Source organism: Antechinus flavipes, chromosome 2 (genome assembly GCF_016432865.1).
Source record: "Antechinus flavipes isolate AdamAnt ecotype Samford, QLD, Australia chromosome 2, AdamAnt_v2, whole genome shotgun sequence".
Taxonomy (NCBI): Eukaryota; Metazoa; Chordata; class Mammalia; order Dasyuromorphia; family Dasyuridae; genus Antechinus; species Antechinus flavipes.
In genome coordinates, this window is record NC_067399.1 from 255,893,806 (window position 1) to 255,956,896 (window position 63,091).

General features: G+C 37.1%; 1 protein-coding gene across 2 annotated transcripts; it reads right to left on the reverse strand.

The window, feature by feature from the left end:
• Window positions 1-15,077: 15,077 nt before the first annotated feature.
• Window positions 15,078-44,440, reverse strand: SRMS (src-related kinase lacking C-terminal regulatory tyrosine and N-terminal myristylation sites). 2 transcript variants are annotated; one of them, XM_051976764.1, is made up of 8 exons: window positions 43,917-44,440; window positions 27,414-27,535; window positions 24,909-25,075; window positions 23,530-23,671; window positions 22,004-22,162; window positions 19,441-19,622; window positions 18,410-18,566; window positions 15,078-17,097 (listed from the first exon to the last, which is right to left on the reverse strand). In XM_051976764.1, exons 1-8 carry the CDS (start codon window positions 44,336-44,338, stop codon window positions 16,904-16,906), a joined length of 1,545 nt encoding a protein of 514 aa, XP_051832724.1. In that variant the 5' UTR covers window positions 44,339-44,440; the 3' UTR covers window positions 15,078-16,903. The 2 variants fall into 2 exon arrangements, with proteins under 2 accessions (XP_051832724.1, XP_051832725.1); XM_051976765.1 differs by lacking the exon at window positions 15,078-17,097 and having other exon boundaries at window positions 18,410-18,577.
• Between the last annotated feature and the right edge of the window lie 18,651 nt (window positions 44,441-63,091).

The following is a 63,091-nucleotide window of genomic DNA, read 5'->3' on the forward strand; positions in this document are numbered from 1 at the left end:
AGATATTTAGTCCTATCCATACATAAAAGAATCTCCATTATAGCATGACTAACAAAGTGCCATCCAGCATCTGTTCGAAGACCTCCAAAGAGGGGGAAATCACTATTTATCCAGGGAGCCTTTTCCACTTTGGGATAGCTCTAATTGCTAGAAAGCTTTTCCTGATTTCCCAAGCCCAAATCAGCCTCTTTACACCCTTCATTCATTATTCTGGGACCAAATAGAAAAAGTTTAATCCCTGTTTCACATGACAGCCTTTCACATACTTGAAGACAGCTACCATTCTCTCTCTTGCCCCTGAATCTTTTCTTCTACAAACTAGAATTATATTTAGTTTGTTTGCTTCCTTCTTTCCCTCCTTCTTTCCTGTCTTCCTTCTTAGCTTAATTCCTATGAGAAGACAAATTTTTCTTGAAATGAAAGTTTGAAATCTCTCCTCCACTTCCTTGTCTCCTATATCTGTTTATGACCCTTAGATCTTGACATTTCAAAGAATCTAGCTCCCCAAACAGTTTGCTTCTAGTTTATACCTGATTCGAACTTTTCTCTTAGCATCAATGATTGCTCCAATCACCAACAATATATGGAGAGAGAGAGAAAGAGAGAGAGAGAGACAGAGACAGAGACAAAGAGACAGAGAGAGACAGAGAGACAGAGACAGAGAGACAGAGACAGAGAGAGAGACAGAGACAGACAGAGACAGAGACAAAGAGAGAGACAGAGAGAGAGAGATTGACTTGACATGTTGGTAGATGAGATTTGAGGAGATAGATACTCTGAAGAATAAAACTAACTAGTCCAAAGGCATCCATGTCTAAATGATATAACTGATGTAAAACTTGTCCTTGTGGAAGCTGCTGAATAAAAACAAAACCAACAATATATAATTATGTACACTGTGCTAATTCTGGACTAAGAAGAATTTCCCATGATGATAGAGACCTTGAAAGTTTTGGAAGAATTGATCACCTCATTTATCTTTGTAAAAGTGAACTTAGAAATTACTTTCTATTCAGGTATTGTGAAAAAGCTTTCACCCCAAACAATAAATCCTGTGACCTGCTGGGAATACCTTCATTATCCCTTAGTCATTCTGTGTTCTATTTATTCTTGTTTTTCTTGGACTCACCTCAATTCCAAGCAATACCCCTTGTTAAGTTTTTCACACTAATGTTATTTTTGGATGGGCAATGAAAATGGGTCATACAGGTTATCCTTGGTTGACAAAAGTAATGTAGACATCTTTAGTACTTAATGGATTGACAAGAATGCAGGCCTGAAATTTGGAACTATGCTCAAAAAGTTATTAAACTGTGCATATCCTTTGATCCAGCAGTGTTACTACTGGGCTCATACCCCAAAGAGATACTAAAGAAGGGAAAGGGACCTGTATGTGCCAAAACGTTTGTGGCAGTCTTGTTTGTAGTGGCTAGAAACTGGAAATTGAATGGATGTCCATCAATTGGAGAAGGCTGGGTAAATTGTGGTATATGAATGTTATGGAATATTATTGTTCTATAAGAAATGACCAGCAAGATGAATACAGAGAGGACTGGCGAGACTTACATGAACTGATGCTAAGTGAAATGAGCAGAATCAGGAGATCATTATATACCTCAACAACGATACTGTTTGAGGATGTATTCTGATGGAAATGGATATCTTGATGGACAGAAGCAGCTACACCCAAAGAATGAACACTGGGAAATGAATATAAACTACTTGCATTTTTGTTTTTCTTTGCGGGTTATTTATACCTTCTGAATCCAATTCTCCCTGTGCAACAAGAGAACTGTTTGGTTCTGCACACATATATTGCATCTAGGATATACTGTAACCTATTTAACATGTATAGGACTGCTTGCCATCTGGGGGAGGGGGTGGAGAGAGGGAGGGGAAAAATCGGAACAGAAGTTAGTGCAAGGGATAATGTTGTAAAAAATTACCCTGGCAGGGGTTCTCTCAATAAAAAGTTATTAAAAAAAAAAAAAAGAATGCAGGCCTGAGGAAAGGATATGAGATCTGGTGTATTGTATATATCACCCAAATTGATAGAGGAGTTCCATTCAAACTATCCCATAAAGCCACAGTCTTGAGGTGTGAGGATACATGCTAGATTTGGGGATGGTATCTGCATCCACAGCCTCATTGGTACAACTAAATGAAGAGGGGACCCATTGGTTTTAGTGTATAATCGTACTAATATGTTATCACAGGAAGAGGCATATTGCTATAGAAGACTGAAGTTTTAGGGAAGGTAGATTGCTTAAGGAAAGTAATAATTACACTCAGGAATAATTACTCAGGAAAACAAGAATTACAAATTCTTAGTAATGTGATTCTATGATTCCTTAGTAAATAAAAATCAAGAACTTACTGTTTTAGCTTCCTTCTGAAAAAAATCATATCAAAAGGAAAAAAAGTGAAGAAAACAACTAAAAAGGTAAAAAAAATGTTGTTATGATTTTTCTTGTGCAGTATGATAAATGTGGAAATATGTATAGAAGAATTATACATATTTAACATATATTGGATTACTTGCTATCTAGAAAAAGGGGGTAGGGAAAGGGAGAGAGAAAAAATTGGAACACAAGGATTTGTAATGTGAATGGTGAAAACTATCTGCATTTATTTTGAAAATTAAAAGCTATTATTAAAAAAGAAAGTAACAACACACTAAATGACCACTGCTATATTTTTAGAATATAAATTAAAAGGACCAGCAGTATATTTGGGAAGTGTATTTTTCAATAACATCTGCTTTTTTGATATCACATAATATTTCAAATTCAAATAAAATATTCCATTCACTTGATTCACTATGACTATGCTTCTATTTTATTTAATCTATTAAAAATCTATGATTATTTTTGGTTAATGTTTTCTTGATATAGTTACATACATTTTGAAGTTTTGGTTATTGAATTTACATTATTTCAGTCTTTTTGTAGGTGTATGCAAATTCCTTAAGATCTTAAAGTACTGTTACTGCCCTTATTAAATATCTCTTATTAAATTCATAAATAAAAAAGTGAGTGGCACCCATGGTGCCATAGCTAGGAAATATTGGAGCAAGGACTCTAAAATCCAAGAGCCAGAAGGGACTTCTGGATTATCTATCTGGTCTGACTCCCAGCCTTTATCAAGGTAAATAGCTAACCATGGCATTTCAGTCTTCCATATCCTAATACTTGGTAACCTTCATCATTTCTATCATTTATCCTGCTTTAATCCTCATTCAGACCAAATTTGTCTATTTATCCCCCAAATGTGTCTTATATATTTCCAAGTTTGCTCTTTTTCTTATCTGGGAAGGCCCTGCTTTAAAAAAAAATATTATAAGCAATGTTCAGTTTGGTGGAGTTTATGCATGTTAATTTTAATAAGATAATAAAAAATTTTCATCCCTTTCTGATCTACTTTTTATTTTCTTCCATATGTTTATAAATGTTTTCTTGTATATTTATAAATGTTTTTTTTTAACAGTTCCCACCTCACTACTAATCTGGTCCTCTAGTGGAAAAAAGCATAACCAAGCAAAACAAACAAATATACTGGTAGGTCTGAAATGTATATTTCATTCTGCACCTCTAATCCACAACTTCTCTTTTTTTTTTAATCTTTCTCTGAATCCTTAAGGGCCTGGCATTTAATAAATGCATAATAACTGTTGGTTGACTTGGCTTTCCAGGAAGCAAAAGGTCTCTCATCATTAGTTTTCTGAAGAAACTATTGTTTACCGTATTTGATTAGAGTATTGAGGTCTTTCCGAGATTTTTTTCCTTCTGGTTATGGTGAACAAGTTATTCTTATGATTTTGCTAATTTCATCTGCATAGCTACATATAGTCTTCCCATGTTTCTTTGAATATACCATAACATTAACATGTCACAAGTTGCTCAGTCATTCCCAAATTGATGGATACCCACTTTGTTTCCAGTTCTTCACAACAAAAGTGTTATTTTTCGTATTTTTGTATATATGAGTCCTTTCAGAGAACATACTTTTACAGATGACACAAAGTTTAGAGTGGCATTTAAAGCATGTGATGACTAAATCAGGATCCAAGAGACAGAATAATGAACTGAATCTAAGATGAAATTCACAAGCAGAGTATAAAATGTCCAAGAATGGGGTGGGGGACACATGGTATGGAGTTGAAATGGAAATAGATTGAAGACCTAATAGTTTATGTGAAAGATATTGAGGACTTTAGTGAACTGCACACTCAGTATAAAATATCATTTTGATATAATAGCCAAAAAAGGCTAGTCTCAACTCAAGAAGAATTAATAGAAGTATAAGGTTCAGAATGCAGGTAATGATAGATTAGCTGAGCTCTGCTTTGTCAGAGCCTATGCTCTGCCATACAAAAGTCTATGCCATATAAGAATCAGTTGAGAGAAGATGGAATTTTTAGCTTATAAAAAACATATTTAAGTGGAACTAGATATTTGCCCTCAAATAGTTGAAGAACTATCATATGGGAGGGAAGTTAGACCATTTTGTTAAGACAAGAGGTACCCAAGAGGGCACAACTGAAAATAATAGGTAAAAGTTGTGAAGAGTTGTATAGTTGCAGGTTTTGGTTCAATGTAAAAAGAATATTCTTAATACAATTATCCTTTCCACATCATGGGGGTTAGAAGTGCAGTGCCCCCATAATTTGGAAAATCCATCTAAAATTTTTGGTTCTCCCTTAGTATCAGAGAAGTCTGAATTATTATGGTATTAAAAGATAAAACTTGTTGATATTATACATCACTCTGCATACTTTTATGCGTTTCTGAATTTCTAAAGTTTTTCTCTTATCTGCCAACTTTCATGTATTATCTGTGGCTTCCACAAAGCTCCCCCAAATTTTTCATTTAATTTCTTATATTAATTCATGAGATATCATAACTGTGATGGGGAAAGTCTTGATATGGAAGGAATTCTGTAATTAGAGCTATCTATATGTAGAATGGATCTATATCAGGAGGAAGGGAGTGTTCCATCACTAGACACTTAAGTGGAGCCTGGAAGGTCACTTATTGGGGATATTATAACAATGATGATGATGATGATAATGATGATGGCTGGTGTAGAAGGATTTCCACTTGTTTATAGTGTGGACTAGAATTTTTTGAGATTCTTCTGAGGTTCTGTAACTCAGTAGGATCTATGAGTTCCAGACTGATCCATGAAAAGGATAAAAGATTCATTTTTTGGCCTTTGTGTAGTATTTGTGTCAAGTAGGTGATACAGAAATCAGTATTATGGGAGTTGAATAGGTGCCATATCAATGGACTAAATTATCTCTAACTTCCCTCCTAGCTCTTGATCCTATTATTCTCTAAGGAAAATGTGGGATGCAGTAGTTGGGCAAAGTTTCATGAAGGAAGTGGAACTTGAACTTCATCTTGATGAATGGGTGGAATTAGAGAAACAAAGAAGGAAAACAGAGGCTAATCAATATGTTTATGTATTTTGCTTAGCCATACATTTTTGTTATGAAAGTGAACTTCTACTGGAGGATTAGTAAGTGGGTTGTAAAGGAAATGAAAAGGAAAAGGGAAAGAAAGGAAAAGAGAAAGAGAAGGGAGAAAGCAAGAAAATATCATCAAGAAAACATTTTGAAATACATAAAACAAATAAATTCAGAAGGGGATACAAACTTTGATTTTGTTACTACCTTGTTAAATTTTAATATGTATTTCAAAAGAGCAAACTGCATGTAACAAAAGTCTTCAGTTTCATATTCAATCCTATTGTCTTCATCTTTCCTTATTATAATGTTTTTATTTGATGATGATGATTAAGTTTATAATGGAAAAGAAAAGAGAGAGGATTCTGAATAAGACTATAAAAAAGCAGCCCTAGGAACATATAAGATACATTTGGATGACAAGTAAACAAAAAATGAAACAATGCTTGTCTTCAGGGAATCTACATTCAACTGAATCATTATTATTATTAGGATTAAAATGAATATTCCCCTAAAATGGACAAAATTCACTGGAAAAGGGAAATAGAGATTCCCAAGATAGTACTCTCTAATTTCACACTTTTCTCTAAGGCTCTTATAACATAATATTGTTTACTTTTGGTATCTTAATTGGTTGTTATTCTTTGTTCTTGAAGAGAACCAAAATGACATCAACTGGGGTTGAGTTACAGTGTTTCCAATTGTGACTGGTCAGACCAATATGAACTCAGAATGATCTGCCACAGGTTTGACACAAATAGTCCTTCTGATCATTTAGGGTGGATTCTTTAACTTTATGCATCTCATGCTTCTTCTGAGCTAATTCAATTTTGTTTTGCTCATGGGGCATAGCACCTGCCCTGATGAGGGCACACCATGATGGGCAGTCCTTTGTCAGTGTCTCCCACATCATATGATCACTTCTAAAGTTAAAAAAGACCTCAAGAGTGTCCTTGTATCACTTTCTCTGAACACCTTGTGAGCACTTGCCCTGTATTATTTCTCCATAAAAGTCTTTTTGGCAAGAGTACATTTGGCATTCAAACAATGTGGCCAGCCTAATGGAGTTTTGTTCCATGTAGTAGACTTGGAATGCTTGACAATTTAGTTTGCAAAAGGATCTTAGTGTCTGGTATCTTCTCCTGCCAGGTGATCTTCAGAATCTTCCTAAGAGAATTCAAATAGGAGCGATTCAGTTTCCTAGCATGGCAGTGGTATGTTGTCTAGGTTTCACAAGAATACAATAATGAAGTCAGGCAATAAGCTCCATGAGAACAGCAACCATATCATAACTAAATTATGCATGTTCTCCCTACCCAGCACAGTGCTTTATACATAACAGACAGATAAAAAATGCTTAAAGAATCCTATTATTTTATTGTTAAAACCTTGCCTGGATTCCATTGTCTGGACTGAACATACTTCTGCCATAATTTGGTGCTGGTTCATCTCCCATAGAGACACTAGATGGCATTCAAAGACTATATTCCAATTTTAGGTCATACGAGAAGAAAAATTATGGCAAAGATCCCAATCTTGAGGGATGGTGACTAGAGTAATGAATGACTCAAATAAGGAAGTAGATAAACTATATATATATATATATATATATATATATATAGAGAGAGAGAGAGAGAGAGAGAGAGAGAGAGAGAAGGAGTCAATATATAAAGGACTAAAATATGAATTTAGACATAATTTCCCAAAAGTTGAGGGCTAAGCCTTTAAGTACTAACCAACCTCCAACTTCCCCAACTTATTTGGACTGAAACTGGCCATAGGTCTCCCAGAGTCATTAGTCACATAGCAAAGGAAAGAAGCAAGATTTGAAGGTAAATCTTTCTAGGCCATTACTCTATACTCCCTATCTAAGACAAAATTTGGTCTAGGAAACAGATCATACTGTCTATCTCAGGGAGATACATATCTCTCCACTGGGACAAGAGGAAAAATAAATTGAGAGTCATATACAAAAAACAACTTAGTTTGGATTTATCTTTTCATAGAAAAAAATACATTATTAGTATCTCAGCTGCTTTTAAAATCACAAAAGAGAAATATAAATTTTCATTCAATGATTATGACACTCTAAACTCAGGTACTTACTAGCTGAATGAAAATGGGCAAATCACTCAATTTCTATTTGCCTCAGTTTTCTCAAATATAAAATTGGAATAATAATAGCATCTGAGGACCAAGTGAGATAATATTTGTAGAATACTTAGATATAGTGTATGTATATATACCAGGTGCTTGATAAAAGCTTGTTTTCTTTTTTATTAAAATGTAGCCAAAATCCACTTTAAGGTTTTAAGGAATGAGCACAGAAAAAGAGGGGGAGAGGGGAAAAGGGAACTTGATTATAAGAGAAAGGAAGACAGAAGGAGAGAAAGAGAAGACTTATAAAGCAAGAAAAAGGAAAGGGGGAAACAAGAGGAAGGAAAGAAAGAGAGAATACCTACGTTGGTAACATTTATCAGTGGTGACATTTATTGATATTTCGTTTACTAACATGACCACTGTTGGCTCGATTATCTATTTTTGAATTTGTAGACCCTCTAAAAGGGTTTCAGAGATCCCCAGAATTCTCTAGACCATACTTTGAGAACCACTGACTAAAGCCTGAAGGCCTAAGCCAGAAATCTTCCATTCCAATCTCTCTGGATGGCAACCACCAATTAGATGCCTCCCCCCCCCCAATGTTTTCTTACTTGTGATGTAATCTCTTGTAACAAAATCTATAAAAGCTGTGTATATTCACTGATTCTTTGGCTCTCTGGCTGTGAATACTTTATCTCACAGCTGGACCTCTGCCTCTCATGAGATGCTATAATAAACACTCTTTCTGCTTTCTACTTTGAGTGATCTCTGAGTAGTCATTTGGGGTAGGGGTCTTCCTTTACACAGTGGTCATCTAATCCAACTACTTCGTAAGGAAACTAGAACATTTTAGGATATCTCTACCCAGTCACTCAAGTACTTAGTAAAGAAGCTAAGATTTTGTTGTTTTTGTTGTTGTTGTTGTAGTTCTGAGGCAATTGGGGTTAAGTGGCTTGCCCAAGATCATATAGCCAGGAAGTGTTAAGTGTCTGAGGTCAAATTTGAACTCAGATCTTCCTGATTTCAGGGCTGGTGAGAACTGAGATTTTAACCTAGGTCCTTTCACACTATACCTGCTACTGTATTTTTGCTACATTTCATTACCTTTCTCCCTCACATCTTGGACCACTTATGGGTGATTTCATGCCTTAGTAGCTGCATAATAGACCTGGAAATGATCTTAGAGATCATTCCCCTTAGTCCATGGATAGAGTCTGACTTGGATAAGGTCATGTAGGGCAGCTAGGTGGCACTATAGAGCACAGAGTTCTGAGCCTGGAGTCAAGAAGACTCAGCCTCCTGAGCTGGAGAAGGAAATAGCAAACCACTCTGGTATCTTTGCAAGAAAACCCCAAATGGATCATGAAGAGTCAGATACAGTTGGAAAATGACCCAACAAGAAAGACACATAGACATTAGTTAGCAAAGTAGAGATTGAGCCCAGATCATTTTAGCCTCAATCCATTCTCATTTCCACTGCACCAAGAGATATTTTCACAAATTTTCAGGCCAAAAAAATTCCCTACTGTCTCTTTCTGGTGATGACCTGCTCCCAGTTTAACTATGCTGGCTCAAGACAACACATAATTTCAAGCTTTCAAGCTAATAGAAAGTTCCAGAGATTGTACCATGGAAGCACAGAATTTAAGAGCCCAGAATAATAATAATAGTAATAATATGTAGTAAGAGTATAATAATAACTATAATCATAATAATAGTAATAATAATAACTATGATCTAATGTTGTTGTTTAGTCTTTTTTAGTTATGTCCAACTCTTGAGGATTCTTTTTTGGAATTTACTTGACAAAAATACTAAAATAGTTTGCTGTTTCCTTCTTTACTGTGTCCTCTTTTTATAGATGAGGAAATGAAGCAAATAAGAGTTAAGTGACTTGCCCAGGGTCACACAGCTACTAAATGTCTGAGGCTATACTTGAACTCAGATCTTCCTGGCTCCAGGCTCAGCTCCTACTGTGCCGCCTAGCTGCCCTAGCTCTTTATACCACTTTACTGTTTTACGAAGCACGTTGCACAACCCTGCCTTATTTAAATCCAATTCACTTATGAGTCATGACATCCCTTTCCTGATGTCATTGAATGAAGGATGAACAATAATAATCATTTTCGGTATTTCATTTGATGCTCACAAACCTCTGTGATAGATACTATTGTCATTCACCTTTTACAAGTAAGAAAACTGAAGCTGAGATTGATGAAGTTACTTGCCCAGGATCACAAAATTAGCACACATTTAAGGATGAATTTAAACTTAGGTCTTCCCAACTCTTCTCTCCATACCCTATTTCACATGAGGAAGGCATTATTACCCTTCCAGTCTCCCAGCCTCACCATCTAGGTAGCATCCCTGGTTCCTCACTATCTCTCATCTCCCATTTCTTGCCAAAGTCTTTTGATTTTACCATTATATCTCTCAAATATGTCCCCCTTTCTCCTCTGACTTCCATCTCCTCATGCTTGGACTACTGCAAAAACCTGCTGATTGGTCTGTCTGCCACAAGTCTCAGCCCACTGCAGTACATCCTCCAGCCAGCTGCCAAAGTGGTTTTCCTAAAGCATAAATTCAACTGTCACTGCCCCACCCCACTTAGAAAACTCCAATGCCTCCCCTCCACTTCCAGAATCAAATATAAACTTCTATTGGGCATTCAAAGCCCTTCAAAACCTAGCCCCTCCCTATGTTTCAAGTTTTCTCATACCTTATACTCCTTCATACACCTATACTTTGATCCAGTAGCACTAACCTGCTTAATAACTAACATTTATATAGAACTTATTTTGTGCCAGGCACCATGCTGCATGCTTTACAATTATTATCTCATTTGTTCATCACAACAACCCTGGGAGGTAGGTATTATTATTATCCCCATTTTATAGATGAGATAAACAGAGACTAAGTGACTTTACCAGGATAGCATAGCTATTAAGTATCTAAGGTTGAATTTGAATTCAGGTGTTACTGACTCCAGACCCAGTTCCCTATCCACTGCTCCATCTTGCTATTCTTAAAAAAGATATTCCAGCTTCCAGCTTCAGGGACTGTCTTTCAGTGTCCCTCATATCTGGAATGCCCTCCCTCCTCAGCTCTGCTTACTGGCTTCCTTGGCTTCCTTTAAGTCCCAACTAAAAAATATTCTTTTTTTGAGAGCCAGTTGTTAAACATTTATCAGCACACATCTGGCTGCCTCTCTTACTTTCTATAATAAACCTTCCCCAATCTTTGCTCAGTTCTATGCCTTCCCTCTGTTGAGTACTTCCTATTTATCCTATGCATAGTTAGAATCTATGCATTGTTAGAACCATTAGACCACATGGGTGTCTACATTATTAACCATTATTCCCAACTCTTCAATTTGGTCCTTTTTGAATGGATTAATCATGGACATGCTCCTCCAAACACAGAATGGAAACATATTGACTAAAATAAAAGATCTGGCCCTAATTTTGTTTAGGGTCATATCATGCAAATATGATAGAGAGGTTGGCTTTGAAAGCTTGAGCATTAGCAAGAGCTGGGAAAGGTGACAGAGATGAGAAAGTCCCACAGCCCCACCTCTTAGGCCCAGAGAATTTTCAAACCTGTTTGACTTGTGGCTGGTGAGATATGTAAAGAATCTAAAGGTGTGAAGATGACCCACATACCTAAATATAAGAACTGTTCTCCAAATAAACTTCAAAAGCCTTTACTCTCCCAGCTCATGCCTTCCTTCTCCCCACTGCCACCACAGTCCTCCCCTGAGGAGAGACTAGTTTTTAAATAGAAGGGGAGAACAAAACTTTTCTAGTTTCCACAATGAGTTCAGGAGGAACCAGCCCCAAGATTATTTACTTTTATCTGTGCTTGTAGAGAATTTCCCTTCCATTTCATCTTTCCTTTATAATACAGAATTTTTCTTCTCCAACACAAGCTCCTAATACCAGAGAAAACAGGAATCTTTTGGTTAATAGAGTCCTTTTCTTACAATCCCACTTTGGTCCAAATTACAATTTAGTTAATGTTCCCAAAATAAAATTGCTAAAGTTCTGACATGGGAATCATTGTAATGATTCTAATCTTCTAATCTTCATTAGAATGATTATCTATTTTTCATTTACATGTTGGAGGTCTTTGATCTAGAATCTAGCTTTTCATATCACTCCACTTTTATCACAATTCTCCTCCTACTCAGAAACCATTAGTGACTCTCTATTGAACACAGGATAATGTACAAATTCCTTATCCCAGAACTCAAAACTATGATAATCTGGTCCCATCCACTAATCTTGTCTCTTATTGCTTCCTTTCTTATATGGTTCTGTTTAGCAATATTGGTCTTACCATTATCCCTCCAATGGCTCTAAAATTTCCTAGTTTTATATCTTGGTGAATGTGCCTGCAGGGATAAGGTGAGAGTCCCTGGTTATTAAATTTTCAGAATCAGCAAATACTAAAAATCCAAGCTTGATTTATTGTTTTGTAGATTGTCTTAAGAAATCGATGGAGAAAATGTTAATGCATGTTAAATTTTAAAATGTTTCAAACATGTTTGGGGGGAAGGAGCAGAGCCAGTTGTTAAACAGTGACCTATTTCCATATTTCAAGACCAAGCCATGTCTTCAACCCCTCCAGGAAACCTTCTCTGACCACATAAACCTGCAGGTCTCTCTCCTGTTTTTTAACTGAATTTATCTAGCTTATTATTCACTTGGCATGGTTCTTTACCTCATAGACTCAATAATATGTACATGATAATGTCTGCCCAGCTAAATGACCAACTCCTTGAGGTCAAAGTGAACTTTAAATATCTTTGTAGCTCCCAGAGGACATTAATGCTTTGTATGCAGTGAGTATTTAACAATTACATGTTGAGTCATCAATTGTTCATATGAATCCAGATGTTTGCAGCTGTCTCTAAAAGTTGACGCAAACTTAGTGGGAGAGATAATTAAATACAGTCTCTTACTGTCCATTCCACAGAAGTGATGGTGGACTCCCAGTCTTTGAGAAACTCCCCCACCATTCCTTTCCTACATGCTAATATATCTTTGGATGAGGGGAGACTAGTAGGTATGCGGAGCCCTAGAGGATACAGAAAAGTACATATTGATTGGGCTGCTAACTTTTTCATCCATCAATCCTTCAGCTCCCCATTAACTGACACAAGCACTTTTATCTCCATCCCCACTCTCTTTCCTCCAGAGAGCACATAACCTCTCAGAAAGATTTATGCCCGTTCTCATGATAAGAAAAGCTAGAGTCTAGATCAAAGGCCTCCAACTTGGTAAAGGAAAAATAGCTTCTTATCATTTGGGTCATCCACAATCCTGATTTTTCTAAGGTCTTGATGTTCCAGATTAAACAGTCATATAGCAACACTGTGAAAAATACTGGCATTAAAAGGACGGTCTGTTGCAACAGCATGCAAACAGTATCACGACTGTTCCCTGTGTGGGAAGCTTGGTGAACCTTCTTTGCTCATAAATTCCCAAGACTCAAAGGACCAGGATTAGTCATCCTTTCCATCACTCAAATGGTCCTAAGTGCGCGTACACACACACACATACACACACAACACACACACACACACAACCTCTGAAGACAGAAAGTTGGCAAAAACTGGGCCCTTAGTCCCTCAACATACTAACCATTCAGAGTAGGAAAATTTTCTCTTTTTTCTTTTCTGTTTGACAGTTTGAATAGGAGGATAGCTTGTCAAAAATGCCTCTTGATAGAGATAGAATTTAAGTTCTGGCCTAGTTTTCTTCACATTAGAGAAGAAAGATCCAAATTTTACAAATTTTGCAAATGAAGAGCCTGTGTTTTGTGTAGTACTGCATTATTTGAACCCAAGTCTTCTGCTTCCAATCTAGTGCATTTATTTCTTCCCCCTACAATATTATCTCATTATTTTGATTTCAATTAGATGCTGAAAAACAAAAGTATTTTTTTGTGTTTTGTTTTGATTTATGATTTTTTGTGGGTAAAGTATCCCTGAGGGTTTGTTAAGGAATTGGAGACAACCATGATCAGGAAAAAAAATCTACAGTGTGCCCAGACCCAGTGACTGAGGGAGGACTCAGAGCAAAACTTAAAAAAGAAAAAAAAAAAAAGAAAAAAAGAAAAAAAGGCCTAAAAATTCTGGATCTCTTATCAAGAAAAATTATTGAAAACTTAACTTTTAATATTGGTGTTTTATTTTTTAATAAATTGATGTCCACAGATTTGACACCTGGGGTATTTTAATCTCCAGAAAGTCTCCTGCTTTTACTGTCTTTGGCAGTCCATTTTGTATTTCTAGCATTCATCAAGGGTTCTTAACCTCAGGTCAGTAGATCTGTTTTTAAAAGGCCTATGTCATTCCTTTCAACATTTTTCTATTAAAAAATATTTTTAAAATACTGTGCTTTATTTTTTGCATATAAAAATATGATTTCAGGAAGGATTTCAAAAGCTTTACTAGATCGCCAAAGGGCTTCTGAACACAAAAGTTAAAAACTTCTGATTTACATAAACTCAACAAACATTCCTATGATACAATCCTCTTTGCCATGACTTTGCTTGGCAAGCTTGTAAACCTTGCCCTGACATACTTTAGTATTCTTCCTTCTTTCCATGCTTGTATCTTAGATTTAGCTTTTCTTCAAGGTCCAGTCCAAATCACTCTATATCCCTGCTCTCTGCTTAATTTTGGGCTCTCTTATACAGTGTTTCACAGTTTTATAGTATGTTTTACTTAGCTCGTTTCATATCATAGGATTTAGAACTAGAAAGAACCTTAGAGATCATTGTAGTCTTTTTTTTAAACAGATGAAGGACCCAAAAAGGCTAAATGATTTATTTTCCCTAAGTCACATAGCAGAGGCAGAAATATAATTCATGTGTAAATTCAGAGCTTTTCTCACTTCAGGGCTTGGGAAAACCCAACTCACCTTAACAGAGAAAGTATTTGTCTTCAGAGATAAGGAGTTTCCTTATGTAATAAATATCTGAGAGTACACATATCTATGTTCTTTAAGATGTGTAGACACATTCAAAGTGTCCCTACATGTGCCTGTGTGCTTCTACATGCATAAAATATCATTCTATTTTACTCACACCTTTGCTTATATGGTTACATAACTTTCATCATGCTAAAATCTACCTTAGCAACCATCTCATTTGAAGATTCTCAAAGTCGCTCCAGGTACCCTTGTCCCCAAGACTTTTCACAGGGTCCATAAGGTCAAAACTATTTTTGTACTAATACTAAAATGATATCATTGTGCATAAATAGATAGTTATCCCCATAAGCCAAGCTTTGGGGCAGTCAGTAATTTTTAAAAATGTAAAGAGATCTTGTGATGAAAAAGCTTATGAACCAACTCATCTAGTTCAATGTCTATTTCGCAGATGAGCTCAATATGTCAACAGTATGATATAACCCAAAAAAGTTGCAATCTTGGGCTCTATTGACAGCAAGTGGTTCCAGAAATTAAGAGGTAGTAGTTCCATGGACTCAGTCTTAGCCAGATCATAGCTGGAGTATTTTATTCAGTCCTATGCTCTGCATTTTAGATTGGACATTGCTAAGCTAGAAAGGGCAAAGGAAACCAGGAAGGCAAAAGATCTTGATTTTGCACCATCATGAAATGACTTTTCTTACTATCACGAGAGGCAGGGATTCAGTCTGGTCTTAGACATCAGAACTAAGAAAAATGGACAGACGCTGCAGAGAAGCTTGGAATAGAATGCTTCAGGTAGGAATTATCCTCCCCACCTGAGGCCTAATAGAGGGTCTTGTTTGTCAATTATGTTTCAGAAGGACTGGATTAAATGGTCTCTGAGATCCCTTGCAATTTTGCCATATAAATGTCGGATGTCACTATCATTACCACCATCACTACCATTCCATCTCACCACTCTGTTTGCCATGCCTGGAACTCTCCTTTTTTATCTCATATCTTCACTGACTTCCTTCAAATCTCAGCTAAAAATCTCACCTTCTTGGGAAAAGAAGCCTTTCCCAATTCCCCATAATGCTTTATTGCCTTACATCTATTATTACAATTTTATCTTGTATCTTTTTGTCTATTAGTTCTCAAATATTAGATTGTGAGAGTGAGTAGAGACTGAGTTTGGGGAACTTTTTTTGCTTTTTTATCTTTCTTTATATCTACAATTCAGGCACACAGTAAGCACTTAATACTTGTTTAGTTGTCTTTGTTATATGTATGTGTATGTGTCTTATGTCTTATTTCCCTTGTTCCTTCATCAAGGTAGGGGCTATATTCTATTCATGTTTATAGTCCCTGAAGCCTTTGGCATTCTGTCTTAGATATATTAGGTGTTCAGTGAATATCTGTTGAATGAACATATTTTGAAACTTACATTGATTCAGTGACCCATTGTTCCCAATTCTGCTTGTAAATTAATGTTGGGGGAGATACTATCCAGTTTACAATTTTTATGTCATCTGCTATCCATCATGTAGTAGGACATCCCATGACTGTCACAGATTATCTCCTATGTGTTAAATATCATATACAGGAAATCAGGGAGAAGCTGAAGTCTACACCTTTGCTGATGAAGACCTATCTAAAATGTCTTTATCTCATTATTAAAGTTATCCATAAAAGCTGGTCCCATCTTGAATGCCCTGCTAATCTCCAGTCAGTCAACATGCTGTTATCTTGACATACTTTGAATAAATACCTTTTAATTCTCTTTTACCTGAGTTTTACGTCATTAATCAAGATGAAGAACTGAACAAAGAATTTTCCTTTTAACAAACATGTATGTAATGAAGATATCAAACATCAACACACTATCAGATCAATTCTATAGACATACAATTCCAGATTATTCTCTTTCTTGACATTTAAATGTCCTCTGTACAATATTTACATTAAATATATTCCTGAGAGTGACTAGCTGTAAGGAAGATCCCTTCATCCACATTCTATTTTCTCATAGTGGAAGAAGAATGATGAGAAGGGGGGATTAAGAAGAAAGTAGAAGGGATTGTGCTGGGAGGTAGTGAGTTTCCCCTCACTAGAGAGCTTCTAAGTGAAGGCTAAGAGACCACTTGTTCAGCTTGTGGCAGTAGGAGCTTTTGGAATATAGGTTGGTCTACATGACTTTTAAGAACCTTTCCAATTCTGAGATTCTGTAGGAATCCAAGGATATCTAGGTTCAATAAGTCTCCTGGTCATAGATCTTAGGAGTCCTTAAGAAGCATTCTCCTGATACCCTTCTCCCTATAAGAAGGCATCAGAAAGACACTGGAAGTCCTGTACAGTTTGTGGTTTGGGGTAGGAATATGGGGAAAGAGTGTAGGAGAAGGCAGCTGGACCTAAGTCATGTGAAGGGATGATGGAGACGTCTGTAGATGGAGCTGAGCTTTTCTCTGAGCACAGAGAAGGCAGGTCTCTCCTCAGCATTGCTTTTCCAGCACTCCAACATGAGTATATAAACTTCAGGGGAACAAATGAGTGGGCGAGGAAGCCTGTAACCTCGGGAGATCTGCTGAATGGTCTCCTGATTGGTCATTCCTGGAAGAAGCAACATACAACGGGGTTAAGAAAGTTAGATCCAGGGAGTCCATCCACTTCAAGAGGTTTCCTTCAGGAGGAAGACAGCCTAGCTATAGGTTGTCATTGATCCCAAGAAGGCTTTCCTAATTAACCTTATTCATTACCCATTGTTCCAAAGCATAAAGAGCCTGTCAAAAATCAATTTTACTTCATCAATTAGTGAATTTGTCTCCAAGATTTTAAACTTTGTTGACTGAATGGCTTTCTAAATTGATTCTTTGGGTTTATAGATATTATGTTTAATCCACCATCTAACTTAATTTTCCTGGGCTCATTTCTTTTCTATCCTTACCAAACTGGAACTACTGTAGGTGGACACTATTATTTTTTTTTATCAGGTAAGAGACTCATGAAGAATAAAAGTCTTCATTGCTTGTTTAGAACAGACACTGAGTCAAAGCTATTTCCCTTGCCTCAAACTAGGAAGGCCCAGGAATATGGAGCCATTCTCCCTTCAAACTCCTTATACCTCCTAAAACAAAACTGGAACTCATTCTGAAATTGACTATTGAGGAAGTCTTTCCAAATCCATTTGAAGACAAGGAGTCTTAAGTTCTGTGAAGATGATATATTTATATATTTTCTAATTTAATAATAGTGATGAGATTAGGGTTCCTGGTGGTCCCCCCTCATCAATAGTACTATAGATCTAGAGTTTGAAGGAACTTCAGATATCATCCAGTCCAACTCCTTTATTTTATAGGTGAGAAAATGGAAGACTTAGGACATTAAAGAACTCATTCAATATAAGAAAGTGTCAGAAGTGGAATTTCCAGAGAGGAGGTGGGAAGAGAGGGAGAAAAATTTGGATCACAGAGTTTTACAAGGGTGGATATTGAAAACAATCTTTGCTTGTATTTTGAAAAATAAAAAGCTACTTTTTTAAATGGGATTTTTATTTCATGGGCATATATCTTTTCTTCCTCATCAGGCTGGAAACCCTACAGGATCTTCAGTACCAGTATTTCCATTCAACTGGCACTCCTGAAGACAGGGTCCTTTTTCCATCAGGTTAAGGGATACCCAAAGAAGAAATTCTTGACTGCTCAGAGCAGAAAGTTTAAGGCAACTCCATATCCTCTACTAAGGATTCCCAAGAGAGAGTAGCCATAGTTTCCCTTGGAATCTTCTATAAAAAAATCTAACATAGACCTAAAGGACTCACATGGAAGCCTTGAAAAGTTTATCCAAAGTCAGGCAGGTATGAGCTCTATGATAATACTGGAGTTCACAGGAAAAGCTAAAGAGAGAGTCAACTTGGGGACCATACCTTCATAGGGACATTGTCCATATGTGAAAACTTCATAAAGCAGGATCCCATAGGACCAAACATCTGACTTCTGTGAGTAAATCCTATAATTGGCTGCTTCTGGCGCTGTCCACTTTACAGGTATTTTGGTGCTGCTTTTTGTGGAATAAATATCATCCTAAAAAGCAACTGAAAAATGAGTCATTCTGGGGGTAAGAGAAACCAAAATACATCCCCCAGGTCCCAATCAACCTAGGAACCTTGAAAAGGGAGGAACAACAAGTATTTCACCCCTTTCCACACCTGGTTCCGGGCTGTAAAGGCTCCCAATCTGTTTAAGCAATTGTCAATTATTCATGCTAATGGAACCAAAACAAAAGCGCAGATAAGCCAATAACATGAATAAACTAAAATCAGTTATGCCATATTTAGTTTAAGAATGCACAATCTTTTATCATATTGACTTCTTATTGATATTTCATTTTTATTGTCACTAGAGGTCATTTCTATTCCCTAATAACAAGCTTGAATGGGCGTTGGGAGGGAGACAAGTAGAATCCACCATAAGTTTAATATAGATTCAGAGTTTCAGAAAACCAGACATGGAAAGGACCTTATGGTTTATCTAATCTAATCCTATTCATTTTACAAAAAAGGGAAAATGTAACGTCTTGCTCAGGGTCCCATAAAATCCATAAAATTTTAATACTAGCTCTGTTCCTCACTACTTGTGAGATCTTAAATGATTCCAATGTTCTATCAACCTTACTTTTCATCTCTGTAAAATGGGAAAAGTAAAATAGGTCACCTAAAAATTATACACCCTAAGGGACAAGCTTAGGGGGTTCTAATCTATGATGACACCTTAAGGATATTTCCCACTATTTCAGAACCATATTATGGTCCTGTACATATTTCATGTATAAACCACATATGATAAAGAACTATTGCCACAGAAGGTGGGATTTAAAAGGATACAGATGGGAATAACTTGGTCAAGAATAGATTGCTGGCAGGAGACAAAAGGAAAAAAACAGAGGCATTGGCCTGACCTTTAGCAGCCTGGCTAAGCCAAAGTCTGCGATCTTGCAGGTGAGGTCCTCTCCCACCAGGATGTTTCGAGCAGCTAGATCCCGGTGTACAATGTGCCTCTCCTCCAGGTAGGTCATACCCTCAGCCACCTGGCAGGCGATGCTCATGAGGTGGATGATGCTGAGGGCCTTCCCTTCTGGACCTAAAGGACCAGAAGAGAAATATAAAGTCATGACCCTGAGCCAGTGAGGGTGATAGCAGTTCCCTAGGGTTGAAAATCCACAGGTACTGTGATACCTGTTAAGTGTTCACAGAGACAACCACGTTAAATGTGGGAGAGTCTAGTGCAGTAAGTATATATGGGAATATGTGCCACCATACATTGATGGCCAGGTCAGTCCCAGAATAGATTATTTTTCAGGCAAAGCCTCGAGGGAATAAGTGAACACTGGACATTTCTAGTGCTTGGTATGGGATCTTCTTCATAGCAGCACCATGAAAGGAAGTGTGTTTAGAAAGTTGCTACTATCCGTTCTTATAAGTGAGATCTAAAAATCAAAATGGAGGAGAGAGGATAAGAGAGAAGGGGAAGAGAATGTGATAGAAGAGATTGAAGAGAGTGTAAGGAAGAGAAAAAGAGAGACAAAGAGAGGAAGGGAGAGAGCAAAGAAAAGACAGAGGGAAGCATATGAGAAGAGGCACAAGGAAATAATATTGGAGATGAGATGGAGAAAAGAACATGAAGAGAGAGGACATGGAAGAAGGGAGAATCTGTGGGGCATGAGGGAAGGTTGTAGAAGAAAAGGAGAGGCATGGTGGGGAGATGGAGGTGAGAATGAAAGAGGAATAGAAGGGATAATGATTTGGGATGATATGAGGAAAATGGAGGAGAGGCTGATGAGGAAGAGATAGAGGAAAAAGATTCAAAGATAAGGAATGAAGATGAGAGGAGAAAAGAAATAAGAAAAGGATAGAGGGGGTAGGAATGGAGAAGATGATGGGACAAAAACAGTTCCAGAGGAATGAAACAGAGAATTGGAAGAGAGAAGGCAGGAAAAGAAGGATATAATGAGGGTTGGACAGGAGACAGTAGGGAAAGAAGTGGAAAAAATGACAATGAGGAGAGATGTACATGGAAAGGAAAATATAAGAAAGGATATTAGATTTGGTCATGGGGAGAATAGAGGAAAGGGAGAATATTTAGAGGAAGGTATGGAGGGAAGGGGAAGATTTGGGGAAAGTTGTGAGTCAAAAACAAAGGGATGTGATGTCCTTGGTCCTTGTGTTCTAAAATCTTTCCCTAGCGAGGTTGTAGCCAGATCCCTTAAGGAGCACAGCTCTATTAATGAGATGATTTCCAAAATCTATTCTTTGCCCTTTGGCCTTTCAGGAAGTCTGATTCATCCAGGTAAAAAAAGGAAACTGGGTTTTCTAGGTCAGGGCTTTTCATAGGTGACTTAGGATCTGTGACATTCCCCAGAGACTGCTTACTCACACCCAGGCACCTCCTTCCTTTCAGGTCCCTCATCCCAGGATAAGGTTGGGAAACCAGGAAACTCAGATACCCTCAGGTCTCAGGGAAAAGTCACAAATTGTGGGAACTAAAGAGAGGAATATCCTCCAAAACTAAAACCATCCCAGTAGTAACATTGGAGCAGCTAAGTCAAAAGCTAGTCTTGTCTTGGTGAGAACAAAACTTCTCAAAGGGATGTCATTTTCCTTCTCAAAATGTGTAATTATTATCTATGTAATCAGAAAGGACTTTTTATCTTCAAAGAGCTCAGTACATGTTTTTTAATTATGCCCCATAGCTTCTCTGGAAAGTAAATCTGTATCATTAATTCCATTATACTGGTGGGGAAACAGAGGCTGAGAGGTTATTACTGTTATCATGATCATCATTATTATCATTAGCTAATACTTTGTAAATATGGATGGGGCTCTAACAGTAGAACTAATGGGCATCTGAGCCCAACTTCCTAATGCTATCAGGGTCAAGGTTAAGGCTGAGTCAGGAAATAGGCTTCCTTCTATATGCCTGTGCATGCAGCAGGATATTTGTCTAGGCTAAATGGGGCCCTGGTCTAAACACCAAAGCCCCAAGGGGACTGAGAACCATCTGCCTATCCCCATAGCAGCACTTTAGACTTATCTTGGAGAGCTCATGAGACAAGGCCCATGAACCTCACATGTAACCCACGACAGCATTTGTCTCTGGACCACCCAGAACACCACACTCTAACCTAGATTGTCTTCTGAGTAAGTATTAGCCTTGTCTCATGAGCTCTCCAAGGTAGGAATTGCACCACCTCGTTCTCTTGTCTATCGCATAGGCCAAGAGAAGGTTCTCACTACCCATAGCAATTGTTGAATACCCATTCATTATTCGCTAAATCATTAAAAGGGGCTGAGGTATCTGCTGAAAGCAGACCAGCTATAGGGAGATGAGACGGAGAGGAAAATATAGTGAGGGGAGCTGAATAGATCATGAAAGGGAGGGTCTGGAGAAGGGTTCCTCCTTCACAGTGGACAGCAGCTCTTGAGGTCTGTGGCTGGCAGAGGAAGTAGGGGGAGAGTACTCACTGTTGAGAAAGCTCTGGAGGTTCCCTTTTCTCATGAGCTCAGTCACAATGTATACAGGCTCCCCGATGGAGCAGACTGCATGCAATCTGATCAGCTTCTCATGCTTTAGATTCTTTAAATTCTGAATCTCCTTGGTGAAGTCATCAAGCTTCATGTCAGCTGCAAGAAAGAAAGCAAACTTGGCCCATGGAGGCCTGGGGGAAACATGAAAGAGTGGGCAACCTCCATCATCCCATGATCTCCTCAATCACAACCCTGCTGGCCTCTCGGGGAAAGTGGAAACCTGAACAAAGAAGGAACAGTAGACTCTCAGACTTTGTCCTGCAGGGTATTGGGGGCAGACAATGGCATAAGAAGTAAGGAGACTTGCATTTCCATGTATTTGGCTTTCTGTTACTTTTGACTGGTTAGTTAGTTATGCATACCTATTAATCAAATTTTCAAACGACACAAATCTGGCAGAGTTAGCACATTTGACAACAGTCAAGATATACAAGTCAGAACAAGGGACCGAATCTAATGGGATGAAGTTGAATAAGTATAAATGCAAAGCCCTACACCTGAGTTCAAAAAGTTAATTATAAAAGGAAGAGAGGAGGGCTAACTAAAAAAGATTCTATGGGGGCAGCTAGATGGTGCAGTGGATAGAGTACAAGCCCTGAAGTCAGGAGGACATGAGTTTAAATCTGGTCTCTGACACATAACACTTCCTGGCTGTGTGAACCTGGGCAAGTCACTTAACCCCAATTTCATCGGGGAAAAAAAAAAGATTCTATGGGAAAAGATCACAAGTTCATTATGTGTCCACCCAAAAAGCTCAAGAAATCTTATAGTGTATTAGGGAAGGCAGAGTGTCAACAAAGGCAGTGATGGCTTTCCAGTCAAATTTTCCCTGATCAAATTGCATATGGATAGTATTCTGTTCTGTGTGTCACATTGTAGAAAGAATATTAACAAACTAAACATATTCAAAAGGGAGGCAAGAAAAGTAAAGGGCCTGGAGACCGTGTCATTTCTGAATCTATTGAAGAATCTTATTCTAGAGAAAGGAAATCTTGGGAGAACATGATAGTCATCTTCTAAAAAAAAAAAATCACAGAGGAAAAGAGTCTTTTCAGGTAGAAGCTGCTAAGCTCAGTGATGGGAAAGACATCCTAATAATTAGGATTGTCAAAAAATAAAATAAAGTAGTGAGTTCATCCGCACTGTAGGTCTTCCACCAAAGGTTAGATGACCACTTGTTCAGGAGGATGTATAGTGAGGACCTGTTCAGGACTGGATTGCATGACCTCTAAGGTGCTTTTCAACTCTGGAAAGCCTAGGATTTGAGGAAATCCTAACTAATAGATGCCATCCCTCTATGGAAGAGTTCATTCTGTTCTTCCTCTGGCCACACTCTCCAACCCCATACCAATCCTGGCCTTATCCTGGCCACTGAAAGACTGTTTTCCTTACTTATCAGCATGGGGCAAAATGGGAGAAAGTAAGGTGAATCCAGAACTTGGCTCATCCCTCCCTAAACATACCAGACTTTATGATCTTTATGGCCACTGGAATCTTATTCAGCCACAAGCCTTCCCACACCTCTCCAAAATAGCCTTCTCCCAGCTTTCTTCGAAGGGCAAACTCAGATCGGGGCCGTTCCCATTCATCCCTCTCCAGTAGCCGCTGAAGGATGAAAAGAGACAGAGATAGAGACAGAGATGAGCAGGGAAATGAATTGGCCTGCCTGGAGTTGACATGTAATGCACCTATTTGTTTTGATAGCAGTGCAGAAAACTGCAATTTCTTATAAGGAAGACATGGACTTCCTCCCTCCACACACATGCACACAAAGCTGCTGAACTGGAAAGGAAGGCAATGGATTCAAGGTATAATTCAGGGGAAGCTCCTTGGTCCCCTCCCAGGAGGAAACAGTCCTTCAGTTGGAAAATTACCTTGGTGAAATCAATATCCCAACAGGTCTTTCTGGCTGTTTCAGAGGAAGGCAGGATGTGCTAGCAGTCATTATCCCTAAAAACTGAAACCAAACCTTTTCTAGATTTCAAGCCTGATTCCTTGATGATCAAGAAAGAGAAGCTAAAATCTCATCTCAGAAAGTTCTTCTCATAGTTGATCTGAAAGCAGGATGTTCTGAGAGTCCTAAATAATTACATGGGGAACTTAAGTAGCACTTTGTGTGTGTCCCTCCACCAACCTTTTACAAACACTAATTACTAGCTGATGGGCTGTGGAAGTGTTATTATTTCTATTTAATAGCTGATGAGATATGGAGAAATTTTATCATTTCCTTTCTGTATCAGAGCAAGAGGGGTCAATCCTAGATAAACAGTGATTTGCTGTCTCCTAGCCCTGAGCTCAAATCCAGTAAGTAAAGCAAAGTTCCTACCAAGCCTTCACACCCCCAGTTTCCTCTGTCAGGATATCTGATAGGGCCCAGGGCATCTGGTGCTCATTTCCCAGTGGATCCTGATGTTGCACATTCTGTGACCTAAATCCTAGGACTCCTACTTGGGAAAAGCCAGCAGGTGAAATCCAGAATATTCATGAGTAGCCCTATCAGCTATAAATGTCTAATGGGACTGATATGGCCTCATATCCAATTAGTGTAAAATCCCCAAAGGCTGATACCAGGCTCTTTAATCCTGGTCTCTCTCCCTCCCCTACCACCACATAGCCAGAAGTGAACCCAAGAGTGAGTATGAAGAAATGGACTTAGTAAAGACTGTTTTTCATTGATGTTCTTCAGGCAACTTCCCAGGGAAGTGAGAAGAGGGTAAGAATGAGGAAGGAGGAGGAAAAGGGAAAAGAAAATGAGGAAGAAGGGGAAAGGGGAGAAAGGTGGGATAAGGAGAAAGAAGAGGAGGAAGAGGGAAAAAAGGAAGAGGAAGAAAAGAAACCCCACCTCTTGTACACAGGGCTGCAGCAGGGGTGTCTGAATAATCTTCCAGTTGGCTTTGTAGTAAGTGAGGAGCTCCTCCAGGCTGGGGAAAACCTGGCCTTTCTGAATATATAGGCCACCTTCTGGGGCCTTGGAAATTCGATAATGGCAGACCTTGGCCTGTGTGCGAACTGTGGGGAAAATGACAGGAAAGGGATAAAGAAGAAGAGAGAAGATGGAAGGAGGAGGAAGCAAATGAAAAAGAGAAAAGTATGCATGGAGAGAAAGACCGGGGAAAAAAGGTTGGAGAAAGGGACAAGGAAGGAAAAGAGAAGTCAGGAAGGAAAGGAAAGGAGGTGGAGAAGGGAACATAAAAACCAAAGTTAGAAATATAAAAACAATGAGTTTCTTTCCCATTCCCCTGCCATCCAAATCTATAGAAAATAGGACTATATAAAGGAATTATTGATAGAACTTCAGAAATAATTAAAATAGGAATATTCAAATTCAAGGAAGGGGAGAGATAACTTAGCCTAAGGTCTAGATAATCTTAAATATCTCAGAATGGTGATTGCTCAGGTGTGATATGTCACCAAAGGACTATCACCCAAATAGCTTTTGCCAGGCTGGTAAGGACTAAAAGTTTGGGGACAAATCTTAAAAACAAGATTAGAGTTTAGTTATAGCTCTAATTCTTTTGGGGGTACCACCATTTTTTAGTCACCAAATTCACAACCCTCAGAATCATTCTGAACTCTTCCTTCTCTTTTATCCTTTATATCCAAATAAATTGCCAAATGTTAATTCTACTTCCCCCACACAACTTTTATTCAAGCCCTTCCTCTCCATATTCACAAATCACTAACCTAATTTATGGAGTCTCACCTTTTTTCTGGACTAATGCACTAGGTTCCCTAATTGGTTTCCCTATTTCAATCCCTTCTCCATTTCAATTCATTCTTCATGTAATTAACAATTGGATATTCTCTTAGCCATGTTCTCTCCAGCTCAAGAAACTCTAGTGGAACCCTCTTGCCTCCTGCTTGGCACTTAAAGACCTCCATAGTCTAGCTCCAGCCTCACTTTTATGGATGATTATTACACTATCCTTTCACAGACTTTACTTCAATCCAATTAAACTACCCTTCTTCTGGCCTTTTGGACATTACATCCCATGCCCCATATCTCCACACATCTCCACTTCCTAGAATCTCTTGCTCCCTTCAAAGCCCAGTTCAAGAATTACCTCCTATAGTAAGCCCATACTGATCCTTCTAGTTATATATATATATTATATATATGGGTGTGTGTATGTATGTATATGCACACATATAATTTTTATATACACATCGATACATATACATGTATATATTGTATTTAATTTTTATATATGTCACCATCTTTACCCTGACAATAATGTAATAAGTTCTTTGAGGTCAGGGGCTGATTTTTTTGTTTGTTTTACATCCCTAGAAGCTAATAGAATACCTGGCACATAGCAAACATATATAACAAACAAACAAAAAATAACTACTTGTTAAGTTCAGCCTGCTATCTTATTATAAAGCTAGCACTATACAAGGCAAATAGGGAATACTCAATAAATACCTATTAAATTGAATTTAACTTTCTCATGGATCAGGGCACCATACTTCACAGGAAGAAAAAAGCATTTTATAATGTCTAAAAATTATTAGTCCCATTCTATATAGGTTAATTAATGTACCAAAATGGGAAGGATTAGTTTCTGGGGACATAGCTAATCAGTGGGTGAGTTCTAGGGTCCAAGGTTCTTTTCCTGGATTACACCATGTGAACCTTCTTCCCTTATGACATTTCTTGCATTTTTTTCCATACATGGAAACTCTTCATCCCATTCATTCACCCAACAATGACTTGTAAGGCACTTATGATTTCAAAACATTCTGCTATGGCCATAGATGGCTATAATCAGAGCCACGAGGCCAAATAATATGGAGAGATCTGTGCTGTCCATCTCACTTTGGGAGACATAACTGAAAATAGCAAATGGGTTATATTCCTTCTAATTAATCTCCTGAGGGTAAGTCACCTCTGATCTCTTCAAGTATTATTGTTTGGTCTAAATCACTTTGGGTTTGTCCAAATGGATCACTGCTTTGTTCTACTGTGCACTGTAATATAAGAGTTCTTGACTCTTCCAGAACTCCTTTAGATAATCACCCAAACCCTAAATCTTCAGGAGCTACCAAATCAAGTAGCAAACTCCTTTCAGCTCTAGAGCCTTACAACTTTCAATGTATCTTTTACACCTCAGAAATCAGCAAAAGCTGCAAACCAAGGTTTGATGTATTGTTGTATCGATTGCTCAAACTTGAGGAAGCATGAAGAAATTGTTTACAATAATACAGATTAAACTGAAACGAATGTTGGGGTACTAACTGTTAAACATTCATCACGCATCACTGCTCCAAACGCTCCCAGAATAGGGGATTGACAGGTCAAGGAATGTAGGGAACAGAGTGATAAGGCTTCTCTGGAAGAAATTACCTGACAATGAGTAGTCTCCTCGACTACTCTCACTGGGTCGAACCAAAAAGGCTCCATGCTGGTTGGAGGAGGACAGCAGAAGTTGTTGAGCCTCGCTCCGGCTGATCCCATCAAAATACCACCTGTAAAACAACCCAGGCAAATGGATCCCTTTAGAGTCATATTGGAGCAGGTCACTTAGTTTATCTACGTTTCCTTCACATCACCACCACCCTATGGACCTAGTTTTATCCTCCAAGAGAATGGAAGGAGCTGTTTTTAGTAAAGTCTGGGTCATGTAGGCTAGGCTAGTTTGATAACTCCTTTCCCCAAAATGTCAAGATAGCTATTCAGATAAAATTGGCAAAAGCAGGGAGGTGTATCAAGGCTTGAGCCTTAAAGACATATCTCCCCAGTTGCCTAAGGGAATTGAGGGGGAAAAAAAACAGTCCAAAAGGAATCAGTGCTTTGAATTGGCAAATGTCCCCATCATGCAAGTCACTAAATCCTGGTTAGCTGACCAGATGCATGGAGTTAAGGAGGGCTCCTTCTATGTGAACTAATTCTGGAATTTTGCAATGTTTCCTTAACATTCCATGTAAACCTCCTTTTGCTAGCTGTTAGATGCAATAGTCTCATTTTGTTATAATCTTGAATGTGAGCTTTCAGACCAACCTGAGTTAGGCCAGGCCTCCAGGAAGAGTACAGGGTTAGGGTTGGGATAAGGATGCTCAATTCTACCTCTTTTATCAGTTATATCAATACCAATTCCTGGCACCCCTCAACATAAGGAGACTACCCTAATATATATGGGTCTTCCTGAAGAAATCTACTCCACTGGAGGAGTCCAAGATCCCTCATCTCCTCTTCTTTTATTGTAGGAGTTCTTAATCTTGAGGTTTACCAATAGGAAAAAAAAAGTCTAAATATAATTGGTTTCCCTTCTAATTTTAAATATCTTATTTTATGCCTTTAAAAACATTATTCTAAGAAGAGATCCATAGGCTTCATCATACTACCTGAGGTCCATGACACAAAAGAATGTAAGAGCTGCTACCCGAGAGTCCCTAGAAACATACTAAATAGTCCAGCACCACTGCTCATCCCAGTAAAGGCCTAAAGAAACCCCTCAGTAATGGTCCATGCTCCCTCAGGTCAGGCAGCAACTCCCAACCATTTCTGGAAGTTACTAGCCCTCAGGCAGTTACCCTCTAGGAAAGAGCAATGTAATTCAAAATCTTTTCATTGAGCACTTTGTGTACCCAGCCCTGGAGTAGCATGGAGATGAGAAGGTAGAGCCCTTACCCTTAGGTGTCCACAATCTATATGGGGACACAAGAGTCACATACAAGTCAGAAAACAAGAAAACTGTATATGAGCAAGTGCCTGTTGTGGGGTATAGACTCTAAATGCTCCAGTGACTCATAGGGAGAGACACATAGGTCTAGGCAGGGTTCTCATGCAGTCCCTATCCAGGCTCTCTGCCAATCAGATTCCTTGAATGCAAACTTCCAATGATACCAGCTGCTACTTGCCCCCAGTCAGCCTGAATCATCAGGTGAGGACTGCTGTGGTTGGCTTGGTGCCCAGGAAGGAGTATTTCTTGTAAGGAACATGAAAAAGTTCTTTCTGCTCTGGTTCACCAATGTGTCAGACCCATTCCACAAAGGCCATGAGGGAAAACACCCCATTTAACTCTGATTCACCTTCCCAGAAAGACAAAGGTATTCCTGCTCTTACCTGTTCTGGGTATGTGACTTCCTTTCATGAGGGCCTACAACCCTCTTGCTTCCTCATTTTTTCCAATGGCAATTCTAATCCTTTTCAATTCATTAAGTTTGCATCAAGCACCAACTTTATGCTTCCCTGCATGATGGAAAGGGCAATGAAATGGATGTCAGGAGATTTGTGTTTAAGAACTAGCTCTGTCATTCTCATTATGTGATCTGGGAACAATCACTTCAATTCTTCCTCTGTAAAATAAAGTTGGATTTCATGACATCCAGCACTAAAATCCTATACTAAGATTTATACAGTGCCATGGAAGCTCAGAGAAGGAAGAAAGCAAAGATTTGGGGTGTTTAGGGAAGGCTTCCTGGTTACAGTGGGACTTAAGAAATGAATAGGACTTGGATAGAGAGGTACTTTCAGGAAGGGGGTTGAAACATAGATGTCTCTTATATCCACTAGCCCAGAATGTAGGCCCATGTCCAAAATGTAATCCCTTATCATTCCCCTAAAACATAATTTCTCTATTTTTTTTCTAGATCACCATCACTTCTCTGCTCACCCAGGTTCACAACAATAGAGTCATTTTTAACTACTCTTTATTTTATTGCCCCCCAAATTTTGTCAACTGCCAAGAATTATTTATTCTACTTCCACAATATCTCTACTCACACAACCAACACCCTAGTTCAGCCCATCTCACCTTTTTCTTCTCTATTCAGATAGAGAATCCTGCTTCTAATCTCTTCCCTCTAATCTATCCTCCACAGCCACCATATCATAAAATACAGGTGTGACTATGCCATTATTCTGCTAAAGGAGTACCTTTTTGCCTCTAAAATAAAACATAAATGTAATTGTCACTTATAATTCTTTACAAACTGAATCCAGTCCATCTTGATTTCATATTATTCTCCAATATGTGCTTCATTTTATATTCAAAGTGACCTATTGTTGTTTTTCATACACAACAATTCATAGTCCACTCCTGTGCTTCTGCTCAGCTAGTCCTTCCTATCTAAAGATATTCTCCCTCACCATCTTCACCTTTTGGGATCCTTAACCCAGCTTTAATCTCAATTGAAATTGCACCCTCTTGACATTTGATACCTTTTCCAATTATCCCAGCAATTGCTACTTTTTTCTACCTCTGTCCCAAAATTTATATATTATAAACTTTATATGTATTTTGAATTTATTTATGCATGAACATGTTGATTCTTCCAAGTAGAATGTAAGCTCTTTGAGCTTACATTGAGGGACTACTTCATTTTTGTCTTTGTATCCCTAAGATCTATCACAGTGCCTGGGCATAATAAGCACTTAACAAATTTGAATAATATTGAATTTTAGGAAAGAAAAGAGGGAGAATATTCTCCAGGAGAACAACAATGAGACGTAAAGTAGGTCACACATTTCATGTTTGGGAGACAATAATAATGGTTGGAGTAATAGCTGCTCATAAAGAGACAAAGACCTCAAAATTTGGGGATCTGGTCTAAATCTTCTGTCCAGTAACTCCCTGACCAGCTTCGCATCTTGGCTCTCCTCAAGTTCTCCTTGAGTAACCAAAGGCATGTTATAAAAGGGATAGCTCCACTGATCATTTCTTCTCTCTCATTTAATCTCTCCTTTATTGGTTTGATCCTCTCTGCCTATGAACATGATAAAGTGCCTGAAATCTCTTTAGAAAAAAAAAAGAGGGAAAGAAAAAGCTCTCTATTTTTTCTCCCTTCTCCTGCTAATTTTCTAAGCGCAAACCATATATGGCTTCCTGCTTCCTCAAAATCCACTCACTTCTTCATTCTACAATCTGGCTCCCTTTCCCATCATCTATCCTTACCCCTCACCAAAGTCTTCATCCTTTTTGAACTTTTTTGTAAGAATTGTCACTACTGAAAAATCCTTCCTTCTTGATAACTCTTCAACAGTGCTCTTATTCATCCCTTTTTTTCTTCATTGCCATACCCCCAATTTAATCTCCTCATCCTCTCTCTCCCAAACCACTGAAATAAACTTCTTATTGGGCTCCCTACTTCTCATCTTCCTTCTCTCCTATCTATGCTCCATATCAGTCATCAAAAAAATGAACAGACTGGCCCATGCCACTTATCTGTTGAAACATTTTCAATAGTTTTTCATTGCCTATTAAAAATATATGTAAAGTCCTTACTCTAGTTTTCAAGGTTCTTCATAATTAAACTTCAGCTTACCTTTTATGCCTTTTTTCATGCTATTTCCCTTGAAGTAATCTTCATTCCAAGCATACATCCTACATCCTTGAATTCCTATAAGCTATCCATCCTACCTGAAACACACATTTCTCTACAAAGAACTCATTTTCTTCTTTCAAAAGCCAGCTCAGGCATCACATCCCGGATGAAGCCTCCCTTGTTTCCCCACCCCCTCAATATGATAACGATCTCACCATCTACAAAATCCTCTTAGCTTTCTGTTCAGAACTTTTCTTTGTACTTATGACCTACTATCTTATGCCATATCAGGCACTGCAAATCATAGACTTAGAGTTGAAAGAAACCCTAGAGACCATTAAGTCTAACTTCCTTTTATAGAGGAGGAAATCCAGGTCCAGAAATGGGCCTAATTGACTCTTCCAGAATTATGCAGCTCATGTATAACTTATATCAGACTGCTTGAGGAAGGGAAGAAAAGAAGGGGAGAAGGAGAAAAATTCAAAAAAGAAATGTTGAGTGCAATTAAAAATACTGTTAGTTTTTTTTTTTTTTTTTTAATGTATGCAGCTGATAAATGCCTAGGAATAGGACTTTGAAACTTAGGTCTCCCTGATCCTAGATAGATCCGGCATTCTATCTAATATACTCCCTGCCTCTTCAATGACTTATGTGAAAACTCCTTAAAGCCAGAAACTGTTGTTTTTTCCCTTTTTTCTATATCCCAACTCTAGCCTAGAGTCTTTTTTTAATTGGATACAAGATTTGGAGCTAGATATTATCTTAGAGAACATTTAGTCCAACCTCACCTTTTCACACATAAATAAACTAAGGCATAGAAGGATTTGTCTGAGGTCACTCCAGTGGGCAAAAGCCAGATGCAAATCAGCTTCCTCAAATTCAAAAGCCAATACTCCTTTATATAGCATACTGTCTCAAAAAAAAAAAGCATGTCAATTATTAATTATAAATTACATCACTCCAATCTAGCCCGAATTTGGTTTATTGAAAAGGGTGCTGGATTTGGAATCAGGGTATCTGGATTTGAATTAGGATTAAATAAGTATGCTCCCTGTGTGACCTTGTACAAGTCCTTGAAATTTTCTGGATTTTAGATTCTTATTTGTAAAATGAGGGAGTTAGACTAGATAAAATCCTTTCTTGGAGAAGGAAATGGCAAACCACTTCAGTCTCTTCACCAAGAAAACCCCAAATAAGATCATGAAATGACTGAACAATAGCAAGAGCCTTTCCAATTCTAAATCTTGATCCTGTGAGGTCTCAGTTCCTGGCTTAGAAAGTCTTATCTATAAGACCAAATAACTGAATTGAGCAGCAAGTGTATTATATAGTAGCAAGTGTCCTGACAATAAGATCTTGAAGACCCAGAAAAGGTCTTATAGGGAAGTTACTTACACATAATGAATGCTTGAGCAGAGGATATAAACAAATGTAAGCTCTTTGAGGACATGAACTATATAGATTTTGTCTTTGTAATCCTAATTTCTGACACAATGCCTTGTATGTACTAAGTATTTAGAAATTTGTGTTGTGTTGAATTTAAGTGAAACCATCTCACATCATTATTTATTACTATGTTTTTTTTTTACTTACAAAGCATATGCATGGGTAATTTTTCAACAGTGATCCTTGCAAAACCTTCTGTTCCAAATTTTCCCCTTCTTCCCCCAACTCCTTTCCCCAGATGGCAAGTAGTCCAATACATCACATCATTATTCTTTAAACAAAATGATATATAACTATTCTACCTTGCTTTTCTCTCTGGGACACAGTATGGTTTATGGTTTCCATTAACAACAATAGTAATTATGCATTAGGATTTTCATGGTCCCTGGACTAGGCTGGGACCTTTTAAAGTTTAAAAACCTCCTCTTTACTTTCATCTTGTGCTCTTAGTCCTTAGAGATGGAATACTGGTATTATAAAGAAAAAAGAGAAAATTTGTCATTCATATGGAGAGAGGGCAAGGGCAGGAAATGGGATTGACTAGTGATCCCTTCAAGAAAAGTGCCCCATTAAAGAACTGGAAATTGAGTGGATGCCCAAAAGTTGAGAATAAATTATGATATATGAGTGTAATGGAATATTGCTGTTCTATAACAATCAGCAGGCTGATTTCAGAAAGGTCTAGAGAAATTTACATGAACTGCTGCTAAGAGAGGTGAGTAGAGAACATTGTACATAGCAACAAGAAGATTATGTGATGAGTAACTGTGATGGACTTGATTCTTTTCAACAATGAGGTGATTCAGACCACTTTCAATAGACTTGTGATGGAAAGAATCATCTGCATTCAGAGTGAGGACTATGGGATTGAATGTGGATCACAACACAATATTTTCACCTTTTTTGTTGTTGTTTGCTTGCTTTTTTCTCATTTTTTCCTTTTTTGATTTGATTTTTCTTGTGCAGCATGATAAATATGGAAATATGTTTAGAAGAATTACACATGTTTAACTTATGTTGGATTATTTGCTGTCTGAGGAAGGGGGAGGGGGAAAAGAGAGAAAAATTTGGAACAAAAGATTTTGCAATTTTTGCATATATTTTGAAAAAAAATATCAAATTTTTATGGATTACAATAATTCCAGATTTGTTTCTTTAATTTTTAATTTTTGTATTTATCATCAAAAAAATTTAATTAATTCAAATTTATAAATTTAATAATTATAAATAAATTATAATTTATAATATAATATATATTATATAAATATAATAATAAAAAATAAATAAAATATATAAATAAAATAAAATTATAAATAAAAAATATAAATTTATAAAATTAAATAAATAATTTAAGTAAATTAAAGAATATATAAAAAGAAAGTAAAATGTCCCATGCCTGGCTTAGTAATCTTTTGGATGAGATTCCATGATTTATGGTATTTATGGTATATGGTATACATGGTATACATATGGTATAAATGAGAGTTTGGGGTTGTCATCAACAACGAATACCTAATAGTCTCCTGGTCAATGTTAACTGTTTCTCCAGATGAAAAAATATATGTACTACACACTTTTATACCTAATCTACATTATTAATATTTTCTCCATCGCTGCCTTAAGACTCAAAATCAACAAAACAGCAAATTAAGCCCTGATTTTTAGTGTTTGATTATTTTACCTTGGCATCTCTTTTAGGAGATGATTAGTGGTTTCTTTCAATTTCTATTTTATCCTCTGGTTCTAGAAGATCAGGAAAGTTTTCCTTTATAATTTCTTGAAAGATGATATCCAGGTTCTTTTTTTTTTTTTTGATCATGGCTTTCAGGTTATTAGTCTCAATAATTTCTCTTAGAACTATTTTCTAGGTCAGTTGTCTTTCTAATGAGATATTTCACATTGTTTTGTATTTTTTCACTGTTGGTTTTGTTTTATTGTTTCTTGATTTCTCTCATAAAGTCATTAGCTTGCATTTGCTCAGTTCTAATTAACGAATTGCTTTCCTCAGTGAGCTTTTTATCTCCCTCCTACTGACAAACCTTTCCTGGTGACCTTCCAAGTTATCTTTGATATCTCTGAGCTAAGATGTCTAAAAACCACCAGTACTGGTGATGATTATTCAGAGGCCTCTCATAGCCTCTGCTTTGCTGGCCTCTAAACTGATCCTGAGCCAGAGCTGCACTGGAACGGTCTGCTCTGAAACTGCATGCTGGTCTCCCACCCTGCTGCAACAGACTTTTCCTGTTGGTCTTCTAAATTGTCTTCTACTGGGAGATTGTTTCACTTCATCTTTTTATGTGTTGAGACATTCTAAAATTTGTTTAGACATCATTTAAAGGAATTTGGGGTGGTTTGGGAGAACTGGCCAAGTCCCTGCTTTTACTCTGCCATCTTGGCTCTGCCCCTGATTATTTCAGAGGTATAAATGTTCCCACTGAAAATGTGACAATAGGTTCTGGAGCTGATCCCAGCACACCCTGCAATGGAAGTCAGGTAACAAAAGTGACAGAAGAGTGGATTCACCACCAATGAAGAGGAAATTAAAGCAATAATTAGGAGATATTTTTCCCAAATGTATGCCAATAAATCTGACAATCTAAGTGAAATTGATGAATATTTACAAAAATATAAATTGTTCAGATAAACAAAAAAATAAATAAAATATTTAAATGATCCTATTTCAGAAAAAAAGAAATTGAATCAACTATCAATGAACTCCCTAAGAAAAAACCTCCAGGGCCAGATCTATTTACAAGTGAAATTTACCAAACATTTAAAGAACAATGAATTCCAATACTATCTTAACTATTTGGAAAAATAGGTAAAGGGGTTCTACTAAATTTCTTTTATGACACAAATATGGTGCTGATATATAAACCAGAAAGAGACAAAACACAGAAAGGAAATTACAGACCAATTTTCCTAATGAATATTGATGAAAAATGTTAAACAAAAGATTAGCAAAGAGATTACAGCAATTTATCATGAGGATAATACACTATGATCAGATGAGATTTATACCAAGAATGCAGGGCTGGTTGAATATTTTAAAAATTATTGACATAATTGATCATCAATAAGATAACAGAAATCATATGATTATCTCAATAGAAACAGAAAAAGCTTTTGACAAAAACAGCATTAGCTCCTATTTAAAAAAAAAAAACCAACAATTAGAGAGCAGAGGAATAAACTGATCTTTCCTTAAAATGATAAATAGTATCTATCTAAAACTATCAGCAAGCACTATCTGTTAAGTCAAAAGCCTTCCCAATAAGATCAGGAGTGAAATGAGATCTATTATCACCACTATAATTCAATATTGTACTAGAAACATTGGCTTTAGCAATAAGAGTAGGAAAGGAAGTTGAGAATTATATTTGCCAATGAAAAAACAAAACTATCACTCTGCAGATGGTATGATGGAATACTTAAGAAAATCCTAGAGTATCAATTAAAAGACTATCTGAAATAATTAACTTTAGCAAAGTTGAAGGATATAAAATAAACCTACATAAATCATCAATATTTCTATATATTATCAACAAAGCTCAGCAAGAAGTGATAGAAAGAAAAATTTCCTTTACAATAACTATTGACAATATAAAATGTTTGGGAATCTTCTTGCTAAGACATATCCAAGAACTATATGAAAACAATTTCAAAACACTTTTCACACAAAGAAATTCAGATCTAAACAACTGAAAAAATTATCAGTTGTTCATAGATAGGTCAACCTAATACAATACTAATATTAGGTATAATTAGGTAATGTAATACAAATAATACAAATTTCTACCTAAATTAATTTACTTCTTCAATGTCACATACCAATAAAAATACAAAAATTATTATGTAGAACTCAAAATAATAATAATAAAATCTAGAACAACAAAAAGTCAAGAATCAAGGAAATCAATGAAAAAAATGAAATTGAAGGTAGTTTAACTATACTAGATTTAAAATTATATTATAAAGCAGCAGACATCAAAATTATCTAAATTGATTGATGATTTGGTACTAGTTAAGAAATAGTGTGATGATGAATCAGTGGAATAGATTAGGTATACAAGACACAGTAGTAAGTGACTATAGTAATCTACTGCTGATAAATCCAAAGACTCCAGTTTTTGGTACAAAAACTCACTCTTTGATAAAAACTGTTGGGCAAACTGAAACACAGAATGGCAGAAACTAGGCATAGATCAGCATTTCAAACTGTATACCAAAATAATGTTAAAATGGGTACATGATCGAGACATGATGATTTGGACATGGTTTAGGTAATGCCATAAATAAATTAGAAGAGCAAGGAATAGTTTACCTGTGAGATCTATGGAGAAGAGAAGAATTTATGACCAAACAAGAAAGAGAGAATGTTATGAAATGCAAAATGGATAATTCAGTTGCATTAAATTAAAAAGATTTTGAACAAACAAAACTAAGAGAACCAATATTAGAAGGAAAGCAGAAAGACAGAAAAGAATTTTTACAGCAAGTATTTCTGATAAAGGCCTCATTTTTTACATATAGAAAACTGAGTCAAAGTTGTGAAAATACAAATTATTCTCCAATTGATTAATCATCAAAGGATATGAGGGTAGTTTTTAGACAAAGAAATTAAAGCTATCTATAGTTATATGGGAAAATGCTCCAAAGCACTAATGATTAGAAAAATGCAAATTAAAACAACTCTGAGGTATCACCTCACACCTATTGGATTGACTAATATGACCAACAAAGTTGGAGAAGATGTGGGGAAAATTGGGACACTAATATATTATTGGTAAAGTGAACTGATCCAACTATTCTAGAGACCAATTTGGAACCATGTCCAAAGTGAAATCAAACTGTGCATACCCTTTGACCCACCAATACCACTACTAGGTCTTTATCCCAAAAAGATCATAAAAAGAGGAAAGGACCTACATATACAAAAATATTTATAGCAGTTCTTTTTGTGGTATGATGAATATGCAGATTTCAGAAAAACATAGAAAGATTTACAGGAACTGATGCTGATGCTGAGTTAAGTGAATAGAACAAGGAGAACATTGCACACAGAAACAGTAACATTGTGGGATGATCAACAATGAAAGACTTAACTCTTGTAAGCAATATAATGATTCATGACAATTCCAAAAGGCTCATGAGGGAAAATACTATCCACAGCCAAAGAAAGAATAATGGAGTCTGAATGCAGAGTGAAACACATTATTTTCACGTTAGTTGTTGAGGATTTTTTGTGGATTTTCCCTTTTGTTCTGTTTCTTCTTTCACAACAAAACTATGTGGAATATGTTTACATAATTGCACACAGTTGACCTATATAAGATTGCTTGCCATCTTGGGGAGGGATGATGAGAAGGAGGAGAAATTTGAAACTCAAAATCTTATAAAAATGAATATTGAAAATTATTGTTAACCTGTAACTGGAAAAAATAAAATACTATTTACTAAAAAGAAAGAAAGGAAGGAAGATGACGGTGGTACTTTGCAGGTACAGCCCTAGATGTTGCTTCCTTTTGTGGACTGGCCAGGCTAACCAATATAGCCCCTCATACCCAGATAGGCACTATCCAGCCCTCTTCCCTGATCCCTGCCTGCTCGTAGAAGAATCAGCCTTCCCTCTCCCCCTACAACAGGATGCCCTTGTGTCTGGCCCAGAGGAAGATGCTAATTACACTTTGCCCTTTCATCTCGAGATCTCAAAGAGCTTCACAAATAATCATTAGCTCTACCAGCCTGGCTATATCTATTTTCACAGGGAGGAACATAAAACAAAAGTCAAGAAAGGCATTTGCCCAAGGCCAGCTTGGTCCTCAGGCCAGGAATGGGACTCTTGTGTGGCTGGTTAATGCAACATAGCATGGATTCCCACCACCACTCCCTAATCCAGCCCTGACACTAAGGTCTCTATGAGCCAGACTCCCTGGAAAAGACAAAGAGTTAGTTCCCTCCCCAAACTTTGAACAATGACTGGAGGAAAAAGCAAGGAACTGGCTGAAGCTAAATCCCATCCTCTTCCCTAACACATGCAGAGGGGCTCTGAGTTGCTGAGTTTATCCCAGACTTTGCCAGTAGTTACCCTGACTTGAAAAGCCAGCTTTTTTCCCCTCTAGCTCTCACTACTATTACCAAGTGTATGTATGTTTCAAGCAACACAGGAAGCCTTGCATAGTATGATTGATTTTGAGGTATGAGAAAGATTCTTCTATCATCATCATTTCCCACCTCCTTCTTGTAACATCTGAAATTCTAGAATTACAAGTCTTTTGCTTCAGACTCTGTCTTCTATTATAAAATTAAAGCTCATGGGGGGAAATTACACATTAAATCTATTTCATTTGTTATTTATTTTTTTAAGTGAACAAATTTATCAGGCCCTTTCATGAGAGTTCATACTGAAGGTGAGGGTGATTGGAAGGAAGGAATGTATTATTCTCCCAGATCTCTGAGGAATAAGGAAAGAAGAAAGGGAGAGGAAAGCAGAGAAGGAAAGAACAAAAAAGGGAACAAATGGGAGAGACAGAGAGAGACAGAGACAGAGACAGAGACAGAGACAAAGAGACAGAGACAGAGACAGAGAGAGAAAGAAAGAGAGACAGAGAGAAAGAGACAAAGAGAGAAAGAAACAGACAGAGACAGAGAGACATACACACAGAGAAAAAGACAGAGAAACAGAGACAGAGAGAGAGAGAGAGAGAGTAAGAGAGAGAGAGAGAGAGAGAGAGAGAGAGAGAGAGAGAGAGAGAGAGAGAGAAGGAGACAGAGACAGACAGACAGAGACAGAGAGAGACACAGAGACAGAGACAGAGACAGAGAGACAGAGAGAGACAGAGACAGAGAGAGACAGAGAGAGAAAGAGAAAGAGACAGAGAGGAAGAGGAGGGAAGAAAAACATTTCTTAAGCATCTATTATGTATGTCAGGCATGCTGTTAAATAAGCACTTTACAAATATTTCATTTGATTCTCACAACAACTCATTTTACACTTGGGGAAACTGAGACAAATGAAGGTTGTGATTTGCCCAGGATCACACACTTAGGAAGTATGTAAGATATGGATTTAATAATAACAATAGAGACCAACATTTATATGGCACTTAATATGTGTCAGATATTATGCTAGTTTTTTTGGTTGTTGAGTTGTTTTAGTTGTGTCTGACCCTTCATGTCCCCATATAGGGTTTTCTTGGCAAAGATACGGGGTTGGTTTGTTGTTTCCTTCTCCAGATCATGTTACAGATGAGGAAACTAAGGCAAACAGAATTAAATGATTTGCCCAGGTTCCCACTGCTAAGTGGCTCAAATCTGATTTGAACCAGGCCCAGAGCTCTACACATGTGCCATTTAATGACAACAAAAGAAGGAATTCTACTAAGAGAAAAGGGGGAACTGGAAGGGGAAATTGAGAGTAACTAAAACCAAGACAAATTATATTTCAGTGTTCCAAGAGCTGCTACTAATTACAGCAAGGCTGGCCCAGGGATTTGCTTATTTGCCCTTTAGACAGATCTGGCTCAAGTTACCAAATGTGTGCCTCTCCCAGGATTCATAGCTCTTCTTTGGATTGTGGGATCATAGTACTGGAAGTTAAGAGTCAAGAGACAAGGACTTGAATTCCACCTCAGATACGAACTGTGGGACATGGGCAACCAGTTCCTTGAAGGCATGGACTGCTTCATCTTTGTACTTTCAGCACCCTTGCACAGTACCTAGCAAATAGTGAGTGCTTAATAAATGCTTGTTGACTGATTAATTACTAAAATCATACTCAGTACAGCATTACCTCACAGGGTTGTTGTGAGCTGTAATTTGGAAACTCTGCATGTATGTGTGTGTATGTATGTGTATATATATGTATGTATGAATACATATATATATATATATACACAAAATATGTGTGTGTGCAAAATTTAAAGGGCTATACTACATGGGTAATAATGGCTAAACAAATTGAGGCACATAGATAGATTACAACTTTATCAAAAGAAATGATGAATATGAAAAATTCAAAGCAGCATGAAATGACAGAACTGATTCAGAGTGAAATAGGCAGAACCAGGAAAGCAATATACACAACGAAAGAGCAATTTTAAAAAGAACCCCCAAAAAGCAATATTGTGTAATAATAATAATAATCAAGCTACACCCTTTCCCTAAGAGTTGTGAAAATATGCATCTCCTCCTTTCTTTGCAGAGGTGGAGGTTTCTATGGATACATCACTGCATATACTATCAAGACTCAGTTGAGTGAGTTAGTTCTTTGTTCTTTATTTGTTTTTTGTTACAAGAGATACTTCACTAGGGCAGGGAGAGAGAAGGATAATGGAAATGAAGATGATATTAAAAACAATTTCTCAATAAACATTTGAGTATAAAAACCTAAAGTTATATTGTCAGGTGTTGTTGTTGTCGTTATACTACAAACTGATTTCTTCTGAGATTATTGACAGATCAGTTTCCATCAGCACATGTTAACTGTGAGGATCCTGCTTGGATCCACAAAGGTTCTAGGCTTCACTATCAGTATTTAGGAAGGTTTTTCAACAAAGACAAAGATTTGAACTCAGACATCCAGGGAAGAGACACTGACATTTGTCCCTGTGGTTTTCTATAAAAACTGAAAGTGGGTTGTATTTGCTTAGAATCTTCAGAGACAGAATGTTCCCTAAATACGTCTAAGAAATATGTCAGTAGGATGGAAGAGTAGGGAAGAGGAATGGTCAGCTTAACATCAGAGACAAGAACAAGGCACCTTTATCAATATAAAGTGACCTTAGGAGTATCTCTTTTTTTTCCAGTTTTTTTCATCCAAGTCTAATGGTTCATTTTCTTTGAAAACCATCCTCACTTCTGCCTAATAGAAAGTGCTACCATTTCTCTAACATAACAAAGAGAAAAATCGAAATAGTCCATGTTTCTCAAAGATTAGTAATAATTAGACTATCCTCAGGGAGACTTGTCATAGTTAGGCAAAGAAGGATAAAGGTACTGAATACTACTCCCCAGACCCATATCCACTTCACCTTGGATCCCCCTTATTAGCCCCTCTCTTCACAGGGAAACGTGTGGGAGAACAGCATTCCCAGAGAAAGTTCAGAGCCCTACTATGGGAGAAGACATTCTTCTTTGGGTGAAATAGAAATCCAAGAATGGCCTATTACCAAATCTGATACCCCTTTTAAGATACTTCATTTGCTCTACATCTGTGCTCTTGATTCTCCATGGGATCTTTAGCTATTACTTTTCCTCTTGTCTCAAACTCCCCATTTTCCTAAAAAGAAATAATAAATCTGGTATAAATTCAAGAGGAAATTCCTTTCTTAGATATAATATGGATAGTTTGAGATTAAAAACACAGAAATTAAATAATCTACTAATGGAGATTAGACTCAACATAAACTGTGCTCTCCTAAAAAGTAATATGGCTAGAGTGAAATCTTGTCCATGAAGCCTTCCCTGAATAACACCATATCATAATGATCTTTGATTTTGTTTTTTCCAACACTTCGTTATCCACACTATTACCTTGCTCTCACATGCCTGCCTTGCCCTTCCATATCTTGCCAAACTAGATCACAAAGTCCCTAAGGGCAGGAACTGAGCTTTCTGCTTCTTTTACATTTGTCATATAGGAACTCACTTAATCCTTAATAACTACTCATTCTATTTCCTCCTTCCTTCCTTCCTTCATACATACTTGTCTTTGTCTCCTCAGAGCAGGAAGACCCAACGGTCAACAAAAAAGAGCACAAAAAAAATTATGCTTGCTCAGTCTTTATTTTGATATGTCCACAATAGGAAGCAGAGCCTTCTAGCTATATTAAATGATTAGTGACCTTTTGGCCTAATTATGTGAGGGGATCATTCCAGGGAGCTTGGTTCTACCTGCCCATGTTTCCATTGAACTACATGTCCTGACTTAACTCTCATAACACAAGTCCAGAACTCCCAGAACAATCACTGGTTGATGACATAGATAAGTTCAAAGGTCCAGTTACTAACAGTTCTGGTCAACAGTTTCTGTTTAACAATTCTGTAGGTTACCAGATTAGGAGTTAACCAGAATCACTCAAATCATAGAATCACTGATTCAGAGTCAAAAAGGCTTTTAGAAGTGATCTAGTCCAATCTCTTCACTTTGCAAATAAAGCGTGGCTGAGTTTTAAAAACGTTAAATGACTCACCCCAAAGTGTACTGATAAACGATAAAAATCACATCCTCTTAATCTAAACTCAGTACTCTTTCCACAAGAATGGGCTGCTCTTTAAAGGTTATTCTCATATTGAGAAACTTACTTGAACTGATATGGAGTGAAATAGACAGGAAAACAATGTGCACAAGAATTACAACAATGGAAAAAGTGAAGATAATTACCACAAATAACCAAAAGACGAATGTTGCAAAATTACAAAAAAAAAAAAAATTGGCTCTAGGGAGCAATTGTAAGAAAACATCTTTGACATACACAACACCTTTTTAGAGGTGGGGAGTGAAAGAGGTGGAGGAGGCCAGTCCACACGTGTAAAATATTGCCTCAGATTTTTTTTGATGTGTTAATTTGTTTTACTCTCCTCTCTCCTTCCATTTAAAAATTATTTGTTATAAGAAATATATATATCCTTCTGAGGATATATATCCTCTCTGAGAAGGAGGAGAGGAAGGAAATAGAGAAATCCATCTGATTTAAAAACAAAAGATTCACAAATACAAATCAAATTTTTAAAAATTTATCTTAAGTCTCCTTAGTTTTCTTTTGGAATGGTTTTGGGAAGATCACAAGAATGGACCTTATCCATCCTTGGAAAAGAATCAGGTATTTTCTAACAGTTGTAAGGGTTTAGAAATTCATTTCCTGATGGCAGAACACTGAATATGAAATCGTTCTAGATTACTTTCATTTCCAAGGGGCTCTGATTTTCTGATGTTATAGAGCCCATTAGAGTAACAAGCAATAAATAAAAAACTAAAGTCTCTAAGAATGATTTAAGGGAAAAACCAGGAAAATCAAAAAGAAATTCTCACTTGTATCCTGGATCCACAGTGACTTGAAAAGAATTGAGTCCAGTTATCTCCTTGTTCCCCCAAAAGACCTATGGTCAGTGAAGTGCAAATATCCATGATACTTACGGTTGATTGGAGAAGGTATCCTGGGTGGCTTTGGCCACATAATTAATGGGTACCAGCCCAGTGCTTGGCCGACCAGAGAGCCTCCTGGCAAAGATGTAGTCACCTTCTTCTTTGATCACAAAGAGCTTGTCTCCTCTGCTCACACTCAGCTCATCTGCACACCTGGCTGTGAAGTCATACAGAACCATGAAAAGGACCGAGGGAGGGGGGCTGCTTGATTTTGTAGAGAAGGGTTCTGGGTCAGGGTCAGGATCAAGGTCCATTGTGACAGGATCAGGGCCTGGGTATCTGGGGATGCAGTCATCAGGAACACTGGTGGGCCAGAGCTTGTTCCAAAAGAATGATAGGAAGGTCAAGTGTTTTCTTAAGAAAGGCTCCATCTTGGCTGCTGACAGACCCCCAGGGTACCAAGATTGTTTCATAAGGACCTGCCCGTTGGAAACAAGAAAAAGATTTGAGTTCACCTGGCCCAGATGGGACAGATCTATCAAAGCATCATCCTGCCTGTATGAGGAACTGCCTCCAACTGCTCCCTCACTCCAGGAATGTCTCAGTGTTGTCTTTTCTATGTAGACTTCTGAGGGTGGAAAGTGAAACTGGAAAAGCCTGTACAACTTGTTTTCCTGAACTCCTTAGCTCAACACACACAGGCACACACACATACAATCATTATTACCATCATCATCATCACCACACATCTGGATTTCTAGCCACAGCTGGAGTGTCCTTAGGTTCAAGAATACAAACGCAATTTAAGGCTTAGGAAGATCATAAAATCTAACCTCTTGCAAGTGATACTAATTTTATTATTATTATTATATTCAAAAGGAAAACAAACTTCAGCCAAGGAAAAGGCTAAAGAGACAGGAAAGAAATTCTATTTTTTTCTTATTGTAGCTCACATTCATATTATATATATATATATAATTGTATGGTTGTATGATTGTATATATAAAGATAAATCAGATAATTTTTAAGGTCTTTTCCTAACATGAGAATCTGAAATTTTCAAACTTCTCTTTTCACCTTGTAACAAACATGGATGTCTGTGATTTTGGAAGTAAATTATTCTTTTGGATAGGAACACTTGTTTGTATTTAATCCTAAGAATTTTAGGGTTTTGTGATATTTCTCTTCTTCCTTTCCCCTGCTTAAGGAACAAGGTACTTGTTAATCAATGCTTATTGGAAACATGTGGGATGATTCCAAAAGTTCAGCTAAGGAACATTAATTTTAGTGCTTTAAAACTTTTACTTTAAAACCTGCCAACAGGATGAACTTAGGTGGTTTTCCAAAAAGATTCCTGGGAAAGAAATGATTGTCTGCCAGGAAGCCAAAATGGAAGGGACTTATTCTGTGAGTGTCATTTCCTAAGAAAACATCAGTTTCATCATATAGTGCCAGGACCAACCCATATAAGAGGAACAAGATAAATAGTAAACTTGAGAGTTGTCCAGTTTACACTAGATAAATTTCTTTTTGTGTGAACTTCTGATTATCTGTTAACTCTGTGGTAATATTTCTATCGTTCTCTTCTTTCTATAGGACTAAATGGGTTCATTTAGAATCTGTTTAGGTCTATTGCCTATTCAAAATTCATGTTCATGAGTCTGTTTCTGCTGAACTTCTTAGATCAAAACCCACACTGAACACATGATATCACAATAAAGTAAAGTAAAAATATGTGGCAATGCAAATAACCTACTGAAGCAGGGAACAAATACAGAGCTCATTAGGAAGAGTATTGCCTCTGGAATGAGATGATAAGAATAGGGACTATGATTTCATTGCTATAGGGAAAAAATAAATGAGGAAACTCTCCTAAGGCAGGTCAACATCTCATAACTTGCAGACTTGGAGCATTCCCTGGAGCACTGAGAGGTTAAATGATTTGCTCAAAGTCATTAGGGATGAGATTCAAACTCACATCCTCCTGGCTACAAAGCCAGATCTTTTATCCAGGATAGCTAGGTGATTCAGTGGAGAGAACACCAGATCTGTAGTCAGGAAGACCCAAGTTCAAATCAGTCTCAAATTCTTACCAGTTGTGTGACCCTGGCACTTAAATTCTGATTGTCTCAGTTTCTTCATCTGTAAAATAGGAATAATCACCTACTTCTTAGAGTTATTGTGAAGACTAAGCGAAAAAATAATCATAAATCATTTAACATATTTCTTGCATACAGTAAGTAAGCACTATATAAAAGGTAGTTATTATTATCATTATTATAATCATCCACTATAGTATGTTGTTTCTCAAATTCTTTCTCTGACGCTTATATAATAGAAACTACTTCCTCTCCCTGTCTCACCCCTACTTCCTTCAGGCATTGACAATGCTTAAATTCTCGATTACAGAGACCACATGAGTGATTTGGGAGGGCTGCCTCCAGACACGTGGTAATCTAGCACTGAAGGAACTTTGCATTTTGATAAAGCCTGGTATACTATACCCAGAATACAATTAAAAGGGCAGACAGCTTCTAGATCAACCCTCTTGGTAATGACTTTTCTGTGTGCCAAGTGATTCACTCTGTCTCTAGACTCTTGTGAAGTGACAGGGAAAGGGAAGTGCTCATTCTCTTTCCTTCACTACTATTCTCTGACATATCTGAACCAAAGAAGAAACTGTGTTCTATTAGCAAAGCAGAATTAAAGTAACTCAAAATAAAAGTGAGATGCACAAATTTGAAGAATCCAGCCCAAATGTTCACATGGACTATTTGTGCCTGACCTATGGCACTTAAATGACCTATGAACTTATATTGGTCTGACTGACTGTAATGTGACTCTAATATAGTGATGTTATTTTGGTCCTCTTCGAGAATGAAAGACAATAATTCATCAATCTGGATCAAGGATTCAATTAGGCAAACTTGCCCCTGAACTCCTGGCATCCTTTTCTGCTTAGATTTTCTTCTAGTGCAAGTGACCAAATACAATTCTAGAGGTAGATATGTCCTGACATAGTAAATAATCTTGATCCAGAGATAGCGTGTCTAAAATAAGAGGAATAGTTGGCTCAGGAAACAGCAGGAATAATTGGCTGCAAAAGCAACTGAATGCAAAGTTCATGTTTATAGTGGAGTAATAGTACAGAGGTAAGACTAAAATATAAAATGTCTAATTAACCATGCCAATATTATTTACCAAAAATCATGTCCCATACCTAATTCATATTGGATCTGGAGTATTTTTTTATTCCAATCTTTTTCTTGTTAATATATGTTGATATGTGTTGTATAGTCATGAAAAACAAGGAAATTTTTCCAGGGGGATTTAATAAATCAATGAACATGAGGAAAAGGGATCCCCCTTTTCAAAGGCAAGCTCTCTCCCCAAATTGAATCCAGTACAAACCAGATATGCCTAGGTATATAATAAGAGAGATATAGTACAACCAATTCTGTAGTGACTTGATAATAATTTCTTCAGGTTAACCTTACTACCTGTGTGACCTTGAGTTCGTCATTTAACCTCTTGGTTATTATTTTGTTTTTTATAAAATGAGGGATTTAGGCTGGAGAGAATCCAAAGTCCCTTTAAATCTATCATACTATTAAAGTACATATGAGGTTCTGTGCTAAATCTGCCCTACTCCAGCAGTGGTGTATTGGTTCCCAGAAATCAAATAATTCTTCCCCTCAGAGTTCTAGCAATAAATGTGGGAATTATGAAATAGCTTACATTGATTGCTACAAATATTCCTCATACAAAATTCACTTCTGGATGTAACAGAGTGGATGAACAAATTGATCCCTTGCTCATATTATTTAGCATCTCAGTGGCTAGGTTGATTTACTCCTAAGCTAGTTAAAGCAAGTCAACCTGTGCCTAACTCCTCAGCAGATTTGGCTGCTTTTGGACTGGACTGAAAAAGTTGCCCTATCATGGACTCTGGCAGCTAGGTGGCACAGTGGTCAGAATGCCGGGCCTGAAATCAGGAAGTCAGGACTGAGTTTTAATCTGACACTTATTAGCCATGTTTCTCTGGGCAAGTCACTTATGCCTATCTGCCTTGGTTTCCTTATTTGTAAAATCTATAAAAAGAAATGGCAAACCATTCCAATATTTTTGCCAAGAAAAGCCCAAATGGGGTCACAGAGAGCTGGACATAAGTGAAATGACCAAACAACAATCATAAAACATGAAATCCAGCTATTTTTCTTCTAAGGACTCTCTTGACTCACAGAGTCATACCCTAGACCATCCATTCCATCTCCAAAGCTCATTCACCTAAGGGGGAGAAGAAACAGAAAAAACAGCTGCACCATATGTTCACAGTTACATAGTAGCCCAGCAGAGATAACGTAGCCAAAGCAGAAGCTCCTCTTCCTATCCAGAAGTTTACAGAGTAGATCTTTCTAACTTGAAAGGGTTCCCTTTCTCACAGGGAAAAGAGATGCATGCAAAGTCTAGCTCAATTGCCAACTAAAAGGTGTTAGTTTTTAAAAACATGGTATTTTTATGGTAAGTCAATAGTCATCAAATATCTGCACATGCCCTAAATTTAGGGCAAGGTCCCTCCATGATGTAACATGCTTTTCCAAACATAGCTTCCATAAGAGCTGATGCCAGGCAGGTTCTACTGTAAATTCTACTAGATTAGACTAGATTATCTTCCCCATTCACCATTATATCATTATTTTATATCATGATCATCTATTTTCTCATGATCTCATATCATTCCTATCCCTCATTCCCCAAGACTCTCACCTATATCTCCAGCCCCATTCATCCTTATTCTTCACATTTCCTTACCGACTTAGCAATGCAATCAACAGAACAGAAATGATGTTAATTATCCACCTAGAGGATGGCTGTTAAAGTCCCTCAGTGGAAAAATAATGAAATCTCAAATTCTTCAACCATTGCTTCTGTGATATTTCATTTTAAAGGGCTAGCACCAGCATGAATTAGCCCCTGTAAGCATATGCTAAAGGCCAGGGAAAGCACACCAGCTCCATGCCCATTTTCCTCCCTCTTCCTTTTTATCTCTTTTTCCTCCCCTGGCTTTTATGTTTTACAGTGAAGATTCCCCTTAGTCCAGGAAACCTCAGCCCAGCCTTTTACTCTCATATATGCATAGTCCATGCAATTCAGTTGACGAAATTATGTCTAGGAGATAAGGATCCTAAGATTTGTGGACAAACAAAAATCATGGTAGAAACATTCATTAGTGAAAGAAGTGCTCTCTCTACCACAGCATCAGTAAGCCTCAGAAAAAAAATGCATTTTTCTGTAAGAAAAGGGACTAGGATAATAAGGATCAGGGGCAGGGACTTGTTTCATATTAAGTACAATCTTTACTCATTCATCCATTTTAAACTTTTTTTTGAGTTCCAAAATCTCTCTTTAGTCCCTCCCACACTCACAAAGAAGACAAACAATATTATGCCCATTATACATGTGAAGTCATGCAAAGCATGATACAGTCTTATAATGTGGTTCAGAGAGTAAAGTCAGGAAGTCAAATATTTAAAGTGCTTAGAGATTACTAAAAAGGCGCCTTCACCTCAGATTTTCTCCCTTTAGAATCAATTCCCAATAATCTAGTTCCCTGGTAATTGAAGAGCTAAACTGATTCAATGTTCATATAAACTAGTCTGTTTTTAGGACATTTGATAAACTTGCTAGTGTTGAACATGGGTTCAAGCACAGGTAGTTATCATTTTATGTGTATGTTACAAAGTAAATCACAAAGGCTGGGATTACAAGTCTTGATGGATTGAAACAGACTGATTGAATCTTGGCCTCTTTTATCCAAAAAACTAATATATAATTGTCAAGGAATAACAGCTCTATTCTTTCTGTGTTTTGCTTGGCAAGGTGGCTATGAAGCAATGTCTCCAAGATTAGGGGAAATCCCCAAATAATGCCTCCCCAAATAATTTCCCAAAATATTTCTCCCTTTACCTGGACTGGAAAAGGAAAAAAATATGCAAATGATTCAAACAAAATGTTATTAATCAGTGAAGGCTTTATAGGATCAGATCTAGGAAGAAATTTCCAATTGCAGCTTTCTAGAATTTGCTGTGTGTATAGCACATGGATTTCTTGTTTGGTGGCACTTTATACTTGCTCAATGTTTTACAAAGGAAATGTGGGACCACGCACTCACCTGGAAGCAGGGATATATACAGGATAACCCTGGGAAGTTCCAACTGATAAGATTTTTTTTTATTTTATGAAATACATGCACCTCATAATGGTACAGGGCCAAATGTCCCTCGGCATATTCTCTACACATGCTTCCAGAACAAGAACAAGAGAAAGGGGTGTGTGTGTGTGTGTGTGTATGTGTGTGTGTGTGTGAGAGAGAGAAAGAGAGAGAGAGAGAGAGAGAGAGAGAGAAAGAGAGAGAAGAAGAAGAAGAAGAAGAAGAAGAAGAAGAAGAAGAAGAAGAAGAAGAAGAAGAAGAAGAAGAAGAAAGAGAGAGAGAGAGAGAATTCAGAAGTAAAAGGGAGAAAATACCATAGATCATCAATTATTGGAGATGAAAGGTACCTCTAGGGATATCCAGTCCATCCCCTTATCCAGCTTGCTTGTCAAAGGCCCAATCGGTCTTTGTTTATATAATTCTGTGATGGGGAAGTTCTGAAGTAAAAAATCCTACTGTGAGACAACTATTATTAAATAGTTCATACTGAACCAAAAATAATCTTCCCTGTAACCTCATTCATCAGTCCTAGGTTGTTTTCTCTGGAAATAGAACAATCCTGCTCCCTCTTCCAGATAAGGCTCTTTCACATGTTTAAATATAACAATTATTGATGAGGTCCTGAATGGTTTTCTGGACCAAGAGAAATGAATGAATTGATCCCTGAGATAAGCAGGCAGACAGCACTGACAGAGATCCGGTTAGCTCTGTGGTCTCACTCTGTGGGGAGGTTTTCCAGTCTGAAATCCAAGTTATGTCAAATCCCTGAAACTCACCCTCTGTAGGGATCCCCAGAAACCTCACCTCCCCTGTCAGAAATATCAGTCATGTCCCTGAGGTTAAAATTTCCCTTTAAAATATACTTATGGGCCATCCCATGGTTGCTGCCCTCCTTTGGATCAGTCCACCATGGCACTCTGCCTCTCTTTCTCCTTCCCTTTCCCCCATGCTACTTGGTCTCTCTCCTAACTCCACTATGCTTCTCAACCCTACTTCTCCTTTTAGCTAACTAACTCTTTTAGGGTGGTTAGTCCCTTTCAGGATTTAGCCTGCCAGCTAAGGGCATGCTCCAACCTCATGGGACACTCCCTTTCCACTGGGTTATTGGAGTTCCACTTGTCTTTCATATCCTCTCCCATTCTATTTCATATTTACCATTCCTGGTGTCTTATCATATCCCTTCCATTTGTCTGTATGCTCTTCCCTAAATAAAACTACCTTTTGTCAAAAAAAAAAATTGCCATTGTGAATTCTTCACATGACTGACTTTTGGTGCCAAATCCCCACATCATCAACCACATCATCAACTCTTCTTTGATCACAAAGAACTTGCTTTCTTGGCTCACACTCAGCTCATCTGAATACCTGGCTGAGAAGTCATACAGAACCATGAAAAAAAGACCATAGGAGGGAGACTATTTGATTTTGGAGATCGAGGCTCTGGGATCAAGTTCATTGTGACAGGATCTTGAGAATTCATATCCCCACCAAAAACAAAAACAAAAAAAAAAGAAAAAAACATTTTTTAAAATAATTTTTTCTAGTAAATTTATTTATTTTCAATACACATTACTTTATGAATGAACTTCAGAGTTGCTTTAATTTGTATTTTGCTCTTAAAATAATTAAAAACTTTCAGAGAGTTACTATTTACTTTCAACATTTATGGATTTATCACATAATTAAAATAATCACCTAGCAACATATATTTGTTGTTTTCCTTGATCTTATAAGATTATCGGATAATTATCATAACTCCCTATAACTTGTTCCACCTCCTTTCCTTACCTTCTATTGTTTTCCCTCTTCCTCTTCATAGTCTTTTGTGAGAGACTAGTCTTTGGGGATTTCCCCTGTTGGGAGGGTCTGTGAAACCTGGCTTATAAGAGAAAAAAACTGGTCTGGAGATTTCTCTATGGTTTTATTCTTTTGGGGGTGCATGGGCATAAGGGAAGAGGCATTCATTCTTTTTTTTTTTTTCAGGAAAAACCAACAAATAAATTATGTAATATTTTATTATAGCTTTTTATTTTCAAATTCATGGGTAATTTTTCATCATTGACCTTTGCGAAACCTGTTCCAACTTTTCCCCTCCTCCCCCCCCCACCAATGGCAGGCAGTCCAATTACATATTAAATATGTTAAAGTATATGTTAATTACAACATATGTATATACATATTTATATAGTTATCTTGCTGCACAAGAAAAATTGGATTTAGAAAGAATGTAAAAATAATCTGAGAAGGAAAATAAAAATGCAAACAACAGCAGATAGAGTGGAAACGCTATGTTGTGGTCCACACTCATTTCCCGTAGTTTTTTTTGCTGGGTGTAGCTGGTTCTCTTCATTACTGAACAATTGAAACTGATCATCTCATTGTTGAAGAGAGCCATGTCCATCAGAATTGATCGTCATATAGTATTGTTGTTGAAGTATATAATGATCTTCTGGTCCTGCTCATTTCACTTAGGTTCATGTAAGTCTCTCCAAGTCTCTCTATATTCATCCTGCTGGTCATTTCTTACAGAATAATAATATTCCATAACATTCATATACCACAATTTACCCAGCCATTCTCCAGTTGATGGGCATCCATTCATTTTCCAGTTTCTAGCCACTACAAAAAGGGCTGCCACAAACATTTTGGCACATACAGGTCCCTTTCCCTTCTTTAGTATCTCTTTGGGATATAAGCCCAGTAGTAACACTGCTGGATCAAAAGGTATGCACAGTTAATTAACTTTTTTAGCATAGTTCCAAATTGCTCTCCAGAATGTTTGGATCCATTCACAGTTCCACCAACAATAATAATGTAATATTTAAAATATTCTATATTATATACAAGAATAGATCTAGCATAGAATAATCCATTCCCCTAAAAGAAATACTACCTGACTCATATCTGAAAAAAAAAAAAAAAAGAGAAAGATTGCCATCCCCACTGTGAAGAATCCAATAGGAAAGATGAATCCATGGAGAAAGTAGCACATATGCCAGTACTGACTCGGTAGTATAAGAAATGGATGGACATTTGGTTTCCAGTGTTATGGAAATTAAATTGGAGAAATGAATCTTAAATTAGAAAAGTGAAACCCACAATAATATCAAGAAATAATCAATCAAAAGAATATAAGCTCCTTGAGGGCAGGGACTGACTTTTGTAATGAAGGATGGTGATCTGAGATTTTTAAAAAATAATCTTTTATTCTTTGCCCTTAGCCCTCATCTGTTTCCTTCTCCCTTCTAGAATGGAAGCTCCTTTGGGGCAGGGACTAGCTATGTAATGAGGAGTGGATATTCATGTCATGTAACTTGTGTAACATCCAATTAATGGGAAATCAGGGGAGGGACTTGTGCTTCAGGATAGGAAATAAAATGCTGCCTTTGAAGTTTATAAGGTGTGTCTACTCATTTAGGCACCCATTCTTGCAAGAATGTAAAATAAAATCTTTCCTGCATTCATCAGTGAGTCATTGGAATTTCTGGTAATGTTTTGTTTCTTATAAATTGGGGGAAAGGGGGGAGGAGAGAGGGGATCCTTTCCAGGATCCAGACATTATGAATCCAGGGTGGCCTCTGTCAAAGTATGAGGAGATGTGTCCCATTAATTTCAATGGCTTTGTGGGGTTGGCTCTGGTGACCCCCACTCATAGACTGTCCAAGGTTCCAGAATCATGTTGGTAAAATAAGGTCACTGATGAATCTAGGAATCAGGAAGGGAACTACAGTAGGTTCTATAGCAGCTAGGCAACTCTGTGCACAGACCAAGTATAAGAATGTGGACTATCTAGTATTGCCTTTGATGGCTGGGGCCATCTTATAGGATCTGAGATGTCAGATGGATTGGTTAAGATGGGAAATTTAATGGCATCAAGGAGTAGGAATTTCTGGGACATACCTCTCATATGGTTCTGGAAGAGAGGGGATTTCAGGAAATCTAGAATTGAGTAATAAGAAACTCTAGTAAAGAAAGAAGTGGGATTTCAGAAGACAAGAAGTTCTTTTCCAGGAAGTAGGGAAGGAACCTTTTCTGTACTGGACAGAAAGAAAAGGAATTTAAAAGCGATTTGTGTTTGTTTGTGTGTGAATGTGTTTTGTCTTCTATGTTTCAGTCAGCTGAGTTACAAAGGGAAAAACTGTGACCATGTTAGCATTTAAAGGCATATTGATGCAAACTAACTTGAATTTTTCTTAATCTTTCAAGCTTCTCTCCCTACAGGAGACTGGGAATGATCAATATTGCTGCATGTGGACTTTTGTCCAGTCCAGCCTCTCCAAAGAACAGGTGGGCTCCCCAAAAACCGTGCTCTAGAGTCAGCCTCAGTTTCTCTCTAGATGGGTTCCTATGTTCCCCAATCCCCCAGAGTTCCCAAACTCTTCTCAGGGGACTCTGGGTTCTGTAAGAGGGTGTGATCTATCTCCACATAACTTGGGGAGATTTAGGAAAATCCATTTTACACTTTAAAATCTTTCCCCCTTCCCAATACAGCAGTCCACAAGAGTTCAAAATTTAGGAGGAGAGGTACAAGCCATTGCCATTTTGCTCCCAGGATCCTGTGTCTCCATCTCAAGTCTCATAGTTTCTTGCCATTGCAAAGATTTTGGGCAGTTTAGGAGAATGGCGTTTTTGAGGGGAAGTTTTCTTCCAAAAATATGACCTAAAATACTGTGTGTTTAAATTTAAATTGTATATGATAGAATCACTTTCAATTGATGCATTTGGGAATAAGATTTTGGAAATACATATGCATTAATACTGAAGTATTACTACTAGAAATTTATATCTGTATTTGATTTGATTTTAAGTTTTTAAAAATGGGTATTAAAACAGTTCTCTGGTAATTTACCTAAAGAGATCACATGTTTGTATCTCTGAATTAGATGAAATATATTTAAGGTACTATGTTGCTTGCCAAATTGTATGTTGAGCAATTTGTAAAAATTTTATGAGGTACGCTTTAAAATTTTGTCAACCCTGCTGGACATAAGATATAAATTTTGTGAAATTTGGTCTAAAGTTATTTAGATATTATCTATATTCTGAATCTTAAGATTTGTCTTGCTTTCTCCCTTTAACAAAGAAACACTTAAAGGGTAGAATTTGTAAAATTTTATAGAAAGTTTTTAAAAGGTGGTTTTAAAAACAATGGACAAGAAAGATTGATTTGCAAATGCAATTTGATAGTTTGAACGGAATATTCAGTTAGAATCTCACAAGATAAAGTACTGATTTTTAAAATATTTTTTTCAATTAGTATGTATATTAAAATTGTAAATTTTATTGTCAATTACATGAAATTCCTATCCATTTTGTGATAGGCTATGTTATATCTATCTGGCTATCACTTATGAAAATTATGAGATTGCTAATTAAGTTATTTGGGGTTATTTTAATATTGAAACCTAAAATTGATAAGTACCATTGGTGTTGGATTATGATATGAGGTTACAGAAAGAAGAGTGGGATGTTGGGCAAAGAGAGGAGTGGGATATTGGGCTAGCACCAAATGATGTGGTTCAAAGACCCCAAAATGATGTAATTAATGTAAACACCAGATGATTACAGGCACCAAAAGTTGAAATTTGGTCATGTAAAGAATTCACAGTGGCCATTCTCTCTGGCAAAAGGTAGTTTATTTAGGGAAGAGGTCACAGACAAAATAAAGGGATATAATAGATAACAGGAATACTAAATGTGAAATAAGAGTTAGAGAGCATAAAAGGAGGTTTTAATAATTAATGATGGAAAAGTTCCTTAATGGGACTCATCATTTGCTAAGAGAGAGGAAACACCCCATGGGGTGGGCATGCCCTTGGCTGGCAGGCTAGATTCTAGAAGGGACTTAGCAAGCTGTAAGGAGAAGTGGGGTTGGTCAGCATAGTTGAGTTAGGATATCATATCATGGGGCATAGGGAAAGAGGAAGGGGAAAAGGGAAAGACATCACTGGGTGGAGTGCCTTGGTGGACTGACCCAAAGGAAGGCAGCAACCATGGGATAGCCCTTAAGTATATTTTATAGGGAAAATTTAACTTCAGGGAAATGACTGGGATTCCTGACAGGGCATGGCAAGGTGAAACTGTTCAAGACCTTTACAGAGGGTGGGTCTCAGGAATTTGATATAACTTGGATTTCAAATTGGACCACCTCCCCAGAGGATAGGACCATGGAGCTAAACTGATCTCTTCTCCCTACCTGCCTCTAAAATAGGGTTGAATAGGCAGGGAAAATGGACTCAGACCCTGCTCTGGGGTGCATTCCCCTGGTTTGTGAACTTGCAGGGTTTGGAAAAAGCTTGATTTTGGGAGTAGAGTTCCAGTCTCTTTCACTTTTAGGTTTCTGGAGGTTTTTAATTGGGATTTTTGGTAATTATTCTGTATTAATCAATGGGAGATAAAAATTCATTTTCCAAGGATGACTTGATAATAGGTTTACAATAGTTTAAATCAGATGATTGCCCATGTCATTGAAACATATTTATCTCCATCTCTTGGATAAATTTCTTAATGCAGCATGGTGCAAGATCATTTACACAAAGTATTTCTATTTCCATTTAGGAATTTCTGTAATTCCAGAATAATTCTGATTTTTAATATTCAATATATTTGTTGGAATTCATAATTCTTTAAATGGAATAAGACTGACTTTCAAGGAAACCAGAAGTAAAAAAAAATCCTAAAACACTATTTATGGATGTTTTGAAGTCCGATGAAGATGTCTAGATATTACAGAATTACTGGATTATTCTGACATTGATTTTGGTATAACCTTGAATGTAAAAGTTTCAGCACTAAAAATTACTTTTTACATCTTTAGTACCCCAATCTTTATACTATCCTGGCTGTGAAAGGTAATAAGAGTAATTCAAGAGAATAAAGAGTTTTGAGGGAGGGCAATATAATGAATTCTGTTTGTAAATGTAGAACTTGAGAAGCCTATGAGACATCTAGTTCAAAATATTAAAAAAACAAATGAGGGGCATCTAAGTGATACACTGGATAGAGAGCTTTAGTGTTGAAGTCAGAAGGACCTGAATTCAAATCCACTCTCAGACATTTGATACTAGCTGTGTGACTCTTGCCCCAAGTCACTTAATCCCAACTATCTTGCAAAAACAAACAAAAATGGCAGTTGGTGATATAGGACTGGAACTCAGGATTTAACAGGGTAGGATCTGTAGATCTGAGAATCATCAGCATAAAGATAAAAATGGAAACTTTGAGGTGTGATGAGATCACCAAATTGAAAAAAGACCTAGGGCAGAGTCTTGGGGGACACCTATAGTTAGTAGTTGTGACAGCAATAAGATCTAACAAAAAAGACTGAGAAGCAATCAGAGAGGAAAAAGGAAAATCAGGAAAAGGTAATGTAACAAAGAATCATAAGGAGAAAGAATCCAGATGATAAGTCTCAAAAACTGCAGAGTGGTCAAGAAGGACGAAGATTGAGAAAAGGTTATTAGATTTTTCTGGTGTGTAAATGTGTTTATACTTGAGTAAAGACATAAATCAGCTCCTATCACAAGATTTAAACTGGGATGCAGAGACTAAGGCTGGTCTATACTGGAACCTTGAAAAGTCCCAGTCCCATCAAGAGCCTTGGCTCGTAAGGATCATTAGAACTCTCAGATAAAATCTCTATTTGTATTTTCTCCCCCCAGAGAGAGGGAAGGAGGAAGAGAGAAAGGAAAGGAAGGGAGAAAGGAAAGGAAGGAAGGAAGGAAGGAAGGAAGGAAGGAAGGAAGGAAGGAAGGAAGGAAGGAAGGAAGGAAGGAAGGAAGGAAGGAAGGGAGAAAGGGAGAAAGGAAGGGAGAAAGGAAAGGAAGGGAGAAAGGAAGGAAGGAAGGAAGGAAAGGAGGGAGGGAAGGAGGGAGAAGATAGTAATCTTCAGTCTCTATTCAAATGTCATCAGTTCTTTCTCTGGAAGCAGACATCATTTTTCATCATAAATCATTTGGGATTGTGTTGGATCATTGCATTGCTGAGAATAGCTAATTTTACAGGGGTCCTCAAACTATGACCCATAGGCTAGATGCGGCAGCTGAGGACGTTTATCCCCCTCACCCAGGGCTATGAAGTTTCTTTATTTAAAGGCCCACAAAGGACTATAGTACGGCCCTCCAACAGTCTGAGGGACAGTGAACTGGCTCCCCATTTTAAAAGTTTGAGGACCCTTGGACCTTAAAGAATGAAATTCCGATGATACAATCAATAACTCCAAATAAGAAAGAAAGGGGGGAAATGTCTAAGTAGATGTGGATGCATAAGGAATTTATTGATCAACTAGATTTTTTAAAGACATACAAATAGTAGAATAGGTTACACAATATATATAAATAAATGACCAGAGTAATTTCATATTTGATAAACCCAAACATCCAAGCTTTTTTTGGGGGGAGGGGCAAGAATTCATTATTTGACAAAAACTAAGGAAAACAATCTAGCCAAAACTAGGCCTAGACAAACATTTTATACCATAAAGGAAATCTGGAAACTAGGGGGAAAAAATCTACAAGTTTCTCTGATAAAGGTCTCATTTCTCAAATATATAAACAACTGAACCAAATTTATAAAAATAAGAATAATTTCCAATAGTAAGAATATGAACAGGCAGTTTTTAGAAGAAAAAAATCAAAACTATCAAAAGTGTTATGAAAAAGTATTCTAATATCACTAATAATGAGAAATGTAAATTAAAACAACTCTGATTTATCAACTCAGTTATCAGATTGACTAACTTAAGAGAAAAGAAAAATAACAAATTCTAGAGAAAATATGAAAAAAATAGGTATACTAATACACTGCTGGTGGAGTTGTAAACTGATCCAAACATTCTGAAGAGCATTTTGAAATTATGCCCAAATGGCTATAAAAATGTGCATACTCTTTGACCCAACAGGAACATTACTATATCTGTATCCCAAGAAAAGAGAAAAATGACCTATATATACAAAAATGTTTATGACAATTGTTTTTGTGGTGACAAAGTAGTGGAAATTGAGAGGATACCTATCAATCAAAAAATGGCTAAGTAAGTTGTGTATGTGATTCAGATGGAACATTATTGTGCTATAAGAAATGAGTGGGATAGGCTCGGAGAAACCTGAGAAGACTTATGTGAATTGACAAACCCAAATGAAATGAATAGAATCAGAACGTTCTACATAGTGATAGCAATAGTAATGAAAATCAACTGTAACTTAGCTATTCTGATCAATATAATGATTCACATTTCCAAAGGACTTATGATGAAAAATTCTATCCACGTTCAGAGAGAGAACTGATGAACTGATGAACTGAGTGCATATTGAAGAATATTTTTTCACTTTATTTTTTTTGGAACAAGCCCAATTTTAGAAATTGCTTTTCATGACTTCATGTCTTTATCATATTGCTTGCCTTTTCAATATAAAGGTGGGAGAGAAGAGAATAGAAAAAGGTAAAGAATTTAGAATTCAGAATTTCAAATATGGATTTAAAAGAATGTTTAAATTAAAAGAAACATTAAAAGAACATACAGAAAAATGAAAAGAAAGGAAGGTAACTGGAATAACAATGATGATAATGATATGATGATGATGATAAATTTAAAAAAGGAAGAAAAATTTTAAATGCATAGACTTGAGATTAAGTAAGGCAACAAGCATTTATTAAATGCCTACTAAATGGCAGGCTCTGCAATAAGCATTAGAGAGACACAGAAATGCAAAAACACTGTCCTTGACCTCAAGGAGTTCACATTCTAATGGGTGAGACAGTAGGTATACAACTATGTACAAATATATATATATATAAAGTTAATCAGAGATTATCTTATAGGGAAGGAACTAATATTAAATGGATCAAGAAAAGCTTCTTGTAAAAGATGGGATTTTAGCTAGGACTTGAAGAAAGCCAGGGTGTTCAGGAGATAATGATAGAGAGGAAAAGAAATAGTAATTATAATAGCTTATATTTAAATATCTCTTTAAGGTTTATAAAGTGATTTACAAATATCTAATTTTATCCTCATAACAACTTGAGAACTAGGTGTTATTATCTCCATCTTACATATGAGGAAATTGAAGCAGACAGTTTAAATACCTTGCCCAGGGCCACAGAGTTATTAAGTGTGTCTCTCAGGCTGGCTTTGAATTTAGGTCTTCTAGTGTTCTGGTCTAGCACTCTCTTGCCACTTAGTTGGCAACAGGAATGATACATGCTAGTGAAAATGACTTGTAGGAGAAACTTCAAGGAGACTAATGTCACTGGATCATAGGAAATGTTTGAGGTGGAAGGGAAGACAGGAGAGGGGAGGAAAAGGGCAGGTATAAGACCTGAGAATTATAAAGGAGTCAGGTTATGAAGAGTTTTAAGAGTTAAGCAGGGGGTTTTATATTTGATCTCTGAGATAATAGGGAGCCACTGGAATTTACTGAAATGGAAAAGGAGAGTGACATAACCAGACTTGGATTTTATTTTTTAATATCTAAAATTTTCAAAATATTTTCAAAATATATGCAAAGATAGCCTTTAAGATTCACCCTTGCAAAATATTGTGTTCCAGATCATTTTCCTCCTGCCCTTCCCCCAACCCCTCTCCTAGACAGCTAGTAATCCAATATGTTATATATGTACACAATTCTTCAATGCATATTTTCACAATTCCTTTGCTGCACAAGAAAAAATAGATCAAAAGGGGGAAAAATGAGAAAGAAAACAAAAAGCAACAAACAACAACAAAGGTGAAAAATATTATGTTGTGATACATATTCGGTCCCCATAGCCCTCTCTCTGGATACAGATGTCTCTCTCCATTACAAGTTTATTGGAATTGGTCTTAATCACAGTTGAAAAGAGCCACATCCATCAGAATTGATCATCACATAATCTTGTTACCGTGCATAATGTTCTTTTAATTCTACTCACTTCACTTAGCATCAGTTCATGTAAGTCTCTCAAGGCCTTTCTGAAACCATTAACATTTATATACCATGACTTACTCAACCACTCTCCAAGTGATGGCATCCATTCTGTTTCCAGTTCGTTGTCCCTTCAAAGGGGGCTACTATAAGCGGTCACCAAAACCATTTGGTATTGGCTAAGAAATAGTTGATCAGTGGAATAGATTAGGTTTACAGGACACAAAGTAGTCAATAACTATAGCTATCTAGTGTTTGACAAACCCAAAGATCCCAACTTTTGGAATAAGAATTCACTATTTGACAAAAACTGCTGGGAAAACTAGAAATTAGTATGGCAGAAACTAGGCATGGATCCACACTTAACACTGTACACCAAGATAAGATCAAAATGGGTTCATGATTTAGGCATAAAGAACAAGATTAGAAATAAATTAGAGGAACATGGGATAGTTTACCTCTCAGACTTGTGGAAGAGGAAGGAATTTGTGACCAAAGAAGAACTATAGATCATTATTGACCACAAAATAGAAAATTTTGATTATATCAAGTTAAAAAGCTTTTGTACAAACAAAACTAATGTAGACAAGATTAGAAGGGAAGCAATAAACTGGGAAAGCATTTTTACAGTTAAAGGTTCTGATAAAGGCCTCATTTCCAAAATATATAGAGAATTGACTCTAAATTATAAGAAATCAAGCCATTCTCCAATTGATAAATGCTCAAAGGATATGAACAATTTTTAGATGATGAAATTGAAACTATTTATACTCATATGAAAGAGTGTTCCAAATCACTATTGATCAGAGAAATGCAAATTTTTTTATTGAGAATTAACTTTATTAATTTTTTAAAAATAATTATAACTTTTTATTGACAGAACCCATGCCTGGGTAATTTTTTACAACATTATCCTTTGCACTCACTTCTGTTCCAACTTTTCCTCTCCCTTTCTCTCCCCCTCTTCCAGATGACAAGAAGTCCTATACATGTTAAATATGTCACAGTACATCCTAGATACAATATATGTGTGCAGAACCAAACAGTTCTCTTCTTGCACAGGGAGAATTGGATTCAGAAGGTAAAAATAACCCAGGAAGAAAAGCAAAAATGCAAGCAGTTTATATTCATTTCCCAGTGTTCTTTCTTTAGGTGTAGCTGCTTCTGTCCATCCTTGATCAATTGGAACTGAATTAGATCTTCTCTTTGTCGAAGAAATCCACTTCCATCAGAATACATCCTCAAACAGTATCGCTGTTGAGGTATATGATGATCTCCTGGTTCTGCTCATTTCACTTAGCATCAGTTCATGTAAGTCTCGCCAGTCCTCTCTGTATTCCTCCTGCTGGTCATTTCTTACAGAACAATAATATTCCATAACATTCATATACCACAATTTACTCAACCATTCTCCAATTGATGGGCATCCATTCATTTTCCAGCTTCTAGCCACTACAAACAGGGCTGCCACAAACATTTTGGCACATACAGGTCCTTTTCCCTTCTTTAGTATCTCTTTGGGATATAAACCCAGTAGTAACACTGCTGAGTCAAAGGGTATGCACAGTTTGATAGTCTTTCGGGCATAGTTCCAAATTGTTCTCCAGAATGGTTGGATCCGTTCACAACTCCACCAACACTGCATTCCGGAGAGCGATCTGGAATTATGCCCAAAAAGTTATCAAACTGTGCATATCCTTTGATCCAGCAGTGTTTCTACTGGGCTTGTACCCCAAAGAAATACTAAAGAAGGGAAAGGGACCTGTATGTGCTAAAATGTTTGTGGCAGCCCTGTTTGTAGTGGCTAGAAGCTGGAAAATGAATGGATGCCCATCAATTGGAGAATGGCTGAGTAAATTGTGGTATATGAATGTTATGGAATATTGTTGTTCTGCAAGAAATGACCAGCGGGATGAATACAGAAAGGCCTGGAGACACTTACAAAAGGGGCTGCTACAAATGTTTTTGCACAGGTGGGTCCTTTTCCCTTTTTTATTATCTCTCTGGGATACAGGCCCAGTAGACACACTGTTAAATTAAAGGGTCTGCATAGTTCGGTAGCCCTTTGAGCATAGTTCCATGTTATTTTCCAGAATGGTTTAGATCAGCGAGAA

What these genes read in the sequence shown, in the direction of transcription:
- SRMS (XM_051976764.1), bottom strand. Translation starts at nt 44,338, where the DNA reads ATGAAACAATCTTGGTACCCTGGGGGTCTGTCAGCAGCCAAGATGGAG. An exon ending in AGGAGACTACTCATTGTCAG is followed by an intron (nt 25,076 to 27,413) that starts GTAATTTCTTCC and finishes TTTTCCCCACAG; the next exon opens with TTCGCACACAGGCCAAGGTC. An exon ending in CCTCCAGAGCTTTCTCAACA is followed by an intron (nt 19,623 to 22,003) that starts GTGAGTACTCTC and finishes CTGGTCCTTTAG; the next exon opens with GTCCAGAAGGGAAGGCCCTC.